Raw genomic sequence first — 63,236 nt, forward strand, 5'->3', positions numbered from 1 at the left:
AAAATATTCACAAACACTCAATGTGTTCAGAGATATTTTGAACTGTGAGAAAGTTTTATTCAGTACCGTTTTCTTCAAAACAGGTTTTAAATGCTACATTAGGTCGGGTACAGCAAAGAGGCCACACGAGTCCACCAAGCTCGGATATTATTATCCCGACTGGAGCTGCTCCAGGATACTCTGATGTCAGGAAGAAAAAAATTACCAAGGCTGTTTAACAGATTAGCTGTTTCTATCAAAATCCTTGTTTGTAATTTAAACACACGTAGTTTTGTTAATATGTCGTGATAATCTCTGTGTTGATATGCAGTTAACCTGGTTACTGTAAATCTATGTGTACATGTTAGTTAGTAATCAGGTGTCTCCCCTGACGACCGTGTTACTATAAAAGCATGGCTGTCTTATTTTAACTGTATTAATGATAGAAGAAGCTGCCGTGTGTGTGTGTGTGTGTGTGTGTGTGTGTGTGTGTGTGTGTGTGTGTGTGTGTGTGTGTGTGTGTGTGTGTGTGTGTGTGTGTGTGTGTGTGTGTGTGTGTGTGTGTGTGTGTGTGTGTGTGTGTGTGTGTGAGCACAATGAGAGAACGCAGTACTGCACCTCCTCACTACATGTGTCTTGACATTTACAAATGTTCAACAGTGATAAACAATTGTTGACGATTCCCTTTTTATCCAGATACTCTGTGACCGTCTTCCTGTGAGCTCATTGTTGCACACACACACACACACACACACACACACACACACACACACACACACACACACGTACGTACGTATATGTAAAAAGCCACATACATGGCCAAGAAATCCTTCTCCAGGAAAGCTCTAGCTGAGGAAACCAGATTTCTCTAATCCTCTGTCCTGATTACAAAAAACATTTTTCTTGTGAACATGAATTTTAAGAAATTAGTTTTCTGGGGAAAACCAGATGTACAGGGATTACTTAAACCTGCAGGGTGGACCATTTTTTTTCTCTCCCTTCTGCAGTGCCGGTTTAAATGCACGCAGATACACTAAAAGATTTGTGTGTTTCCAGGCCTGCTGTGTCTCAGCCATACAACCAAGGAGCTGTGAACCTGTCAGGGCCGCACCCCTCCTATCCCCAACACTACGGGCCTCCACACACAATGCAACAAATCACCAACCAGATGACTGGGATGCAGATCAACTCTGGGCCGCCGACTCCCGCGGGGCCAGGATACGGTAAAGTTAGACAGACTTGTGCTCGAGTGTAATGTAATTTATTTCACCAGTGATGTGAATGGAGTATGACATGTGACGTGGATGCATCTTATTAAAGATTTAAATGTTCTCATTGCAAATGCATGAAGTCTATTATTGACTTTATGACACTTAAATAATGTCACACTGTCTGCGCTCTGTTCAGCCCCACCTCACAGCTCGCAGCCTCCCGTCAGTACTGCCTACCCGGCTGCACCTCCACCCTCCTACACTCAAGCCCCTCCCCCTGTGTCCGCTGCTCAGACCCAACCACCACCTCCCAGTGGCCCCGCACCTTCTCAGCAATACTACGGAGGCCCACCGCCTCCTTCTCAACAGCCATTCAACTCTTCTGTCCCCCCTACTTCTCAACAGCAGTTCAACTCTTCTGCACCCCCACATCCTCCTTCTCATCAAACCTTACCTCCCTCCTCCTACTCAGGTCCTGTGCCTCCACCCAGTCAAGCCCCTGCTCCCCCCGTGACTCAGCCACAGCAGTCCTTCCCTCCACCCCAGCCCCCTTTTTCCTCACCACCTCCACCTGTCAGTCAGGCCGCCTACCCTTCTGGCCCGCCTCCCCCGGCCCAAGGCTCCTTCCCACCCAGAGGACCCCCTCCATCCTCTCAGCCTGGCTCTTTTCCTCCCCCTGGTCCTCCTCCCACCTCCGTCACCTCTTGCCAGTACCCGGGCCCCATGCCACCCCAACAGCAGCTCCCTCCATCCCAGCCATCCCCTTACCACTCAGGACCCCCTCCTCCCAGAGCTCAGATGCCCCCCACTTCCATGGCTCAGAGCAACCACATGCCGCCAGGACCACTGGGCCCCCCAGGCCCTCCTGGACCCCTGCAGCAGCCTCCATCTCAGCCTGGCATGCAGACGGGATACCCTCCTCAGCAGAACGGTGAGGAGACGGCCGTTATGTAGAAGCTAACAAGGTAACTGTTTGTTTTCTCTTTTGCTCAGCTGTTATTTCATGCTCTCCAGGTGCGTTTGGGCAGGTGAGAGGCCCTCAGCCGGGTTATGCAGGCCCTTATCCCGGGCAACCAAACTATGGCGCGCCTGCACCGGCACCAGCTCCTGCTCCACCTGCACAGAAAAGACTTGACCCAGATGCCATTCCCAGCCCGGTGAGCGAATGCATTTACTGTTTCACTCGAAAGTTTTAGGTTTACAATATAACACCCTCTTTTCATCCCTTTTATGATGGTCAGGATTTTTACTGTCGAGTTCATTTTGGTGGTGATGTACTGATGCATTATATGGAGAGTTCCTAATGTCAGTATAAATTCTACCCTTATAAACTTTGTAAAGATACATTTTATGTTCGACCTGTTGAACTGAAGTGCGTTACATTCTACAGGTGTACCTAATAAAGTTACCACAGAGTGTATGATTTTGCATGCACCACTTAGAGCTGGGCTGTAATATTATCCTCACAATGATCTGAATTTTCAGTGATATTATCATGTGCAGTGTCACAATATCCAGTTTCAGCCTCTGAATTTGTCACTTTTTAATCATTTGTGGGATGTGGGACAGATTTTACGGCCTGTTAATGTTGCATATTGTACGTTTTAAGAGTCATTTAATCATACTTTTAACCTGTTCAAATTTTGAAAATGATGTAATAAATATATATTTGTCTGTTCCACCTGGCACACCACATTCACCGCTGGATACCACAGTTCTATATTGATTTTGAAAACGATTGTCTTGATATTGCCCAGCTCTACAGAAGTGAAATATTTTCACTTTGTTTGTAACCTTCTGCAGCCGTCTTTTACACGTGGAGACGTTTAGCATGTTCGTAAGGCTACTGATGAATTCACATCTACTTGCACTTTACTGTCTTAAAGTAAACAATGCCACTAATCTGTAATCGATACTGCTGATTAATTTCTGTCTAAATAACAACAATGCTGCCCGCTACTCAGCACAGTCCTGCTGAGCTTTTTTCTTCTCACACTCCGTTTGATCTTTTCACTCTTTGTATTCATTCATTTTTGTCTTGTTTTACACAATTTGCTGGACAAACATTTGAATGTAAAGCAAGCGTCTGACATGCCGGCTGTGCAGAAATCAAGACATAGAATAGATCCAGACGCTATCCCCAGCCCAGTAAGTTTCCTGTGTGCCTGCCTCTGCCTCTTCCCCTGCCTCATCCTGTCCTCTCTCTGCCCGACGGCATCAACCCACTGCCTCCACCTCCTGTCCTCCCCTCCTTACCCCTCAGAGTCAGGGACGGTGTGAGAGAATGACTCCTATCAGAAAGAAGAACAACTTGCGTTAATGGGTCAACCGTCCTTTCCTAAGAGCTGCGTCCGAAAGGACTGAAATGATACACGGATGCTGTTCGTCACAGATACAGCTTTTAGATTTTGGTTACAATCCAAACAAAATGCAACACGAATCATATTTAAAGTAAAAGTTTGACATTGTGGGAAACTTTCTTATTTACCGTCTACCTGAGAGTTACATGATAAGCTTGCTACTAATCACATGTCTGTACATTTAAGTACGAAGCCACTGCTGTTATCCAGCTAGCTTAACTAAAGCATAAAGATTAGAAATGGCGGGGGGGGGGGACAACCAGCCTGGCTCAATGCAAAGGTAAAAAAATCTGCCCTGGAGCTCATTAAGCAACACACATTACAGTTTGTTTGTTGAATACAGACAAGAACTGGAAAAACAACAATTTTAAGAATTATAGATTATTTCTTGGGCCCGTTTTAAGATCCGGCTTTTCTTTTTTTTTACACGGGCAAAAAAAAGGAAGCATAATGCAGCGTGACGACCTCTGCTGCCGGCCTAATGACACAACAGCGCTCCTCTCATTGCAAGTTCACACCTTGTATAAAGAACAGTCGAAGTAATGGCGCATCATTTCCACCTTGAACAGGCTGTGTGGACGGTGCTTTAGTTGAAACCGGTATCCACCAGGAGTCTCCCAACACGTCCCGTAGTATCAGTTTTCTCATTTAACTTGCAGCAAGACAGTGTCTAAGAGTGTTTTCCACACTGTTAATCTATTTTAATCATATTTGTGCCGTAGAGATGCCCCCCCACCCCTCCACCTCCTCCCCACGTCATAACCGTCTCCCACCTCACTGTCTATGTGTTTGATCGGGCCTTTGAGGCAGCCCATCTTAGTTTTGCCAGCTTGGGAGAGCTGTAGTCAGTCATTGGGAAGTTTAAACAGCCTCATCCCCTCAATCCTTTTCCGTGCCCCGCATGCGGCCTGCAGCGTTTTGACTTACCCCCAGTTCCTTGCATTAAAGGCATGCCTTGATAAATCCTTTTCATTTGTTTTTGTTTTCAAAGTTTTGTCACTTTATCATGTATGTAAAACTACAATACAACTTCAGCATGAATCTGTAGCATCTTCAGTATGAAACCGTCATCTGCAGATATTGATGGGGTTTAGGTGTGTAGCTGCAGGTGTGTGTGTGTGTGTGGGTGGGGGGGGGGGGCTGTGTGAAAGTGCATGGGTGTTAAATATTCTTCTTTTGGACTTTTATGAGACCCGGGCAGTGACAGCGTTTCGTATTATACGTGTATAATGATGCTGTGAATGTTTACTAAAGTAAAGACATTTTTATCCTCTCCTCCTTTGTAGATCCAGGTAATAGAGGATGACCGGGCTAAGATCACTGAGCCGTTCACCACAGGGGTCAGAGGTCAGGCCCCACCGCTGGTCACAACCAACTTCCAGGTCAAAGACCAAGGTCAGTCCTACTTCATTCTAAAACATTTAGTTGTTGAAGAAGTTATAGTCACTCACTTTTTTTTCACCCGCATCTTCCAAACTTGAGTCCTTGTGAAAAATGAATGAATTATCCTGAAGATTTCTTCCTTCCCCCGACAAATAAACACAAACAAGAAAAAGGGAATAGCTCGCGTCTCCTCCTGGGGGGGGGTCATGTGGACCTCGTGGGATATTAATGGAGGATTTGCGTTTGTGTTTAGGTAATGCCAGTCCCAGGTTTATTCGCTGTACGGCCTACAATATGCCTTGCACAGCCGACATGGCCAAGCAGTCTCAGGTGCCGCTGGCTGCCGTCGTGAAGCCCCTCGCCACGCTGCCGGCAGATGAGGTGAGCGACGCCTCCCCTCCTCTTCTCACTCTCTCCTGTCTGCTTTGTGCTGCGAATGTTGCGAGCCCCGTCTCGACTGGGCCTTTTTCTGATCTGATCTGGCGCAATAACCTCCCGAGGAGATGAAACTGTTTTCGCTGGAAAGACATCGGAAGCGGTGGAATCATTTCCTCTGTTAAAGGTGCTCCGTATACAAACAGTACAGCGTTGGTGTTGTTATGGAGGCTGCTGGCTACCTCTGTAAATTTGGACTATATTGTGAAGTTAATTTGACCCGTCAACAAGCTTTTCCCCTGCATTTCACCCTCTTTACCACATGTGCACGTGCCACAGCACCACCTTCTGTTGTAACAGTCGGGACAGTTTTGGAGCCAGATTTGACAAAAGATTATTTTTCAGAGAAACGCCTGATATAGAGATATTATCATTGGATGCCTGTAATGTCAGTGGGATAATCTGTCTCAAAATGACAGAGGTGGGAGTGGCTACGTGACCTTGTTTCATGCTCTCGTCGTGTGCAACCAATATCCATTTGGACTGGCCGACTTGTGCGTTACATCATTTTGGCGTGAAAAGCAGCAGTAGGGAAAAGCAGATGTAATTTGAACTGATAAACTGGTGCGGCCCACATGGCGTCCCTGCTCAGTAATTCTGTCCACATTAGGTCACCCTTGTTTGTTTGTATTGTATGAATGAGGTCTGTCGGCCCCAACGTTAAGAGTCGTGTCTTCCCCCTTTCACTAATTCCCCTGTTAGACCCCTCCCTACCTGGTGGACCACGGCGAAGGCGGTCCAATCCGCTGCAACCGCTGTAAGGCCTACATGTGTCCATACATGCAGTTCATCGAGGGAGGCCGCCGCTTCCAGTGCGGGTTCTGCAGCTGTGTTACAGAGGGTGAGTTCGTGTGTTCGTTAACGTGCTAAAACTTGCAGTGTTGGATGAATTTCTAAATCGATCTATTTTGTCCCTTGTTGCTCTTTTTCCCCGACAGTGCCTCCACATTACTTCCAGCATCTGGACCACACCGGTAAGAGGGTGGACTGCTACGATAGGCCGGAGCTTTCACTGGGCAGCTACGAGTTCTTGGCCACTGTCGACTATTGTAAGGTACGATCTGGGATCACCAGGGTTTTTAGTTGGTTTTTTTTTTTTTATTGATACATCAAGCGGGTACTGAATCTGAGCAGAAAATGAGTTTTAAGTTACACACGGCTTAAATATTTTCCTGTCTCTTAACAGAACAACAAGCTTCCTCAGCCTCCAGCCTTCATCTTCCTCATCGACGTGTCCTACAACGCTGTTAAGAGCGGCATGGTCAACATTGTCTGCCAGGAACTTAAGACCCTGCTGGACTACCTGCCCAGGTGAGCAGATACACAGGCTGGAAGAAATGAATGATGTTGGACGAAGAAAAGAAACTGAACACACTTTTACTTCTGGCTCTCGTCAGGAATCTGATCTTGACCTTTTATCCAATTTCCTCCCTTTCTGCATTCAGGGAGAACCCGGAGATCGACTCTGTGGTGCGGGTGGGTTTTGTCACCTACAACAAGGTCTTACACTTCTACAATGTGAAGTCCAGCCTGGCCCAGCCGCAGATGTTGGTGGTGTCGGACGTGTCAGACATGTTTGTGCCCCTCCTCGACGGGTTCCTGGTCAACGTAAACGAAAGCCGGCTTGTTATCGAGAGGTGAGCAGACGCATAGCCGACGCTCGCACATCAGCAGATACAAACCAAACGGATCTGTTTAATGACACGCTGCTGCTGTTTTCTCAGTTTGCTGGACCAGATCCCAGAGATGTTTGCAGACACCAGGGAGACGGAGACGGTGTTTGGACCCGTCATCCAGGCAGGACTGGAGGCACTCAAGGTAACCATATTTTTGTTTTTTTGGGGTTTTTTCTGGAAGCTTTCTGAGGCCTGATAATGTCATTTCAAGTTTTTCAGAAGCTCTTGAAGTACACCTTTATTCTGAATTAATATCTGGCACATAAAGTTCCCAGAATAGTTTGTTGTGATATTTCTTCTTCTAAATAAGCTTGAGGTGAAATATTTTTGGTATTTTTTTTGTGTGTGTGAGCTGTACAGAAGCAAAAATATTCAAGTGAAGCTACAAAGGTCTGAAACCAAAAATACGCAGCGATAAGTCAGCTGGATCTTAATGCATCTGGACACGGAGTGTGTACGCTGCCGCTGACACCGCTGATGGTTTCATGTTATTATTTCTCAGGCTGCTGACTGTGCAGGGAAGCTGTTTGTGTTTCACACCTCGCTGCCCATCGCAGAGGCTCCTGGAAAACTAAAGAACAGAGAAGACAAGAAGCTGATTGGAACGGACAAGGAGAAGGTAAACACGAGTGCAGCAACATGCGAGTTTCGTATTCTCCTGACTCGGTTTGTTATTCTCACTCCGTCCTCTTCTGTCATCCACAGTCTCTGTTTCAGCCGCAGGTGGCTTTCTACAACACCCTGGCTAAGGAGTGTGTAGCCCAGGGCTGCTGTGTGGATCTATTCCTCTTCCCCAACCAGTACGTGGATGTCGCCACGTTAGGGGTGGTCCCTGTCTCCACTGGAGGATCAGTCTACAAATACACCTACTTCCAGGTGAGCAAAGATCTCCCCGCTCCTCCTTCAGCCTCGATCGTCTAAATCTGCGGGTTTAAATTTAGGCAGCCGACTCGAGAGATTTTTATGATGAACTGTGTTCAGCCGTAGAAGTGGATGTTTCTCTTCTTTAGTTGGTCTTCTTTGCCGTGAAAGCGTTTCGACACTTAAGTCGTGGCGTATTCTCTTTTATCCCAGGCTCAGTCGGATCAGGAGCGATTCCTGAACGACCTCCGACGAGACGTTCAGAAACTCGTTGGGTTCGATGCTGTTATGAGGGTGCGAACCAGCACAGGTGAGACTGCCAGCATTTCGAACAAAGAAAGAAAGAAAAAAAAGAAAAGAGGAGTCTGACCGAGAGATGCGGCACGTGACAACTGACCTCGCGTTTCCTTCAGGTATCCGAGCGACAGACTTCTTAGGCTCCTTTTTCATGAGCAACACCACAGATGTGGAGCTGGCAGGCCTGGACTGTGACAAGGCCATCACTGTCGAGTTCAAACACGACGACAAGCTCAGCGAGGAGACGGGCGCGCTCATGCAGGTGTGTGTTTGTGAACAAATCCTCCAAAGAGAAATCTCAACTGTTTTATTTGCTTTGTTTTCATTCCAGTGGCAGTAACGTAAGTGTCGATAACGCATAAACGTAACGGTTTGCCTCACTCACCTCATGCACGTAGCATACATCCTACTCTTGTTATGCATTACTGTCATACTGTTAAATAATCTTAATACTGCTATTATCTTTGATATGAATTTATTTCCCCCAAGAAGTAAGCCGATATTATCGTGAATGACACCATGCGTTACATCAATACCATCAAAACCGGTTCGCGTGTGAGAGGTTTCTGTCCCGGTTTGTCTCCCTGCAGTGTGCCGTGCTGTACACCAGCTGCAGCGGCCAACGGCGTCTCCGCATCCACAACATGGCCGTCAACTGCTGCTCTCAGCTGGCCGACCTCTACCGCAACTGTGAGACGGACACGATCATCAACTTCCTCTCTAAATACGGTGAGTTTTCTTTTCTTTTCTTTTCTTTTTGACCGGCACGCGCAGCATCTTCTTCACTGCTCGCTCAGTGCGAAGGCACGTGGTGGAACTGAGGGGGGGCGGGGCCAATCTGTACTCTACAAATGTACTCATCCTGCACTGTCCTCTAGCGACGTGCGAGTGGAGAGTCGAGTGAGTGACATTTTCTAAAAATAACATTAGGCAACCGTCAGCTGCTCCTGTGGCGCTGTAAACGAACCGACGGTAGAAAGCTGGAGCTGTTACCGACACCGACGTTTGCAGCTTCAATCGTTGTTCAAAGCCAGTTGCACATTCTTCTTTTTTTCTTCTTTTTTTTTTGAGACAATAGTGTGAAACGCCTTACGTCATCAAATCACACGCACGCATTATTAGCCTGTTATTTTATATTGGTTCCTGGTGGTTGATTAACTCCTCGTTGCGCTCTATATTTTGTGTGTGTGTGTGTGTGTGTGTGTGTGTGTGTGTGTGTGTGTGTGTGTGTGTGTGTGTGTGTGTGTGTGTGTGTGTGTGTGTGTGTGTGTGTGTGTGTGTGTGTTTTCATGTCTCACAGCTTTCCGTGGCGTCCTGAACAACCCGACCAAGGCGGTGAGAGACACTCTGATCAACCAGTGTGCTCAGATTCTGGCCTGCTACCGGAAGAACTGTGCAAGTCCCTCGTCTGCTGGTCAGGTACATAAAGCGTCAGCACATCTGCTCCAGTTCCCATGGAAACATTTTGCATTAAACAGGAAACGAGACCAAACTGGCCAATACGTTTTTGTAACTTTCCTGCTTTTTAGTTTTTCTTTTCCGTGGTCCAGTTTTTTTTTTCTCGACTTTTAAGTTCAAGATTTAATGTCACTTAGATTTCAGGTTTTTAGACAAACCTAAACCAGCTCCATTTGCTGATGAGAAAATATTCAAAAAGCTTGCAGGTGATTGTATATTACAATCTAGCCTCGTATATGAGCAATGAAGACTGTAAAATGCAAGCGGAGCTTAAATAGTGTTCACTAAAGAATGAGCTTGTCTCTTATTTGTACAGTATATCCTTCCTATGGCACCTGCCAGCTTATCTCATAAGTCACCGTGTCTTGGCAGGGCACGTCAGTATTTACATCCCCAGCACTACGTCTGTGTGTTTTCCAGCTGATTCTCCCAGAGTGCATGAAGCTGCTGCCGGTTTATCTGAACTGCGTGCTGAAGAGCGACTTGCTGCTGCCGGGAGCCGACGTCTCGTTGGACGACCGGGCTTACCTGAGGCAGCTGATCAGCTGCATGGACGTCACGGAGAGCCACGTCTTCTTCTACCCCCGCCTGCTGCCACTGGTGAGACCACAATGTTTTGTGCCGCTACTACGTCCACCCTGAGCACTGAATCCCGCCGCACTCGTTGGGGTGGAAAGAATGAGTCTGGATTTCGATGTGCTCCTTTGAGCAGTAAGATGGCAACAGCAACGCGTCCACCTACTTCTGGTCTTTCTCTTTTAACTTTCCAGGTGAAGTTGGACAGCGAGTCGTTGCCGGTGGCGGTCCGGGACTCGGAGGAGAGGTTGTCGAAAGGCGGCGTTTACCTCCTGGAGACGGGGCTCCACCTCTTCCTGTGGGTGGGAGCCAGCGTCCAGCAGGAGCTGCTGCTCAACATCTTCGGCACGCCGAGCTTCAGCCAGATCGAGTCGAGCATGGTGAGAGGACACATATCGTCTCCCGGGGTTTAAACTCCGGTTGTGTTTGTGGGTGAAGGCCATTGAAATCACCCAACTTGTTTCTTGTGTGTGTGTATATATATATATATATATATATATATATATATATATATATATATATATATATATATATATATATATATATATATATATATATATATATATATATATATATATATATATATATATATATATGTATATATATATATATATATTCTCTGCCTGAAGTTTTGGGCTTTCATACCTTCCTCACAGTGGTACTGTGTGGTGTGAAGTTACCGCTACTTCCTGTATCCGTTTCAAATTGCAAGCGTTTGTTCCAAATTTAAAAGCCCTGTAGCGTTTCATACGTCGTCCAACTGCATACCAGCCGTTTCTAGTCTTGTTCTCAGAGTGCAACAATTTTTGTTTGTTTGTTTATTGATGTTTAGAAAAATTTAATAAACATGAGGGCAAATTAAATAATTTTCCATTAAAGCCAAAGGGTTAAACTCTCAAATAATTTGTATTTCTTGTGTCTCTGCTACAGAGGCTGAGAAATTCAGGTTTTAGTTTTTCAGAAAACCCCCCAGGTTTTAGGAGGTTGTTTTCAGGTTGTTGTTTTTTTTTTTTTTTTTTTTTAGAGGGCGTCACAATAGATTAAAACTATTATGTTGCAGTAAACATTGATTTTTATTGTTTTACATCTGACAAATTGTCATGGTTGTGTCTCATTTCTGAATGCGGCCGCTCTGTGTTTCAGACAAGTCTGCCGGTTCTAGACAACCCGTTCTCTCAGAGACTCCGAGAGATCATCGACTCCTTCAGAGCGCAGAGATCTCGATACATGAAGGCAAGCTCTCTCTTTTTCTTTGTTACTTCACTGATGTCTTTAAATGCTTTGTATTGGGTTTTTCGTTTCCCGTCTTGTTTGGGGCTCGGTACCATCTCGCCAATAACTGGTTGGTGAACTGGTCGCTGAATGTCTTTTTCTACATATTCCTTTTTCTTTGAACAAAAAACTGCCAAAGTTCTCGAGTAATCTGTGTTAATATAAAGATGCAAAGAGCACGTTTGACTATTTATAATTGTTCAAATTTTACAAAGTCAAAGTTATATATGGGGAACGAATTGAGTTAAAATAACTTATCGAGAATCTGTATCTGACCTACTGAGGAGTTTTTACTGTTAATACCTGAAAGCAGGTCACTTAGATCAACAAAAAATTCAATTGGCAACTATTTTGATAATTCATGAATTATTTAAGTCAATAATCGAGCAAAAAAAAAAAAAGCCAAACTTTCTCTGGTTTCAACTTCCCAGATGTGAGGTTTTTCTTTTGTAATCTGATAAAAAGAAAACATTATTATTTGGGGCGTTCATACATCTTGTAGACAATAATCAAATTTTCACTGTCACTTTTTGATAACGAAAATACCTGTTCCAAGCAGTCTTTGGGTGTTTGATACTCGATAGTATGGACACGTTTTCATAAATGTGTAGAAAGTTTTTTTTTTTATATATATCGTGCCCCTCTTTCACTTCCTCTCTCCTCTGGTTTGCAGCTGATGGTGGTGAAACAGGAAGACAGAGCCGAGCTCATATTCAGGCACTTCTTGGTCGAGGACAAGAGCGCCAGCGGGGGAGCGTCATACGTGGACTTCCTGTGTCACATGCACAAGGAGATCCGCCAGCTTCTCAGCTAGGCCCCCAAATTCGCACCCGTCACCTGCATAAGCCCCCGCCGCAGAGAGCCCCTCCCCCTCCCTCCTCCCACCCTCCATGTTACCTTTCATGTGAAAGAAAGCGCTTTATCTATTTTTTTTTTTATTATTTTTTTTTTTAAACCTAATAAACTAAAGCTCTCCTTGCTGTATGTCAGCTGAGCTCCACAGACCAGCTGGCAGATCACGTCGTGTGTGTGTGTGTGTGTGTGTGTGTGTGTGTGTGTGTGTGTGTGTGTGTGTGTGTGTGTGTGTGTGTGTGTGTGTGTGTGTGTGTGTGTGTGAGAGAGGGGGAGAGAGAGAGAGAGAAACAGAGAGAAAGATTGAGGATGTTGATCAAGCTTTACTCTGCCTCAAATCTTCTGCTCCAACACAGCAGGAGCGAAATATCTGACGAGGGAGGGTAATGTATATAAACACGAGTGAACAATTATGTATGCAACAGACTGACAGAGCGACGGAGGCGGCTCACGTTGACCAGTCGGGAGTCCTGTCTGTATTACGAGCACTGAAAAGGCTGTTTTGGGTGCACTGGCGACGCTCGGATAGCGAAACACTTTTTATATGATTGAATCCCATTAGAGTGAAGGACATCTACATACCAAGACGTAAAATGGAATTGAATATAAATGCTGTTTTTTCTTTGTCTTTTTTTTTTTTTTTTTTCCCCCCCACTTAACTCTTGGCCTTAGTACCCCACTCCCCCTTCTCCCCCAACATGCTGCTCCAATCATCCATAATGTGTGTGTGTGTGTGCGCGTGCGTGTGTCTGTTTCCAGATGTGAGAGGATTATCTGCCCAATTTGGCTCTCCTGCTGGGTCTCCAGGTGCTACTATCTAAATTTAAACCCTGGATTAACAGCTCAAACTAGAGTCCGATGAGTTTATCCTTGCAGAGATCATTCAAGACGAGTCTTGAAAGTGTAAAATCTGGTTTCAGTGTCCACCAGTAAACTGAAATTAAGGGTGCACGTGACAGCGGTGAGCACTAAATCATGGCTGTCATTGGTATAATCCTGATTATTTTACATCAGTTTTCTTTATTGATGCAAAGATGTGGCTCTGCTGTTTGGGCCCCAGATGTGCATTTCAGATTACTGTCATCATGGTTCCCTCATTTAGTTCTGAGTCTATGCAGCACTGACAAACGGCACAGACAAAGTGGACTGAAGAAATAAACTGAAGGAAAAAAAAAAAAAAAGGAAATCAATGAGGCATATGAACTTTTCATTTCAGCATCACGGTGATCGAACATTCCCCCCCCCCCCCCTCCTCCCTCCTGTTCAGTTTCTGTGAATGATTGCGTCTCCTGATGACGTGTAGTGCTGCAGACTTTATATCAATCAAAAGCTGAGATTTCCAGAATTGTATAAAAAAAAAAAAAAAAGTGAATTTGCAGCAGACAGAAATGAGCACAGAATGACAGCAGCTGAACAAACATCAGTTAATGTTTGCAAACTTTTGAGTTGTCTCCGCACTGAAAAGCCGTTCGGTGTGTAAATAAAATATATAATCTGTACAGAATTAATAGATGATAATAACAATTTTAAAGACCTGCCTGAGCAGCTGCGGTTTGTTGATGGTTGGTTTCTCTGTCACGAAGAGCGCTGAATACAAAATCACGGCTTTTAGTGAAGAGAGGAAGACGGACTTTTTGATATGCGAGTGTGAGTTTGTGTGTGTGTGTGTGTGTGTGTGAGTGTGTGTGAGAATGTGGGGTTGGTCCTGGTGAATTTCTCATGAGGAACAGAGGGATCCGCCAACACACATGCAAACATACTCTCTCCCCTTGAGATTAAATTCAGTCTTCATTTATCACTTTCTGTTCCTTTTTTAATGATGTGACTTTGTGTTTGTGTGTGTGTGTGTGTGTGTGTGTGTGTGTGCAGACCTCTGTTCCCTCTTTACGTTCACTGACTTTTGATTGACCCACCGTCTCGACTATATCTTAATTTCTGTTCCTCTTTTTCTTTGATTCTTTTTCTTTTCTTTTTTTTCATTGCCTCTTGGGACTGCTAATAAAATGGTTGTTAAAAGTGAAACGCGGTGTTGTGGTCCTCACGTTCATGGTGCTCCGTGTCTTCACTGAGAAACGTTTTCATGATAAATCACAATCAGAATAAATTCTGTTCATATTGCTGTACACATCTTGGATGTAGTTTTCACCCATTTTTTTTTGGTTTACTTAAAGAAGACCTCATTGCTCTTCAGGTTTTTTTTGTTCTTTTTTGGGAGACTCCAGCAGAAAAACTACATGATTCAGTTTTGTTTTGTTTTTTTGGGACTTTCTGCACCCCCTCAGTTCATCGTCTGTCTGGCGAGCTGTTTTGGCTCCCGTCTCTTTAAGGCCACCTCCCTAAATACCGACCTTCTTCTCATTGGCCTGCAGCTCCCAGTACTTGCGGGCTCCGCCTCCTCCCGTTGTAGGTGTGGAAAAGAAAACTGTAAACCTTTTAACGAAGATAATTTGTCCTCCTTGATGGGAAATGACGATGTGTGACGGATAAAATTAGCCCAGTACGTCCTCTTTACTGTAACTGAGCTATCTGTAATTCCACCCGTGCTTCGGGACAAAATGTCCGCTGTGAAACAGGTCTGTTTAGCACTAAAGACAAAGTAGAACAGATTGCTATGACAGTTTTGCATGTGGGCTTGGAAAAAGACATTTTCGACCCAGTAAAGGTGCTATGATGTATGTACAAAATGTAGACGTCTGGACATTTTACTTAATAACAAAAATGACGGTACTGGCAGGAAAGTCAAAATCATCCAAAACTTTAAGACTCATTTATTTGGTGCAAAAATATTCGTATAAAATTTCACTCGGGCTCAACGTGGTGGACCGATCGACATTACCACACATACAGGGCCACGCTTCTAGCATAGCTTAAAACATGACTCCAACAACATATTGAATGAAGCTCATTTGTCTCAATAGCGTGTCAATAACAGTATCGGGCTCAGAAATTCAGCACCGGGGTTGCGGAGCCTGATTTCTCCAAACCAGGAAATTAACAAGCGACTATTATCTGCAAGGCTGGATGCCAAAAAAATAACACTCAGCACAAGTAGAGTGAGGAGTCGACCCAGCCCAGATTAAACCCGGGGTAGACTGGCTCGGTGAAGGTGGTGCGGAAGGTGTGGAGGAGGGTGTGATCCCCACATGAGACCCTGTAGAAGGACAGAGTCCCTGCTGACCAGTCCAGGTAGACTCCCACTTTCCTGGAGCTGGCTGTGGGTGTTAAAGCGGCGTTCACGCCGTTGTGCAACGCCTTGTAGCCGTCCTTGGTGCAGTTCAGGCCCCAGGAGGAGTCATTTCGGCCTAACCAGCTGTCGTTGCCCTCTCCCTTCCTGCGCATCCGTCTGTAGGCTGCTCCGATGAAGACTCTGCCTCTCCACTCTGTCTCCCAGTAGTGGCGTCCCATCAGTCCCTCCCCGCACAGCACCTGCGTCCAGAAATCAAACCTTTCCGGGAGATCGGTAGTTTTCTGCTTGGTCCAACGCGTTGCTTTCCTGTTTCCCTCGGACAGAGAAAGATCTGTGTGTGCTGTGTTTGGGTCCAGGGTGAGTTTCTTGGTATCTGATGGATTGAGAATCGTGAGTTGGTATCATACTGTTGGTGACTTGAGTTTTATGAGTTTGGAAGGAAGTCCAGTGTGCCGGTTACTCACATTTTATTGGACCGGGCTGAATCCTGGATTCACCACACTGCTCCACACTAAAACAAAACAAAGATAATAGTTTTCTAAAAACGTGTTTATTTAATACTATTAAAGGAGTCCTCGACCAATTTAGCATTTCATGCCAGTAACATTAGCAAAATTCAATACAACCGTTACGTAGTGTTGTTTGAACATTTTTGAACTCGGGTTCCTGTCCACCAGTAACTGAAACCTGACTGCACCACAGGCCTGTCAATCAAACAGACACGCCCCCAAAAACGCCGCTGTTTGAGGCCTAATATCTAATTATTCATTATCCAGAAAACGAATAAGAAGGAGCAACTTTAGCAAACACTATATTGAAGTTGTTGACTTTGAATTTCATGAGAGAAGTTGAATGGGAGTCACAGCCTTTTTTGAGACAACCCCTGGTGGCCACCGGTGGTATTGCAGTTTGGGTCACTTCTGCATTGGCCTCATTTTTCAGACCCGAAAGCTACGTTCACTTTTATATACAGTCTATGGTTTGAATTGACTCTGATTGGTGAACAAACTATGAAATGTTTCACAGCATGTCGTCAGCATTTCTATACTGAAATGTCTTATTATTTATCGACCGACGCACTCAGAGATATCAACTGTTCTAAAAAAAAAACAACGAAATACCAGCTGATGTATCGTTCAGGCTCTAGCTGACACCATCAATACCTGAGCTCGTTCAGGCTGCACTGTGGGTCCTCCAGCAGAGCGGACAGCAGCCTCAGGCCCGAGCTTCCCGGGTGGTTGTAGCTCAGGTCGAGCTTCTTCAGACGAGATGAGTTCAAAGCAGACACCAGGAAAGTGCAGCCTTCTTCTGTCACTCCGCACAGGGCCAAACTTCAAGAAGAGACACAGAAATATCCATAACAAAGACGGCAACAGCTGAGTTTGCATGTCTGGCTATGTACTGTACACCCTTAGTAATTATTGATCAGGTATAGAGTTGCACTGAGGGCACTCACTTGAGTATTTCCAGTTTACATTGAGGACTGCCCAATCCACCCGAGAACTTTTTCACTCCTACGTCCTGGAAGTCATTGTCAGTGAGGTCCAGGTCTTTTAGATGGCAAGAAGGGGAGCCGATTAACGATGCCAGGCCACCCGAGCTCTGCTCCGTTAGGTTGCAGCTCTTCAGTCTAAACCGAAAGTAAAGAAAATGATAAAAAATAATAATAATAATAATAAAACAATGTGCTTACACTTACTGGAAAAAAGAAATAAACATGTTGGATTTTGACCTGAGTTTCTCCAGTTTGCAGTTCTTCAGTCCACCAGAGAGCTGCTTTAGTCCAGCATCTGTCAGGTTGTTGTTGCTCAAGTCCAGCTCTCTAAGTTGGGATGAGCTGATTCCGTTCGCCAGGATTTCGCAGCAGGTCGCAGTGAGGTTACATGCATTCAGACTGCAGAGGGACAGGCAGCACGAGAAAGAGGAAAAAATGGCATGAAAAATATCCCCTCATATCAGGATTAGTTATAGTGGATGTTATCCACCCCTGCACGGAATAGGAGAAATATAGTCTCACGCAAACACAAAATTCCAGTCAGCAGCCCATTATCATGCATAATTAAAATATATTTCCACTTACAGTTTGGCTCTGAAAAGACATTGCAGGAAGATAAATCAAATTTGTGGCCTCTTTCGGGCAGCAGGACAAAGCAAGCCCCTAAAATGGCGCTTTTTGAGGCCTAATATCTAATTATTGACGGAATTGTTTTCAGGTTGACCGACAGAAAACTAATAAGGAGGGACTCTTGCAAACAAAACCCAAATGACTTGTGAAAAGAAAAAAATCAATGACTTTGTATTTCATGAGAAAAGTTGAATGGAAGTCCATGGAGCCGGAGCCTTTTTGGAGCCAGCCCCCTAGCGGGCCTCGGTGGTATTGCAGTCTAGGGCACTTCCACATTACCGTCATTTTTCAGATCTGTAAGCTACGTTTACTTTTATATGCAGTCTGTGCCTATACTACCTATTTCATGTTTTTGCTACCTATTTTGAAGAGTAACTACCCCCAGGCAAAGTCCTTGCACTGGCAACAGGTGGATGTTAGCTAGCTAGTTTCCACATGCCAAAAATCCTCCCTGAGAAGGACTTACTTTGCCGCTCGGGCTGTTTTCACAACAGGCAGCAGCCTCAGAAGAGCCTCCTCCGACTGGGTGTAGTTGCTCAGTTCGAACACACTCAGCTCCTCTTCTGAGGTCAGGAGCACAAAAACCAAAGTGGCCCACTGGGCGGGGGAAAGGTTGGTTCTGTTAAGGCTGCCTGAGCTGAGGAAGCTCTGAATCTCCTCCACGAGCGAGTGGTCGTTCAGCTCGTTCAGGCAGTGAAAGAGATTGAGGCACCTGTCTGGAGACAGATTGGCCTTGATCCTCTCCTTTATGTGTTTAAGGACCTCTGGCCGGGTGTTTTTGTTCGTTCTGTTGTTGGTCATGAGATGTTTCAACAGAGTGTGATTAGACTCCAGAGACAGACCCAAAAGAAAGCGCAGGAAGATGTCAAAATGTCCATTATCGCACCGCAAAGCCTTTTCCACCGCTTCTTTGTACAGGATGAGCTCTGACGATTGTCTGAATAGGAATCGTCGGGAAGCGGACGACTTCTTGACCAGGACGTTGACGTTGTCGTTGTGAAATGTGAGGAAGACGTACAATGCGGCGAAGAATTCCTGAACACTCAGATGCACGAAGCTGAATGTCTTCTCCTTACACAGCATCAGCTCCTCACTGAAGATCTGCGTGTAGATTCCGGAGAACATGGACGCCTCGGTGACCTTTATTCCATTCCGGTTGAGGTCTTTCTCTTCAAAGATCAGGTGGCCTTTCTCGAGCTCTTTGAAAGCCAGCTTACCCAAAGAGACGAGGTTATCTCTCACACAGTCGGCGTTTGACTCTCTTCTTCCGGGCAGCCTCTTCTTCATGCTCTCCACATACAAGTACAAGAAGTGGATGTACATCTGAGTTAGAGTCGTCGGCATGTCTTTACTGTCTTTGGTCGCCAGCTTCTTCTCAAGGACACTCGCAGCCATCCAGCAGAAGACCGGTATGTGGCACATGATGTGAAGACTCCTGCAGGATTTCACGTGTGTGATCACTCGGCTCGCCAAGCTCTCGTCGCCAATTTTCCTCCTGAAGTATTCGTCTTTTTGCGGGTTGTTGAACCCTCGAACCTCAGTCACTAGATTGATGTACTCCGGAGGGATCTGACCGGAAGCTGCCGGGCGTGACGTGATCCAAACGAGAGCCGAAGGAAGCAGCCTTCCTCTGATGATGTTGGTCAGAAGGACATCAATTGTGGTTGGCCGCGTCACATCTGACAGGATTTCACTCTTGTGGAAGTCCAGAGCGAGGCGGCTCTCGTCCAGACCGTCCAGGATGAACAGTATTTTGTTTTTAACACGAGTGAAGATTCCCGCGTCCTTTATTTCCGGGAAGAAGACACCAAGAAGCTCAACTAGACTGTAGGTTTTCTTTCTCATCAAATTCAGCTCCCGGAAAGAGAGAGGAAATACAAACTCCAGGTAAGTATTTGCTCTCTCTTCTGCCCAGTCTAGAGTGAATTTATTGGTGGATACGGTTTTCCCGATGCCGGCGACTCCCCTTGTGAGCACCGATCTTACGTAGCTGTCTCGTCCAGGTGGAGAAACAAACAGCTGACTGCAGTGGATTGATTTCTCCTGAGTGACGTGGATCTTGGACGCCGTCTCTATCTGTCTGACCTCATGCTCCTCATTGACTGCCCCTCTTCCTCCCTCGGTGATGTAGAGCTCTGTGTAGATTTTATTGAGAGGTATTCGGTTTGCTTCCGTCGCCATCCCCTCGAGCAAGTGACTGAACTTCCTCTGTAGAGTAGCTCTCAGTCTCTGCTGGCATCCTCCGATCTTATTATCTGAAGGAGACAGTGCGGTCAAAGCTCGTTTAAGTTTAGGTTTTTTTTTTTAACAATCGGGAAGTTCTGTTAAATTCCTAAATGCAGAGTAAAGGGAGAAGTACTCACTTTGATCACCACAGCTCTCTGTAATGTCCTGGTTCAGTGTTTCTTTAGATGAAACAATAGATCCTGCAAAAGAAGCGAAAGATCAGCGGAGCCCAAACCCCAGTTTCTCTCTCTCTCTCCTCCGACCTTTCATATATTTACCTCGGCTCGTCGAGATGATGCTGATGTTTACGTTGCCGATGTTGGAACCAATGAAGGAAGGAGCGACCACATTGCCGCCGCTCTGAGCCGTGTTTGTGGGATAGAAATGATGAACCGAAGCCTGGGTGGAGTGACCTGACTCGGAGAGAAAGCCACAAAAGTCAGCGTCAGCAGTTTAAAAAAAAAAAAAAAATAGAACATGTAGTGAATGATCATTGGAGAAAACCGGTTGCTAAAGGAAGATTAAAACAAATCTGGTGCTTTTAAGGTTATCAGTTTGTTTGCCGTTTCAGAGCTGAACTCGGCAGCCTTTCATTTCCTAATGACCTTTGGCCCAAAGAAGATTAATGTCCTCTGTTCTTAATTGGACGTCCTTACCTCCAGAGACCTCATTTGTTTGTTCAGCTCCAGTATTTTGCTCCATTTTTTTCCTGCAGCTCATTCATCTTCACATAGTTCCTGTCAATGGACCCTCCTCACCATTGGTCTTCATCTTCTTGTACACTTAAAATCATTTACTTCCAGACAATAAAATAGACGGTCACGCGACCTGCATAAAAGAACAAACAGCCATCTTCCAAATACAGGACTACCAATAAAATCGAATGGATGAAAAGAGAAAGGACGTGCTTACTTATCGCTGTACCAACGGTGATTGACATCGGATTCACACACTAATAGTGCCTGCTCATAAACATAGGGGTATTTCATCGAAAGTCACGTGTTTCCTTTCTGATGGCAAAGAAAACAGGAAGTGGTGTTTCTTGTCTGCAAAGTCTGACACTGTTTCAAAGCTCCTTAAGTCAACTAACAGTTTCATTTACGAGAAAATTAACTTCGGTTTAACAAAAAAAAACCAAAAAAACAACAACAAACAGCTGTAAGATGTCTGATTTTATTATCCTTATTGGAAATATCAATTTCCATTTATTCGATCTTGTAAAACAGGATGATTTAGTATCAAACAAAAAAAAACTGTTTTGCAGTATTTATTACAAATATTTCAAGCAAAATATCAGTATTTAGTACAAAGTATATCACAAGAAACACAAAGACAATAGCTTGAGAATTTGAAGTCATGTAACATCTACAAATCCAGAAATGTTTCAAACACCAAAACTTGACAGAAATTTGAAGATTAGTTGGCCTCATGTAAAAATTGTGTGAGCTGTGTGAAGTTTAGACACAGAGCTGCTGCTGAATTTAACTAAGATTTACAAATGAGCAAATTAGCACGCCAGTTCAGATAATCTTTCAACAATTTTTCCACTTGCTCAGGCGAATTCATTCCTAACTTTCAGCAAGTCAGCTGGTGTGGAGATAAACTATTACACATATTAGACATTAAACACCAGTCTAGTGTACAACTGTTCATGAGGTCAGAGTTTTATTAAAACTTCCTGTCCTGCACGCTGCAGCGCTGCTTGTTCAACACATGGTGGAAGCAAAGTACAAGTTATGCTCAGCCAGTTTTCCTGCAGGAACAAAAACTATGTTCTCTGATATTAAACTGACTTTAAGTCAGTTTAATATAATTTTATTTTCCTACCAAATTATAACATTGGTCATCGCAGGACACTTCACATAGTAAGGTCCAAGACCAAACGGTGTGATGAAGAGAAACCGAACAAGTGTCTTCACTTTCCAGTGTCTTCCGTCCCAGCTGACAGTGAATAGATAGATAGATAGATAGATAGATAGATAGATAGATAGATAGATAGATAGATAGATAGATAGATAGATAGATAGATAGATAGATAGATAGATAGATAGATAGATAGATAGATAGATAGATAGATAGATAGATAGATAGATAGATAGATAGATAGATAGATAGATAGATAGATAGATAGATACTTTATTAATCCCCAAGGGGAAATTCTTTATGAATTGAATGAACTGAACCTGAAGACAAATCCAAACAAATGAAATATGGGCTTAAGAAAACAAGAAAAGTCAGACAAGACACTAAAAAGCTCTTCCTGTATACTGGGGGGAAAAAACTATTTAGGCTATACAAAAGTTTATATTACTGTCAGTCGGGTTTGATTTTGCTAAATCAAAATAATTCTTCCTTAATATTTTTTGCTGCTCACCTTTGGGATATTCACAAATACTTTGCTGTTAGAAGCTGTTCTTCGTCCTCCTCATTCCCTTCTGCAGGCGTTCTAATAATAACACCGACTTTCAGTTGTTTCACTTTCAGAAGTGCAGCTTCTGTTCAGCTCTGCGTTCAATGGACCTCTAGTGGAGAGAGCTGTGCACTGCATCCCATTCTACCCACACACATTTGCCCTGGTCTAATAATAACAGAGCTAAAAGTAGTGGAAAAAGTACAGGAACAAAAAGATGAAGTCGAACTTTTTGGGGAAATATGAGAAAATGCACTAAGACGCAGCACCGTGACTCATGTGGGTCCTGCTTTAATATCTGAGGCCCCTCCTGAAAGACTGTTCTCTCGTAAGACCTCCATTATTTCAAACAATAAGCTGCTTTAATTGTACATTTTAGTAAACTAATGCACAGCAAAACATGATTCAAGTCATTTCTCTTCTGTCCACAAGTCCACGACAACCTTGATGTAGTCATTCATTCATATTTGCCATTAAAAGACCTGTTTGACTGCGATTGATGGAGGACAAAATTCACTGTCCTTGTTCTGTACAAAAATATATTCTGAAGTTAATGCCAGCTGTCTGAGTTCAGACAAATTAGGTGGATATTTTCCAATATTACTGTGTTATTAGTGTGAAATTCCCTCTTGACAGTGTTGCTAACAGGAGGGATTGAGCACTGAAATGAATTATTAGTTAGTCTTCCATCACACACACTGGAGGGACTTTATTATGGGATGTTTCGATGGCCAGACTGAACACCAAAAAGCGCTTCAGTGAACCGTAGAATTCGGCACCTAACGAATTGTTTTAAGCTTGAAAACTGTGCATCTCATTTTTAAATTTCCTTGGCAGATTGGAGATGCCAGACAGCTCATGGGTCTAGTTTTCAGCCGTCCACGTGGAGTAATCAGAGGCATCTCTGCGCGTGCCGTGCTCGATGAGGTGTGGATGCGGCTGAATTTCTGGCAGCGCCCCTGAAATGGAGGAGGCTACGAACTTTGAATAACTAAACTCTCCAAACATCCAGAACAGGTGCTGAGTACATGTGGCCTCTGATTTTTATTTGATTTTTTTTGTTTTTTTGTTTTTTTGCTGTAATGTCCAAAAACTTACCACGAGTTATTCATCCTGTCCGAGCTGACTGAGCACGCTGACATTTCATCAGCACCACCCTGCTTTCCGCCCAGGCTGCTCCGCTCACTGACGCCCGGGTGCTGCACAACGCAGCCACGACCGTCGACGACAGACTTGCTGAGCAGTCGGGGGTCAGTAGCTTATTGCTCCGAGGCATCACGACAGTATCTGCTGAAGGAAGAGAAAGTCTTACTCATTCACTTCCCCCCCTAGTCAGATTATTTCTCCAAAGCACAGGAGAACGGGAGTGTCATGACTCAGCTCTTGGCCCCGTCCGCCCTCTCGGTTGTGATGATGTAACAGATGGCATATTCACCCTCATTAGTCACAACAAAGGAAAAGTCGAGCCTAAATGTATCGCCGCTACTGAAGCAACTGATCGCACAATTAGTCCATTCTGGATACAAACACAGCTTCGGTTGGCGATGGGAGTCTGTTATTAACAGAAATGGGATATTTTGGCTGTGCAGATCACATCACAGGGCTGTTGGCTCCAAAAATAACTTCAACTGGCTTCATGAAACTGTCCTGCAGCTATAGATTCAGCAAAGGCTGCGAGGTGCACTTAACAGCAACAACCCAAAACGTGACATCTCCATTCGGTCACTGCTGCATTTAAACCTGGTGCGGAAACCATGTGACCATAATTATCTAGTCATGTAAGCTCCCCACCGTTTGCATTTCCTGTGAGCTTGGGACAGTGCAGAGTGCAGGAACATCATCATCCCAGTGCCGTTTAAGTGACACTGCATGTTTTGTTTTCCCCCTGCAGGGCGGCATGGGAACAGTAAGCGATGTCAGCATTAATAGCTGCCATCTTAATGTACTTTTTTTCCATTGCAGAATCAAGCCTGGTGGTCTGGCATCACGGGGAAGCGTTGTGCACGTTAACGAACGAAGACACGGTGCATAATGTTCTGTATGATGGTTGTTTAAGATGAAGATGGTAATAGGTCTGACTGTAACGATGATGATGATGATGATAATAATAATAATAACACGTGAAAAATCTCAGACTTTCTTTCTTTTCTTCACAGAAAGTGGATTTCAGCTGAAACCATCCTACTTTCTCTTTGCTCGACTCTCACTTCTCTTTCCTCCTCTGCTCCTCTGTCTCTCATGAAGCGGGCAAGGCGTAGTGTGTGGTTGGTGTGAGATAACAAAGGCTGAGGAGTTCACCATTATATAACTTCTGTGGAGGCTGAGGAGGTGGAGGAAGAGGAGGAGAGGCAGCAGGGTTAGCACGTAGGAAAAGGAGGGCAGGAGAGGGCCAGTAGCCTACGTTGCGGTGCTCATTTGTCTTGCACATAACACACAAACGTGCACACGCAAACGTGCACACGCTGGCCTCCTTTCCCTGCTCTCCATCACCGATTCGGCAGGCTGCACTTGCAGATACGGCCTCGTAATATTTGAACTTTTCAGTGTTTTTCAGCTTTGTGTTCCCACGCTGACGACCACGCGTAAAGATTTTCAAGTGAAATCACCATTTTGCTCTCTTTCCCTCCGACAGCGTCTGTGTGCCGCTCACGGTCCCACGTCTGAGCTGGAGTGCTGAGCAGGCAGGCAGCCACGCACACGCACACGCACACGCACACGCACACGCCGACCGTGGGCCTCTATAACTGTACGCTCTACGGCTCCCTCCAGCCCCACCCGCCTGTCCTCTGATGGCCTCCCACTCATGCCACATTAAACATTTAGCAAGGCACTCTGGATCTGTGTGACACCATCTTTTAGCGCCGCCGAGCTAACGGCCCTCACACACTGTGGAAAAATATAGGTGCGTGCTCGTCGGTGAGTGGAAACCCGATCCAGCTGTCACACTATTCCCCTCCTACCCATCCCCGTCTCTCTGTGCACATACAAGCACACCACACGCTCTGAAATGCAAAGGCTAAATCAGTGGCTCAGAAAGACCTCCTGTGTTGAGAGCAAGACCTGCATTAATCAATATTGATCCCCGGAGTGTGTGTCCGTATGTGCACGCACTTATGCGTTGTGTGTGTGTGTGTGTGTGTGTGTGTGTCACAGTTTGCCTCTGCTGCAGTGAGGTGTGACCCAGGGTTGGGTGTATCCCAACCAGTGCAGTAAAAATGCTGCTGGGATGATCACTGCAATATTTTTTTTTTTTTTTTTTTTTTAAGACAGGGAGCGGAGAGAGGGGGACTGAGTGCCAGAGGTTTTTTTTTTAATTAATTAATTAATTTTTTTTTAAAGCCAGTTATCTGCACCGTCGCGAGGCCGAGTACCTTTTTTTTTTTTTTTATTATTATTTTTTTTTAACAAGGATGTCATCTCACCGTGAGCTTAAAGCCCTCCAAAAGATTTAAGTCTAAAACAACTCAGCGGCATCTACCCACATTTTTTCAGTGACTTCATTTGGAACCGAAGGCCCCTGGTCTCATTGCTGCACGAGCCTATTCTCGCGAGAATTCCTCCCCTTTACTACACACACACACACACACACACACACACACCATCATCATCACCACTCCTCCTCCTCCTCCTCAGCCCCTCCCTTTCCGTCTCTGCTCGCCTCTCTCCTCTTCAGTCCTGCTCGCCTTGTCAGAAAGGTACTCCAGTGTTGGAGGCTAGGCTACCCTCCTCCCGGACCTCGTACGAGAGCCAAGCCAGCCCAGCCAAGCCAAGCCAAGCCAAGCCAAGCCAGCCGTCGTCGTACCCCCCCTTTTACCCCCTCTCTCCCCCCCCCAAAAAAAGAGGGAAAAGAAAAGAAAGGCTCGGGCTCCCGCCCTCTCACGGCTCCAACCATGGCAACCACCGCTACTTGCACCCGGTTTACCGACGAGTACCAGCTGTACGAGGAGCTCGGGAAGTAAGCGGCAGCCGTAAACGTTAACTGTGTGTCTCGTGTTTTGTCTTGTCGTTTCGTCCTCCACCTTCCTTCCTTCCCTCCACCTCCACCTCCACCCCCGCAACCTCGCCGCGCATTTATTTCTCGTTAGCCGAGCTAGCAGGCGACAAGATAGCAAAAAAAAAAAAAAAAAAAAAAAGTATAGCGGAAAAGACTTGTCACGTTGAGCGCGTCGGCCGGTTCGTCGGTTGTCCGTTAACCGGGGGAGCGTGGTCGTTTGTAGTTTTGCGTGCCGAGTCGGGCTGAATTAACCGCCGCTGTCGGCTAACTTAGCCGCGGTTACAACGGGCTCCCTGACGTTTCAGTTGGTCGCCAACGGGGCGACCACGCCGATGTTGATTAAAAAAAAACTACCCCCCTCCTCCTCCTCCTCCTCCTCCTTCCTCCTCCCTCCTGAGTTTAGCCAGCGACGCGTTGCGTCTTTTTTAGTCGCCGGTGACGGGTGAAATAAACGGGCACGTAGGCGGGGTGCAGCAACAGCTGGGTACGAGCCCTTCCGCGTTTGCTTAGCCGGTATTTTCTGGTCCGCCGGACCCGTCGGCGGGGCCCCGGGGAGGCGGCGGAGCCGGAGCCCTGTGACATTTCACCGGCCCCCGCGCCGGGTCTTGACAGCTCCGTTGCGGGCTCCGTAGGCTGGTGATCGCGAGCTAACTAGGCCGACCACTCTTTCTTTTTATTTTTTTCTTCTTCTTTTCTCCCCCCCCCCCATCCCCTCCACCTCCTCTTCCCCTCTCCCCCCCCCCCCCCACGAACAGCTGCAGATGATTTGTGTGACCGTGTTGAGTAACGCTACGTACCCCTGGATTACTTAATGAGGAAGTTATTCAGTCCAGGTTGCGCCTTGCTTTCATGTTTGCACACTGTTTTGTAATGCCCTGCACGCTCCGCACACCAGCTGGTCCCCCCCCCCCCCCTATCCCTCTCCCCCCCACACACACGCCGTCACGTTATCAATAAATGCATCGTCGCTGTGGGTCTTAAAAAAAACAAAAACGGAGCTAATCCTCAAACGCTGGCAGTTATAAACAGGTAATTTGGCATTTACTGTGTGGGAGGCAGTGACGTGTTTTCTCGGTATTTTGATGACGGCAAGAAAACCGGACCGCTACCGCCTCTGTTACAGCAGCGGCGGCAGCATCTGTTGTTCTTGGCCGCTGAAGGCTTTTTTTTTTTTTTTTTTTTCTCCCCCCCCCTCCTCTCCCTCGCCTCCTCTTCTTCCTCCCTGTTGTACCCAAAAATCAGCGACAGCAGGGCGACATCGGCCTCGTAAAGATACACTGGCCTTAATTTCCAGCTGCCGTTTCCACTCTGTCCCTAATAATTGACAGTAATCGATGACACTGATTGCACAAGCCAGTGCACTCGCTCACATGCGCACACCTACAGCGCACATCCCGCACAGCGGATCTGGCCTCCCTCTCCCCTCCCTCTCCCCTCCAAGGCTGACCACGCACTTCGGCTTACATTTCTGCAGCCGTTTGTTAATGCCTTTTGCTCCCGTCATAGGTTATTAACGTCAAGGCTCCGAGTTGTACTTGTGTCACCTGTCACCTCTCATTTAGTGGTAAATAATGCAAACTTGAGAGCAGAGCGGAGTGCAGCAGAAAGTATCAGCTCTCCATATATCACCCAGGGTAGTAAAAAGCAAGCAGCCTTCCTTTTTCAGGATGACTGTGGAACGGCTAGAAACTGCAGGCTGCTAAGCACTACAGGAATCATGTATAATTACTTCTGTAATGCTCCGAGTTGTACATTTACCACAGCCTTCATCTGGGTCAATATGAAACTCTTCGGGGTAGCAGTCGTCTTGCAGTGTACTTTGCACTTCCTTCTATGTTTTGCGCAGATTTATAACTGTGAATGATTTAAATGTTGATTATCGCTGTGTTGACATGTAGCCCGGTCTTTGTGCTGGCTGTGGCAAACTGGATTTCCTTTGGGGCCCAGGTTGCATTGTATTGTGACCATATCGAAGATTAGCAACATTCATTTCTAATCCAATACCGTGGCTGATATCAGCGTGAGTCATGCTTGACGAGCAGGTTGTACTGCTGCTGGTTCGCTTGATTGTTTCACCTTTTCCGGTTGTATACACTGATGCTGTCATAGTAATGACTGTATAAAACTCTTCTTTTTTTTTTTTTAAACACAAAAAAAAACAACCCAACCTGTGACAGAGGGACAGATTTGTTTTCATACACAAACAAAACCCCTGCCACATGTGTGGATGCAGTTTCAAATGTCACACTTTGTGTATGCGTGAGATGAAGCTAATTTTTGGTTCTTCATCTTCTTTCTTCTTAGGGGAGCTTTTTCAGTGGTGCGTAGGTGTGTAAAGAAGTCATCAGGACAGGAATATGCTGCAAAAATCATCAACACTAAGAAGCTGTCTGCAAGAGGTACGGTAACACCATTCACACTCAGACAGACACTGATATCTGCACGTTTGCTTTGTTTCTGATAAATATCGGAAAGTAGAGCAATTTTCTTTTTCCGCCTGGTATGCGCTGAAGTTTCTGTAAATTCCATTTGAGAAGTAGCGAATAGATTCAATAAGAAGTGCAAATGCCTGTTTGCGGCTAATCCAGTGAACTAAACACTTGACATGTCAAGGTACTTCATCCTATCGATGGATAAATCTTGTGAATTCCATATTCTCATAAAGCAGTTCAGCTCATTGATTTGCAGCTTTGTCTGCTATGGCCTACTAGAGATATTGAAGTTGTAACTTCACTAGTACTGTGTGGCAAAGTCTTGGCTGGTTCATGTCATCTCACTCTATGTGTCATCATATTGCGAAGCCTCAATGGAAATTGTGCACATAATTCCAATAGCCGAGGAAATATCTTATTCAGTCATCGTGTCTGTTGGGAATTCTTATCAGCAATCGCTTTGATAGTTTAATTATGCTTTTTCTAAACACTATATTGAATGACTCTCAGTCGCTGCTCTGTGGTCTAATTAGACGACCGCTGTACAATCAACTGATCTAAAATTCAGAGGAGCTCTACGTGGAAAGGTCACGCACACACACGTGACTGAAATGAAACGATAAAAAATGGCAGGACAGAAAGGTTTTTCTCTCTCTCTCTCTCTCTCTCTCTCTCTCTCTCTCTCTCTCTCTCTCTCTCTCTCTCTGTTCACAAGTTAATTGCGGATTTGACGTGTTCATGTTGCTCCACGGTCCGCACCTGAATTTCATTTGTTGCTAGGGTTGCGCGTCTCCCTGCAGAGTTCCACTCCCACATGTGCACGGCTGATGTGGCATGCCATGTCGTAATGATGACGTGAGCTCATGTCACTGTGTCAGTACCTCCCCTGGCTTCAGACCGAGATACTTAATTGCTTTCTCCTTTTTGGATCTGGCAAATTGGACCGGCAGACTCCTTTCTGGTGTACACACACACACACACGCACACACACACCTGGCTTCCTTTGTTCTCCTTTCCTGCACTCTCTCATTACATCTCTCCGTCTCTTTCTCAGCTAGCCTCTCTCACTCATTGCCTTTCTCTTCTCTTTCTGCAAAGGGGGATTGGTTTGTATTGAGGCTAATCCACTTATGCTAAATGTATCTCATCAACCACTAAGACCCCACAGATTCCATAGGTGCCTCCCTGTTTGCCCTCTTGTTGTCTGTGTCTGATGGTGTGTGTGTGTGTGTGTGTGTGTGTGTGTGTGTGTGTGTGTGTGTGTGTGTGTGTGTGTGTGTGTGTGAAAGAGAGACGGAGAGGGCAGAGAGTAATACTAATAGAGCATGTCTGTTTTGTGTGAGTGTGTTGTAATGCTATTATTGTTCTATCCCTGCCATCAAGTGTCCACATAGGGCAACTTCTAGTATTAACGTCCCACCAAGGAAAAGTAAAGCCTCAGCAGAAAACTGTTGGCTCTTTGCAGAGGCAGGGAGTACAATGTAGGCCTGTGTATGTGTGCGTGTTTGCCAGGGGAGAAGAAAGCTGGCCAGGAGAGGAAGAGGAGGAGGAGGAGGAGGTTGATTTTTAAACAGCAAAGTCTTGCAAGGAACTCGGTGACGCTCCATACCAGTAAAGCAAGGTGAAATGAGACAGAGAAGGAGGAGAACATGATAGAGTGAGCGAAGGAGAGAATAAGATGAGGAGAATTGCAGTAGGCTGCCGTGCCGACGCAACATGCACCTACACGCAAAACATAACACATCGTCCACACCAGGCGGCCAGTGCGTGAGCAGGCAGCTTGCCCGGTAGGATTTGGGTGGGTTTTTTTTAGCCCGATGGGGCGAGTGTGACCTCACGCGTGGCCTGGTGGGTAAGTCTCTCAAAGCTCTGGTAAACACTGCAGTAATCTGAGGAGGGGGAGGGAGGAGACGGGGGGGGGGAAAGGGGAGACGGGGAGAGAAAGGAAGGAAACCAAAGAAGGAAGGAAGGAAGGAGGGAGGGAGGGAAGTGAGGCAAGACGTGATGTCAGGGATGGATGTAGGCAGTTGGCTGCGGGATAGGCAGCTCAGGATGAATGCAAGTGGGCAGCAGCACTCGGCTCACTCATTACCCTAAAGACAGACGCCTGATTATCATCCAAGAGAGAAGAGGGTTCTTAAACTGTGGTAACGTCAATTAAACAACCAGGTAGGGTCTTATTCGGTTGGCAAAGATGAGAATAAGTTTAGTGAAGTAAACTAAATCCATCACTCAAACAATGTCACTAACAGCAATGTAATGAACCAACCGAGTTCAAATCTAAATCGGTAATGTGTCTATTACAAACTGTTTGTCATATACATAGTTAGCAGTCATATATCATATGGCAGTGCGCAAAGTGCTGCGTTGGTGTAATGCGAGATGGCAGAATGAATGCTCCGTTTTATTTTGTTGATGATTGAAATGAGTCTTGAAAGTGGATGGCTGCTGCATTGTTTGCTGCAAGTGTGTGCATGTCAGTCAGAGTGAGACAGACTATCCAATTTAATGACTACCTTAACACTGAGCGCTGCCAAGACCTTTAGATCGCTTCCCACGTGTCCGACTTGTTCAGCAGGATGACCAGTCATAGCGGGAACGTCATCTTTCTATGTGGCGAGCTAGCTGACTACCTACAGCAGCTATAGCCATGAAAAACAGTGGCAGAATAATGACTACCAAAATGCGGGGACATCGAATCAGCTGGATAAGTTGTTGTAAGTTGACTTAAAGAAGTAACGACTCCTCAATCAGCATATCATTGGAATCATCTCAAAATAAAAGATGAGCGTCTCCTGGGAGCTGTTACAGCAGCTCCTACGTTGACTGAAGAGTGAAGGGTGAAATTCTCTGAAAATATTAAGGATGCTGGGTTTATATCAGTTAGACTTTTATGAATGAAATGCTCGTGCAGCTAGAGGCAAAAAAAAAAAAAAAATGCTGTTCGTGATCGACATTTGCCCGGCAGCTAATTTACGTTTGAGAGGGTTGACTAGTAGCCAACAACAAGCTAACCGGGCATGAGACGCTAAAAGCACAGACCAGAGACATCCCGTGTTTGACCGATCTCCTTCCATCGACGGGCTTTTCTGTCTCCGTTGTTATAGTTACTGGCATAAAGCTCCGGGTAGGCGGACACAGCCAGAACAAACTTCTCCATTTTCTCGGTTACTGGGGTGATGAGGGGGACGAGTCTTGCCCTGCTTATTATTTAATTGGTGGCCAGAAAAGGAGCAACGTCACCAGAGTTTCAACAAGAATCACTCCGAACAGACATGGAAACAATGTCGGGGGCGCTCTGAGTAAAAGTAAAATTGAGGAATTGGAACGCATCGTTGGATATTTGCACCGAAACAATATCCTATTTTACACCACGAGTAAGAAAGTGAAAGATATTTAATGCTATGAAGAGCCGTATCCAGTAAAAATCCTCTGAAAATGGTGAACCTCATCCTGGAAATGCTGCTACATTATCAGTGTTGACATGCTGTGTTTGATTCTGTCAGTGTTTCCCAGTTCCAACAGTTTGGATGAAAACTTGCCCGAAACAGATTGAACTGAATCCTCAAGCTTTCAGTCAGATTGTCAGCTTTGTGTGGCAGCGAGAGGGGTGTTTGTGTGTCTCTGTGTGTGTTATGTGTGTTATGTGTATGTGTCTGGTCCACTCCATCCTCCTCAGCTGATGTAAGATGGCTGTAGGCCCGCCCCATGGCAAAGCAGATGGCCAATTAGAGAGCAGCAGGAAGTGGCAGTAATTACCCTCCAGCCCTCTCTTTCCTGTCTTCCTCTACCACACACTCTCGCACCAACAAATAAGGAGATTGAATGAATTAGTGAGTGCTGCAGTGACACTGCACCATGGTAGACGGCTATACACAAACACACGCACGTACCTACACACACACACACACACACACACACACACACACACACACGCACACACACAGGGGAGCTGTGATCCTCTTCGAGCAAATGGACGTTTCATGTAATCCTCCCTCCTTCTCTGTCTGCCTCTCCGTCCTGCGTCACTGGTGTAATTAGAAGGAGGTTCAGATCTCTCCCTTATTCACTCGCTTTCTCTCCGATGAGGGAAATCTACACCTGCAGGGAGACGACAGGGGGGTTAGTGGAAGGTAGACGTGCCGCCGAGCGTAGCGCCGTGTTGCAGGATGGAAGACGCAGCTTCAAAACACCTGACTGCAGCTTCCGAGCGCCTCCGAATCGGCAACAAGTTGTAGGGAATCAGGAGACGAGAGACTCGGCAGACTTGACAGTCAGAGATGATGTAGAAGCACACAGAGAGGGATGCGGAAAGTGACGCCGCTGTTTTCCCGATAGTGTGCCGTCAGTTTACGCCCGTGCACGCTGTGTCACACCTGTAGAGGAACAGTTCGGTAAGGTGATTGCTCAGCAACGGCGTGCGAATTTGATCTGCGGTTGTTGCTGCACTGGGGAAATGAATGCAAATCTGAGTGAGCCTGCTTCTGTGTGGTGTAATCGCCATGGAGCTGTGGGGTTGAGCTGGCTTCACCACCGTGATAACACGCATACACAGCCGCACACTGACTCATATTGGATCTTCTTTACAGTTACCCCGAGCGACCTCTGACCTCAGCTGCATGACTAAGGGATGGTTGTGGCTAATGCATCCCACAGTGATTAGATTGGGTCGTTTTCAAAGTGGCGTGCGGTTTACAGACTGACATCTCGTACAAACACGCACATGTTCACATATGCCGCTACAGGATTTTGGAAAATCCTCAAACGCGGATGTTGGTTTGGACACGACGAGGGTGTGTTTCACGCTCGCATCCCCTCCCGGCTTAAAGTGCAAACACCGCAGTGTTCATTAACTGGTTTTCACACCTGACGCTTTGCACACAGACAAACACGTACGCTCACGGTTGTGCAAACTCCTGCTCCTGTTGCTGCGAACAAACGGATTATTTAGCATGTTTGAACTAAAGTCTTAAAGCTGGCGGCGTTGCGTTCTGGCTGCGACGCGGCGACCAAACCTGATCACGACCATTCGGCACAATACTTGCAGTGCCGCAAGTTTCAGGTGCCGACACCCAATCACATCACTGCATCGAGGTTCATCACCCGATCATTCAAGTAGAAGAAATTCGTTCTCCTGCGGGCAGGCATGGTATGAAATATAGATCCATGTTTTTAAACGCAGCCAACTGTTTTAACTTTGTGTGTCGGCTACTGCGCAACAGAGTAGAAAACAACAACAGCAACAATAAATGCAACGTAAAAAGACAAATAAAGAAAGCATTTAATTACGTAGCCTTCTTACCCCTGCTAGAAACACAAAAAACTTTGGAGAAGTGGATTATTGGTCACAGGCGGCACTTCTTTTCTGACTGAAAGACATTTGTGGTTATTCTGTTGACAAATACGACCAATATGATGTTTTCTAAATTGGTGAGTACGAGGTTCCCAGTGGTCGAGTGCTTGAGACCGGGGCTGTGGTGCTATTTGTTGAAGTACCAGAACGCTGTTTCTGAGGTTGTGTAACCACCGTTACACAACCTTGCCGTCTCCTGGCAAGTTTACATGGAATGGTCAATAATGTATATTTAATTGATTTGATAAAGTCAACAATACAGTCGTGTTGACATTTAAGGTATATTGATTGATTCACAATGTCAACTCAAAGCTTTTTGATCTGCTACCGTTTGCCCTGAAAAGTTTCCTTCTTGAATTTCTTAACAAGGTTTTTAAATTGTGAAACATTTGCAGGAACCTGTTGCGACAGAAATTAGACAGTCACACTTTGAGTAATACAGTACAACCATTGAAAATAGCCGGATTATATTGTATACGATGACCGTTCTGGTTTTTATTGACTCCCTTGCATGACGTACACTTTAGAGATGATTGGAGCTTTAAGCACTTAATAAATGAACATTTTCAGCCATATAAACACAATATCCTCATTCCATGCATGTCACAACGCTCTCGCTCCCTCTTCTACCTTTCCAGTCTGTGGCTCGACTATCACCCATCAAATAAAGTAAACATGTCTAACAGGTGACTAAGAATTAATTAGTGATCAACCTTTTATTGACACATGCGCCACAGGAACATAGAATTATGTGTTTTGTTATTTTATCCAACCCTTTCAGCAACGATAGACAACTGTACAGTTGTTCTGTACAAGCACCATAAATGCTGACTTCACCGAAATGAATTTGCTAACTGACCGCTGTACTATCATGTGATCTGTTAATGTGCTGCTTAAATCATTTAGACACTTTTCCGCTCTGTGATTGAACTCGTCTAAACTGTCATTTTTGTCCCCTCAGACCATCAGAAGCTTGAGAGAGAGGCTCGTATCTGCCGTCTCCTGAAGCACCCCAACATTGGTGAGTTTCTGCGCACGTGACCAAATGTGTGATGTGTAGTTCTGCGTAGTTCTGTGTAGTTGCTTTGCTTTAGCCAAACGCAATCCTAATATTTGGTGTTTGCGCCAGAGAATTTCCCAAATATTGCCCATCAGAATCGATACGTAGAGCATGACCGTTCATCTTTGACCTTGGAAATCCTTCGGTGCGTTACATAAGCACATGTGCTCTGGTAATGTGCTCCCATTAATGCACATGTAAGCATAAAACTAAAAACAAAACAAAAATCAGCATTCAAATTCAGAATAACTCAATGACCCAGTTGATACAGAAATTACAGGGAAATTAGACATGTGGTCAGAAGCGTTAATTATAAAGTCATGTAAATAGAAATATAAACCATGTCTTTCCTGTACCACAGTAACCTGGTTTAATATCATCCAGCGTACATGCTGACCCAAAAAAAGGCCCAATGTTGGCCATACAGTCGACTCTCTTTGCACCTGTCGGCTATCTATAGAAATAAGGGTTTGATTGACAGGCTTTGTTTGGTTCCACTGAAGTAAACCTGTTATCGTTGCAACAGTTACCATATTAAACCCGAGTTTAGCCTGAAGATAGCGGGTTTCATGTGAACATTATAATCAGAATATGATCAAAAATAGAATTCATGATGAGTATACGAGTCACACGTAAACCTACTAAAATTATTTTTGTAGTTCAGAGAAGGCAAAGAAATACTGTGGAATCTGCTCGTGATGATTCACATCAGCAGGTTTTAGCCTTTATTGTATTTTAATATCGCTGTTTAGAATTAATATCAAGATGCTTATGTTGAATTTTCTTTTTACTTTATAGTACGCTGTATTTAAGAAAGTCTCCACTTTATCGTGCCTTCAAAAAAACCCACAAAAAAACAACAACATTCGTCTTCCTGGCAGGTGTGCTACTCTCAGCCAACAGTCCCACAATGCAATGGGTCAAATTTTATAGATGTGAAATTTACCTAAAAGTAACTCTGCATCTGGCAGTGACGACACAAAATGATGGTTGTTATAAAGAGAATAGTGAGGGTGTGTTGTGACAAGAGAAGCTAACGGATCAGCCAGAGTAACAGGGCACTGAAGGTTAACTTGAAGCACGCTCTTGCTGAGTCATCGTCTATGTCAGATGAGTTTGTGAAAAATGTCCTCTGGATTTTGTTTTTGTTTTTTTATAAACCTTTCTGATAAAAATTCATGTCACAATGTTGACAAAATTAAATGCATAATGCAACTGTAATAAAGATGCCCAGAGCAGACGGGTGTTAAAAGGGCACAAAGGGGGGGAAAAAATTACAAATCAATGACACCTTTCCTACTGCACTCCTTATTTCTCTTTTTCCTCGTGTCCTAGTTTTCTGTCAGCCCCCCCCCGGCACTCATTTGCCCCTCGCCTAGTTTTCCTGTCCCCCAACTTCCCCCTCCCTCCGTGTAGATTTTTCTCTCGCTCTTGTCCTTTCGCCTCTTTTTTGACATATTTTGGCATTGTCTACGTTCAAACTTTAGACAAAAGAGGGCGCAAAAAAAAAAAGAGACAGATGGAGAGAGGAAAGCGGGAGGAGTAAGAGACAGATGGAGGGAGAGCGAGAAGACGGGAGGAGGAGGAAAGAGCAGTCGCTCTTGTTTCTTGCTGCAGGGGCATCCTACTTCATCTTATTATACAACTGATATTCACTTTACGTAACGATAACGGTTTCCCTCCTGACGCTAAACCTAAGCTGTATATCAAGCCCCATCCTCTAATGCCTGGATCCTGCTGCCTCGATCCTGCTTTGTCATTCTGCTGCTGTTTAGTTAAGTTGACAGTAGGGCTCGGGTGGTTACCGCATAACCGCAGTATCGTGGCAGCCAGAGCTCATTACTCTATTCGCCACTTCTACTTCTGTTCTTGACCAAGTTTGTCTCCATCAGGCAACAGTTAGGATTTTTGTCACAAAAAAATATATGTATATATTTCCCAGACCTCCTATTTTTTTTTAAATTAATATTATTATTATTATTATTATTATTATTTGCAAAGGTCTTGTGTTGTTTATTAAAAAAAAAAAAAGGGGGACATGTTCCTGTAACGGAGCCATAAAAGTGACAGGAGAAAAAAAAAAACTGCCACAAAACACAACAATACAAGTTGCTCTAAGTGGATGTCCAAATTAATCTGCATATTCTTGGATCGACATGAAGTTAACTTCTGCAGAACTGTCGCCACAGCTTCTGTGTCTACTTAATAACATGTCAACAGGGCAGATGCATCAGTAACTACTATTTGTTTTTGGCAAAAATACCCCCATAGCGAAGCGTCCTAGTTGCCTGGTGGTTGAGGCACATATCACACACATGCCCCGAAAGGAGCGTTTGCTGCTGGCCTGTTGTATTGTACTTAATTCTTTCCCTGTCAGTGGGTTGAATTTTGTGGCTGATAGGTTGAAATATTAGAAGGAAGACTGTTAAAGGAGAAAGAGCCTTAATAAGTTGGTTGTGATGGGAGATGTGCCTGCGACAGGCTCTTAAAACAGCTCGGAGAAATGATGACCTCGAACGTGCCACTTTGGTTTAAAACCTGCCGTGTCATCACAAACTACCATTGCAGTTCCTCTTGGCAGGCACATCTCGTGCATATGAGGAGTGTTCATTAACATACATGTTAAACTATCTTTGATTTGTCCCCCAAACAAAACGCATTCCAGACATCATCACTCAGTTTCAATAATGGTAGGGAGTGTGGGGTTGAATTAAATGCTGGTTAATTGCCTTACCGCTGGATGCTCTCAGATCTCTGGTAATAAAAATTAAAAAAAAAATCAATACATTACAATCTTGGTTGACATTTATTTCTCCAGCTCTGCCTTAGTCTCGTCTTCACATATTTTTATTTTTTTAAATTTTATTTTCCGCCTCATTTTATGGGCAAATTTAACAGTCAAATTTCGTCCCCTTTTTATTTATTTTACCTTACTGCTGTCTTTATGTCTCACTTCCCGTCCTCTCTCTTGCAGTGAGGCTGCATGACAGCATTTCAGAGGAAGGCTTTCATTACCTAGTCTTTGACCTGTGAGTATATTCTGCGCACACACACACACACACACACTGACATTTTATCTATGTGTGTGACTGCGGTTTGTTTGTGTATGCTAACAACTTCTCTCTGCTGCCTCCCTGGTCTCTCTCTCTCTCTCTCTCTCTCTCTCTGCCTCTTTCTTCCCTTCCTTCCTTCCTTCCTTCCTTCCTTCTTTCCTTCCTTCCTTCCCTCACCCCCTCCCAGGGTGACAGGAGGAGAGCTTTTTGAAGACATCGTAGCCAGGGAGTACTACAGCGAGGCCGATGCCAGGTGAGCGCCCCGTATGAAGCTGCTCTGTACATGTACATGGGCGCGCACACAACGCTGCAAACATACAGCGTAATCCTGTTGAATATATGAATACACTCTCTCATTTCATACGAGGGAAAACACAGGCACACGGTGGCGCATGTAATTGGTTTACTTGTATACTTGTCAGGAAATGTCTTCCTTGTATATTTAAGGAGCGCAGAAACAAATAGTCAATCAACAGTGAATGTTATCAACAACGGTTATTGGTTTTTGTTGAGTTTATGTCCTTTTATAAGGCAGAAATGCAAACATGAGAACATTTTATTACTTGGTGTGAAATTACTTTGGTCAGTTTGACGTCACTGTGGCTTCTGTGAAATCGTATCGGCCGTTTTACAAAATTTTCTGACATTTTGCGACATATCTAAGCCGCCTCTTCTTCTTTTCTCCTGTGGTTGTGCAGCTTGTGAGTTCTGTCTCCAATTGTATTAGGGGTCTTTGTCATTTTGTCCATAAGAGGTGTGGGGGGGGGGGGGGGGGCTTTGGAAATGCACATGCAAGCACACAAACCAAAGCCATGCGGATTACGACTGACACACTTTTCCCTCGCTGGGCCCGACCTCTGACCCATTAACCTTTCCAGAGACATGAACATGAACATGAGCCTCAAATAGTGGAACCGTGAAGGCCGACGCTTCGGTCTGTGGGACAGTAATCAGATGGTTTGTAGGAAAGATTTTACAAGACGCATGGTGAGCCAACACACTCTGGCAGGCCAGCGTGAAACATGCTCATCAGCCAGAATAGAGAAATAATGGCAATGGTTTTAGTGGCAGCTGAATTGACGCCCCCATTATTAAAATTGCTACTGGGATAGAGATTTATTGACTGTGTGTTGTAAGGCCTCCCACACGCAGTTACTTAGTATTGATTATCTAAACCACAGTACCTGAATAATGTCTCTGAAAAATAATAGTGATTATATAGAAATGTTTGTGATACAACTGACCGTTAATTCTCCATCCACCGACATCGACTACAACGGAGGTGTTTTTTCCGTTTTGTATTCTTTTAGGGATCCTAACAGCTGTTTTCTTTATCGATTAATCCAATTCTGTTTTCTCTTTTCTTGGTGCACTGTTGTCAATGAAATTACAGAAAATTGTGAGAATGTCCATCATAGATTCCTGAAGGCCACAGTGAAAATTTTCATCCAACAAGAAGCAGTGACAATGTACTATTTGGCATTTTGGCTTGGAAAATGGCATAAACGATCAGATAATTGTCAGAATTGCTGTGTCGATTGACATTATCTACATCCCACATTTTTAAATATTTATTTTGCCCACACACAATTTGTCTAAACTTCATATTTCAGTCATTAAAAATGTACAACGGCTCCAGTTTCATGTTGTCAGATTTACAGTGCATCGGTTTTGTAGCCGCATCATAATCCAGCCGGCTTCAGCCAAACACATGACACGCAAATTGTGTTGACTAGTAATATGTGATGTTTTTGTGATGAAGGGCAGCGACTGACACGTCTTCCTCTCCGCTTGTCCCCTCCTCTCTCTCCGTAGTCATTGCATTAGTCAGATCTTGGAGAGTGTCAATCATATCCACCAACATGATATTGTGCACAGAGACCTCAAGGTGAGTGGCTGCCCGTTGCCGTGACAACCACACACTCACACACACCTGCTCGTGGCCATGGCAACACACAGATGGCTCTCGGTTGCTCTGTCTCTCTCTTTCTCCCTTCCTCTTCCTCTCGGCAGTTTTGCTCCCATCCCTTTTATTTCTCCCCTGCGTCCCTCCCCCGTCTACCCGTTTTTTGTCTCCCCCCCCCACTCCGTTCCTCTATCTGTCATCAGATCTGTCAGCCTGTCTGTCCTTGACCAGAACTCTGTAAGGGTGTGTATGTGCACATGCATGCATGTTCATGTGCAGCACAGAGATGGTGAGTCATGATCACGTGGACGGGTTCGTCTCTCACCTATGGCAAGGAAAAGACAAGGACTCAAACAACACATACGAGCGTGAAGCACACTTTGTACCACTGCGAAGGGGGTGGGGGGTCCATTATGAAGGAGGAGGTGAAGACAGATGAACCACGGGAGTTGCCAGGACAACCCATGTGACATCACACCACCCGTGGAGCAACGGGGGGAGGGTCTTGAGTTGTCCCAAATTGCTGATTGGCTCAAAGGTGAAGAGTAGAGGAAGAGAGCTTCTCTGCTACCTCCAGTTTTGTACTTAACCCAGTTTAAGATGATGATCATAATTGTGGTCGGTAGGGCGATAATAATACATATTAAATTGTACCTTTTCAAGCAGAGGCTGTAACGTGTGGAGAAAAACCTCTCAAGGGATGTCTGAGACGTGTGTGGGCGGCTTTTGTATGCGTGTGGGCGCTCTGTTGCGAAGAATAACGCTATTACCTCGAGCGCTGCCTGTCTGATTTGTTGGCCTTTTATCCTGAGTGGGCTTTTTACTGCGGCCCTTTATGTCCCGCTGCCCAAACAACGGCCATTTAGAACGCCGCCACACACGCTGCCTCTCGCTAAGTACACTTTCCATTTAGCATGCAGTCTGCGGCGCTGCCTAAATGACTCCCGAGTGGTTTCTATGGCTACGAACCCATGCCCATATAAGGTGCCGTGGAGATTTCTCATCTACTCATCCTCTCCCTTCCTCCTCTGTCTCTCCATCCGGCCTCTCACACCTTTACCCCGCCGCCACACGAGCCGTGACAAAATACATCAAATATAAATATTTCTGAGAAAGCGCTTCACTGAAGAGTGCCCGTAAGTATCAGTCTCTCACTGTCGCAATCTCTCGTTCTACATTCTGTTTCACTGTGTGTGTGTGTGTGTGTGTGTGTGTGTGTGTGTGTGTGTGTGTGTGTGTGTGTGTGTGTGTGTGTGTGTGTGTCAGCCGGAGAACCTGTTGTTGGCCAGCAAGATGAAGGGAGCTGCAGTGAAGCTGGCAGACTTTGGCCTTGCTATTGAAGTGCAGGGAGACCAGCAGGCTTGGTTTGGTAAGAAAACACAAACAGTGACACACTCATATCAAATGTGCTGGACCATAACCTGATCCGTCATTCCACCTGGGTGTTTAGCATCAGATAGCGTCTTCAATGAGCGTGAATCACTGCTGATTAGGCCGTCTTTAATACAGCAAGTCTGCATAGAGACACATCTGCCGCCACTTGGAAGCCAAAGAGTATTTGTAGGAGCGTTGCTTAAGAGGCTCACTGCCACTTTCCAGTTCATGCTTAGGTCATTGTGTCTTGGCTTATAGCCGAGCTGCCAGCGCTTGGCTGACTCTCCGGCGAGGACGAGATGATTAATGGGCATTTGCTTGTGACTCTACACTATCATAATCTGGTCTTGCATAATAGTCCAACTCTCATTTAAACCATTCATATAACTGCACAAAAGTAGCCCTTATCAGTATTTTAATAACAGCCGCCGATTAATTTTGTCCTCTTGATATATCTGTCGGGCAGGGTTTGCAGGCACTCCTGGCTATCTCTCCCCTGAGGTCCTGAGGAAGGACCCCTACGGCAAGCCTGTGGACATATGGGCTTGTGGTGAGTTCTGGTCTCCACATTTTGGAAGTTAACCTGTTGCAGTCCGTGCGTTTAATTTCAACCGGTCAGAAACAAACACCAATATTTGTCTCAATTTAAAATAATAAATTTAGCAGCCTTAAAGTTTGTTTTTAAAAATGGAAATGGGATCATAATGCTGAAGCAGGAGGATTTTGAATCACAATTTTAGAGGTGACTTCAACTTCACATCAACAGTTTCCCGCTCAGAAAGAGTTGGAATAACCAAACTCCTCTAGATGGACATTATAATGTATTTTTATTTTTTTATTTTATCGTTGCTTTTTCTTGTATTTACCTAATTTTATTCTTTGGTACGGATCACTTGTAGCTGTATGCTCTTTATTGAAAAGCACACCAACTGATATTCTAACAGGATCTTTCACTTTGTTTTCTGTCAGGGGTTATTCTCTATATCTTGTTAGTGGGTTATCCTCCATTCTGGGATGAAGATCAACACAAACTCTATCAGCAGATCAAAGCTGGGGCGTACGATGTAAGTGTGTGTGTGTGTGTGTGTGTGTGTGTGTGTGTGTGTGTGTGTGTGTGTGTGTGTGTGTGTGTGTGTGTGTGTGTGTGTGTGTGTGTGTGTGTGTGTGTGAGAGTGAGTGAGAGATGGGTGCAGTGCAGGGGTTTGCTAAGCAGTTTTTGAATGTTTAATAGTGTCCAATTGAAATCTGGTCCAAAGCTATTGATCCTATCAGGGCCTCCCTGACGCATTGCAGAGGGGCGTGTGTGTGTGTGTGTGTGTGTGTGTGTGTGTGTGTGTGTGTGTGTGTGTGTGTGTGTGTGTGTGTGTGTGTGTGTGTGTGTGTGTGTGTGTGTGTGTGTGTGTGTGTGTGCCTGTGTGTGTAAGAGCAAGAGAGAATCAGAGAAGTGGAATCCTCCTTTCTCAGTTGCTGGATAATCAAATCACATTGCAGCCTGTTTTACTCTTAATAAAATGGTTTAAAGACCTGGAACAAGAGCATGTGTTCTGTAAATCAAAAGACAAATGTATCTGTTTTGTTTTCTTATTTGTCTAATTGTGATAAATTTACTCAAGACCTGGTTACCAGATGGTGTGAAGAAACTGGCAGGTGCAGACGCCTAAGTCCCTCACTAAACATGTATTATTTCCAATCCTCTGTCCTTTCCAACTGTCACACCCACTCGTCTCACCCCTTCTCCTCAGTTCCCATCCCCAGAGTGGGACACAGTGACTCCAGAGGCGAAGAACCTGATCAACCAGATGTTGACCATCAACCCAGCCAAGAGAATCACTGCCGAACAGGCCCTCAAACACCCATGGGTCTGCGTAAGTATTCACTCGCCCAAATCGCCCAAGAGAATTGCTTTTAAGATAAACATAAAATGTACGCTACACTACCTCGAGAACAACCTTCAAATAACTTTAATTCTGTGCATAAATCGGTGCATAAGCTTCATAATTTGTGAAGCGTTGATGTCATTTAACGTGTTCTTGTTGTGTCCTCCTCCTACAGCACCGCTCCACAGTGGCATCCATGATGCACAGACAGGAAACTGTCGAGTGTCTCCGCAAGTTCAACGCTCGCCGAAAACTCAAGGTAGTGGTCCAAAATTTGTATTTGCCGCCTCTGTGGTTTTTAACCTCCGCCTCTGTTGTTTGTGTGCTGCCTCACCTGCAGTGGCCCTTCATTTCTTCATATAGAAATTGTGTCCCTACAGATCGTCTGCCCACCATACATCTGTTTTATGATGGTGTTTAACAAAAGCATGCAGAGACTCTGAATTATATGCACCAGGGACTGCACAGTGTCATTTGCAGTGGATCTAATCATCAGTTAATTTAATGTGAGTTTTGTACTTTGGCACCATTAGCGGTGCAACCGCCCTAATCTGTTAGATCATTTAAAAAATTATATTGTCCTGTGATCATTAAAATATCAAGTCTAGTAATTCATGTTGGTGCTGGGCATCTCAAAGAGAACACCGTTTGGTACTGTAGCATTGAATATGGAAAACTGTCAAGTGCCAAAATCTGGCATTAAGTGTCTGGTCCAGTCTTCAGTCTGTTGCTTCTTGATTTATATTTAAAAAAAAAGAAAAAAAAAAAAATGTAATCTTCGACTAATTTAGAGAGTTTTTAAATTGCTGCGAGTCTCGAGACATTTGACCTTTTGAGAACTTCTTCCTGTGTCGAAACATTTCAAGTTACACCCAGCTCTAGTTTCTGTAGTTTGCATTCACAGCCATGCAAACTAATGGACCAGGTAGCATATCTGCTGGTTTTTTCCACTTCATTGAAACTCATTTGCATAGAAGAATACGTTATAAGACCTGCCGACGTGAATACATGGAGTTAATGGGGAATCTCCACATTAATACGACAACATGCATATTTCAAAATTCTGTTTGACAGAGAACAAACGGTCAGCCTCGATTGCAGTTAGGTGAAGGCTCTGCTGCTAAAATAGCAGAAAGATGAGATGTCGTATTATTGTCCCATTAGACATGAACACAACACAGTTGAGAAGAAAAGGCTGAGATCCTGTTAAATAAACCAAAACTTGATGCCCTCATTATACCTCCCTCACTTCTCTCTCCTCCTTCGTCTCCTCCTCCAGGGAGCCATTCTCACCACCATGCTGGTGTCCAGAAACTTCTCAGGTGGGTGTGCCCTTCGCCCTCAGCCTCCCACGCTGCACATGCAGAGGGAGAGGAGGAAGGAGAGTGGATAGAGTCCTCTGCACCTCTTTTAACCCCCTCACCACACACGCACACTCACCCACTCATCCTCAAAATAACAATATGTTTTTTTTTTTGTGTGTGTGTGCACAGGAGTTTGCTTGCTTACAACGTTAAACTGAATTGAAACATGAAGTTCCTTCGTGTTATGGTAGAAATAATGTATTGATATTGATGGATTATTATCAGTGCTTTACATCCACATGTTAACAGGCTACGATGTGATATTCTGCCATATACCTGATTATATGTGTTTGTCAGTTATGTCCTTGTCCATGCTAATGTCTCTCTCCCTGTGTGTGTGTGTGTGTGTGTGTGTGTGTGTGCGTGTGTGTGCGCGCGCGGACGGGCGGATGTGTCCCTCTTTTCTGCTGCCCGTGGAGCGTTTGCATGTCTGAGAGAAGGACTCATAGATTTTAATGAGATATTTATGCTTGGGGGGGGGGGGGCAATTGTGGTGTTATAAAAACAGGTGACTCTGTTTTATCTCAGCCTGCTGAGAGCGACTTGTTTCCGCTGAAGCTTTGTTCTCAGCCTCTAAGTAATTGGTCAGTCGATGGCTAATGATTTCATCCCTGGGCCTAGGAATCCACAGGGGGGCACGCATTCGCTTCAGCCCATTTCTATCAAAGTGTTCGATGTATCTGGGCTGTAGCCAGCATCCCCTGTAGCTTTCTAGGCCCATGACTGAAAGGAGTGAGATAGACCTGCCTAATTTGCATAGCCCCTCCCAACTGTAGCATTTCTGTCCAATAGTGGGCCGGCAGCATACCAACTCTGCTGCTGCCGCCTCCTCCACGGCCTCACTGGCTCAGGAAGGTACGTCCCAGAGACACGCCCATCCACTTCCTCTCTACACACACAGCCACTTCTCTAGTTCATAGTGGGTGGGCCCTCATTTACCATCGCCACACTCCTGCATGCAGCCTCAGCAAGCATCCTCATCAACATTCATGCACATGTGCATGCGTACTCACAGATTTTGTTGTTTTAGGGTATTATATAAATGTGTGTTTGCAGTACACCCATGTACATCAGCATTACGTAACAGTAATTGATTTAGTTCACTCCAAAGAGCTTTTTTACATTCACACCTCACCGCCAGTCAGCTGCACCCCTGTAACCCCCATCTCATCTTCCAAATTAGTTATGTCGTCACTACTAGCACGCTCCATCCTGACCTCCAGCTGACCCCTGACACCGCTGTGCTCGTCCCAGGCCAGGGCTGTAAGGATGGGCACAGGGTGGACTTGGGGCAGGGGATGAGGAGGGGCATGTATCCTGGGGGCGGGAACTGACATGCAGGGGGCCGGCAAGAGCTGGGTTGGCGTGCTGCCATCGTCGTACCTGGGTCTGGTGGGGGAGAGGGTGAAGGAGGATGTTGAGGAGCTGGGGGAGAGGTTCAGGCTGAGACGGAGGATGGGAGTGCTGCCTTCTGTGCTGCTACCAAAGCCAACTGTTGGAACCATCACCGCTGCGCAGCCTTCCTGATGAATCCCTTGAGGTTAAATGCATCCTTCGTCTCATCTCCCCCTTCGGAGGTCTGTTTTTAGTACTTTTAAAAGAGTTCCCCCCTCGAGGCAGGAGTGTAACATTTGTCAAATACCCAGTGACATCTTGCACCTCCTGTTTCACATCGAATCGAGGGATGAATTCCTTTGTTTTGAAAGTACTAAACTCGGGCTCTGCTCTCATCCTGCTGGGTGGGGGCGGGTGGTGAAGGTCGGCGATTCCAATGGTGGCTCCATGGATTGAGTACCTTAGAACCAGTGTAGAGCAGACCGGATTCTCCCGTCACCTTTTCAGACGAGGGGATCGTCTCTGCTCTACAATGTCTATAAGTTATCCATAGGATCTACATAGGCAGGATAAAAGTAAAATGTTAACAGGTAGATCACCTCGGTGGAGAAACCTTTAGTGAGGCGGATGTGTGACTGGTGCGCTGAGTTTTGGGGTGTTTGTGGTGGTTTGATTGTCAGCTAAAGCCCTCCGAATGTGGGCTTCTTCACTGAGACTGGACCAAGTTGCCTGTTTGTAAGTTTCTGTGAATATTGTGTGTGACATCATCCCTTCAGATCGGACTCCTCATCTCTCCTCCTGTTTAATCTTTTTTTTTTTTGTATTTATTTATTTGTTCTTAGTCCTCTGATGATGTCAGTCATCACTGCAAAAGTCCCAGCCCTTTGTTGTTGCTGTTGTTTTTATACTATGGCTGCTTCCTTGCACTTCTCTGTAAGAGTTTGGCTGAGGCAAGGCTTGGCAGTTTGCTCATGATGTACTCTTTTAAAGACATTATAGCAAAACCTGACAGAAGTGTGCGTGTCTGTACTTTTCCGGAAAGGTGTTTGCCTTGCTGCCTTTCGCATGTGGGTGTCCTGTGTGGTTAAATCCTACAAAATATTCCCGGGAGATGCACCTTCAGATGCTTTCTGATACACTCTTCCCCTGCTCATCACCGAGCTGGTTTATTGCTCGAGTGGTGCAGCCCTCCTGCCGTGGGTCATCTTGACTTTCACGTCATGTGAAGCCGGGGATCTTGATTGGAGGAGGGAAGGCCGTATTTGGAGAGCGCATGAACGTGGCGGTCCCGTGCTGTCACAATTAGCACCCCGATGGCTGTTTGGTAGAAGACGTAGCCAAATGAGGAGCAGATGTTTGCGCTCTGAACAATCAGCTCTCTTTTCCCTGGTTGTGGAATGAAAACTTTTTTGTTGTTGTTGTTGTTGTTGTTTTTTCTAAATATATTCTTCTCTTTGGATGCTGCATGGCCAGGCCAAGACAGAAGCTGCATATCGACAGCCAAGATTAAGGAAGCATGAGTTGTCACTTGATATTGTTTGCTGCTGTAAATGCTGTGCCCCTGATCTCTACTCTCCTGTATTGAAATACTGAGCCCTCTTTTACACCCCCCCCTCCCCTCTTTCCCTCTCCCATTTCTTATTGGAAGGTAAGAAACACAAGATCAGATTTTTGGGAACCTGTGTGTGTCCATTGAAAACGAGAAAAAAGGAAGCAAGAGCAACTTGAGAGCTTTAGACTTGAGAGGGAAAAGTGACGGGAGCCCTTTACAGGAAATCAATGATTTACATTAACCTATCTCATCAGTTAGTCCTGGCGGCAGTTGCAGTCTGACCATCACTCTTCCTAAATCTGCTGGGGTCTTTCAGACAGGAAATGGATTGAGGAAGTTTACTTTGGTTTCATGTTTCTCTTTCATCCCCAGATGGCAATGAATGGATTATGATGTGAATGGGTTTTGCAGAGTAGCAACCTGTAGAGAGAGAGGGGGGGGGGGGGGGAGCCCAAGAAATCCATTAAATGCATGTTATTTTCTGGAAACACTTAGGTTTACTTTGTCACAAACAGTGAGGTATCAGTGTTTCATAGTTGTTTCAGACTATAGATCCGGGTTTCAATAAGAGCTGAGAAAGAACTGGGTATATTTGCTTGATAGCCTTCGTCATCAGTAAAACTCCTTTTCTACCTGTTTCTCTCCCTTTCTATCCTGTTTCTTTTTTTTTTTTTTTTTCTTTTTCTTTTTTCTTTTTTTTTTTTTTTTTTTACAGCATGCAAAAGTTTACTCAACAAGAAGTCAGATTCTGCTAAGGTAAGGTTGTCTCGTTACCTTTCCGCCCTCTTTTGTTCTATTACAGAGTGTCCTGTCTCTCCTCTGTTAGCTGACCCCCTTTTTCTACTCTGTTCTTTTTCGGTGCCTCTCTCCGTCTCGGCGTAGCTCCCTTTTTCCTGCTATTATTTCAACAAACGTGTCTTCTTAATACAGTCATTATTTTTTTTCAGGGGGTTTCCAGAGTTTTGTGCTTTTACCTCAGGGGTTCTGTACTTTCTGTGGCCTGTTTTTAGATTCCCAAATTCCTCTCGTCCCATCCACAAGTCCGAGAAACTCAGTTGTTGTCCCACCACACCCCTCCCCCCCACCCCACGTTCCCATCATATTCCTACGTATAATTATCAATTAGTTCTTCCTGTGTTCTTTCACCTTTCGTCAGATGTCTGCTGGTCTCTTTCCGAGCAGTCTCCATCAGTCTCTGCTGCTATTAAGCATCTCTCTCCTCCTCCTCCTCCTCCTCCTCCCCCCGCTTCCCTCTCTTTCTTCTCTGCCCCAGGGGTCTCTCTGTGTAGTTAAGTGGCAGAGGCATAGAGAGTTAGTGAGGCAGTAAAAAGGATGATCTAGAGGCCATTCTGTGGCACTCACCCTCTCATTTACCCCGTTAGCTCTCCACAGTCCGTGAGCTCCGACCAACATTAGCCCCCCATTCCCTAAAATGCGTGTAATTCTAATTCTAATTCTGTGTGTGTGCGCGCGTGCGTGTGTAACGTGTGTGTTCACTTTGAGTGTTTGCGTTCTCGTCCCAGCCTTCTACCAACAACAGTAAGAACAGTATAGTGAGCGCCATCAATGCCCTGAAAGACACCAACATGGCAACCAACGCACAGATGGTACAGTAGGCCGCCGCAGCATCAGTTCCCGCCTCCTAACAACCCCCACCCGCCTCACCCCCAACCGCCAGTAGTTGCATAGTCGCCCGTTGTGCCTCATCCTCCGTCATCATAGTTGCTTGTCATCCTTCATCTACCGTCCAGGAGGCGTTGCACTGTAACATTGCCCGTCCCGGCAGTCCCGTCCCCTGGCCATTTTAACCCCCCCCTCTCCCCTCTTCCCCCCCAAAAGGTGCACATGTGTTCCCGAGTTGGGTGAACATCAAGAACATCCCATTTTTCTTTTGGAAATAAAAAATCAAATAAAAAAAAAAAATGCTCATCGTGAGTTTGAGTCTGAGGCGGCACATGTGCACCTTTTTTTTTACATTTCTGAGGAGCATGAACATGTTTGGATTACATGCCTGTAAAGTGGCAGCACAGAGAGCTCGTAGAGGCCTCGTTGTCCAAGGAGAAGCCAGTCTTATCATGCTTATCATGTCATGGCTCCTGTGTTTACCTCTGAATATCAGCCTTAGTATCCCCCTCCTAACCAGCTACCCTTTTACCATCTTGCAACCATCCATCCTAACATCTTCATCAGCGAGGTTATTTATTTTTTATTTTTTAGTACATCCAACCATTTCTCTCACTCTAACCTGTTTATCGTGCCATCATTAACATCCCCATTGACATCCTTATCATACTGCCAAACCTCAGCATTATGCCCTCATCCAGTACTAGCATGTTGTGGTTTTAAGACGCTTCACTAGCATGCGTTAGATATTACTTTCTTATAGTGTTGTGGTTTGATAACCGTCTGCTTTGGCTTCGTTGTGCTTCTCAACTGGTGGTGCAGGACCCCAAACTCGGCTTCGTTCAAGACCGAGATGTTTTTATGTTATGGAAAATCACATGTACAAAATTTTATGATCTATTAAGAGAACATTGTCCAACCAACAGTTTTGTTTTTTTGTCCTCTGTGACGGCAGACAAGAAGATTGCAAATGAGCTCGGGCTATAAATGCTGCGGGGCCTTGGTTTATGATACATACTCTTCACTAAACAAATAAAAATTAAACATTTATTTGAATATCTTTGGGTTTGCGGCTGTTGGGTTGATGTATTTTAATATGTAACCTGAGCTTTGAGAAATTAGCATTTAAAAAAAAAAATTTGTTGCTATTTTCTGATGTTTTATAGTAAACGTATAATTCAGAAAATAACTAGCAAATTGTAAGATAATGAGAATGATTTGTTGCAGCCATCAATTAAAAACATGCATTAATCTCCCGGCCTTATCCGCGGCCGCTCGTGAGAGTTCAGGGGACACACCAGCTGCAGGGAAGATGTGACCTGAGGTTGTAGCTGCGTTAAAATTAGGGGCCCAGTTTCAATCCAGTTGAGAGGCACTGTTTCAGGACTGCGATGTGTCGAACTAACTGTGCTGTTCTGAATCGCAGGAGTCTCAGAGCACGGTGGTGCACAACCCTCCCGATGGCGTCAAGGTGAGATTAAAGGTCTCTTTTTGAAAGCATGACACAGATCCTGGATCCCGTCTGTGTTAATCTCGGCATGTTTCTGTCCCTCCCGCTGCACCCCAGGGATCAACGGAGAGCAACGCCACCAACGACGAGGAGGAAATGAAAGGTAGGGGAGGGTGTTCGAGTGTTTTCTCCCCTTTTTCCTGTTCTTATTCGCTCTCTCTTTCTGTCTCCCATCTAGTGAAGTGTGTGTATTTGACTGTAGTGACTGGCAGGTGTGCTGAGATACAACACGTGTCTCTCACACTCGAGACTGTGCGCCTGTCGTGTGTGTGTGTGTGTGTGTGCGCGCGTTTGTACGTCTGTATTTACCGTGTGTCTGGCTGCGTTTTGTGTGTGTGTTCTAGCGGACAGTTCGGCGCTGAGTCAGAGCAGCGCCACCGAGGAGATGCCCCCACTTCTGCCCTCACCTCAAAGCTCACCTGCCAGTAAGTTTATCCATAGCAACCAGAGGCGATACGGTCGCCCCCCTGGCAAGGACCTAACACCCCCACCCACCCACCCTCTCCCCCCACTCCCACCTTGGCTTTTTGTAGTCACTGGCAATGACGTCTTACATCTCTGAGCTCCCCACCCCTCCCACTCTGATCCACCAAGCTCTTTTTTGAGGGTTCCCACTGGTTTCAGATTTGTCGATTTATTGTTTTTTTTATTTTCTTAAAAAAAAATTCTGTACACCAGGAAACTCGAGGAACATCACAGAATTCGATTGGATTGGTTTTGATTTATTTAAAGGACACTTCCAGTTTATTACAATTTGGTTTTACTTATTTTTGTAGTTTTAAACATCACTCCTGAGCTCAACAACGTAATTGCTTAAAGGATTTCCCAGTTCTTCCAAGCAGGCTTAAAATTTTGCGCTTAGCATTATGTCATTAAACTCTTATTTACACGTAACTGGTAACAGATACACTCACTCGTGAACCTGTTTTCAGATACAAATTCCTCCTTTTCTTTGACATTTAATGATCGTAAGTCTCTTAGTCTGTCATCTGACTGTTAAGACAGTTGGAAAGAAAACATGATATCCATTATCACACGAGGAGAGTTTATCATTTTGTAGACTGACTCGTTCATGAATTGATCAAACTGAAGGCAAAAAAATCTGATAAAAAGGAACTAAAAATCAGGTTGAAATCAAGTTAAGACATTAGTCTATAATATACACAACCTTTAAGTAAAAAGATGAGAGATAAGAACCCTTCCTTCGTAGGTTTTATAGTCTGTATCATTGTAGAGGCGACTTCAAAGCAGTGCTTTAATCCCTTCACTAGAGTGACTATAGTCAATGACTGTCCAACTGACTTTTCTCCTGCCACGACTTAAAGGCAGGGTTACAAACAGATTTTCCGTTCCTTGTGGCCGTGACGATACTAAACCAATAATCTGCTCAGGAAGGTCGGTATCGCCACCAATACCGATCACATTACTAAATTCCTCTCGCATCATTTGTTCACGTTTAAAAACAAGAAGACGCCGTAACGACGATCAGACTTTCAAAAGCAACGGGATATATACTTCTTTTTTTTTTTTTTTTTTTTTTTTCAGGTCATAGAGAGACTCTGACCTAATTATGGAAAGTCATGAAGAAAGAAAAAAAAAAGTCATAGAATTTTTCATCAGGGCCACTGTGGGAACCCTGAAATCTGTGTGTGTGTGTGTGCGCGCGTGTGTGTGTGTGTGTGTGTGTGTGTGTGTTTCTTGGTGATCACTGCATCTTTCCCCTCGTCCTCCTAATGTGACAGCTCCAGCTGGAGGAAGCCTTGCTTACCTTGCAGCTCAGCTGAGTGTCCTAAACGGGTCGCCCAGTCTGACGGGCCCGGCTGCCTGTCCGACTCTCCTGGATTCATGCACACCATAGAGCATCATGTCTCTCTTTGTCCTCACATCTCTTCGCTCTAATACTTTATTCTCTAATCTTCTCTCTAATTATTTCTCTCTAACGTCTTCGCTCCTCTCCTCTCTCGTCCTTATCTGTCCTCACGCAAATCACCCCCCCCACACACACACACACACACCCCTCGACGCTCTCTAATCTTTCCTCTCGTCTCTTGACCTCCTGTCCTCTTCCTCCCGCTCTTGCCAGACACACCTGCACTAAAGGACAAGTCTAATCTCTTTCCCTCTTCACTCCTCTCCTGTGTGCTCTGACCACTCCCGCCTTCCTTCCTGAACACGCCAAGTTTCCCCAACAGGCCCGCCATGTGCTAATAACAAACAACGGCTTCGACCGTCTCTTCGCTTAGTGCTGCAGTTCATCTGACGCTGCCTTGTTAATGTATACGAGCATTACGAGCCGAGGAGATGTGAGCAGGCGGTTAAATGAGTTCCACATCACTCAGCATCAGAGCTGCACTCATCTGGCTTCCAGCTACCATCCTGTCCTCGTGTCACCCATCTCTGAGTGTCGTTTACTAATCCCACTGGACACTAACCCACATCGGCTTCCTAACTTTTTATTTTGGTTCTTGTTTCATTGCACAAACTGTGCGTGCATGCTGTGTGTGTGTGCGTGCGTGCGTGTGTGCGGTCACACGATCATCTCGTCTGTTGTCCCGTCCACGTGTTTGTGTTTGTTCACCACCTGTTGTGTGTTTCAGTTCTGCCGCATGACGTAAAGCGCATGGCATGGAACAGCACAGGCAACAGCTCCTGCCCCGACTCTGAGCTCTCACAGTCCTCCATGCCCGCCGCTCCGCTAGGGAGCAACACTGTCGCTGCTAAAAGCAACACGAAGCAGAGTAAGGACACGTCTGCACTAACTGACTAACTCGGTTTCCCCCACACCCCCACACCCCACCCTGCCGTGTACTCGCTGTAGCTCTGTGGAAACCTTTCATGTCTGAAGTGGAGATCTGGCTCTAAATGAGGAGGATGATGATGATGATGATGATGATGATGATGATGATGATGATGACTTGTATCACTTTATCCTGGTTCACAACTTTAAAGCATCTTGAAGTGGATCGGATGTTTAATGCTGTCATACATGTTCAGGTCTTTATCTGTCTGCAGACATTTTACATTAGGTGTAAGTTTTTTTGTTTTTTGTTGTTGTTGTTGTTTTAAAGTCACCCAGTGAAATAACTGGTGGAGGGATAACAATGGTTTTACACAAATGTTCACATTGTTAACAAATCCCATTTAAATAAAAAAAAAAAATGCCAGAACCAACCACATGTTCTCTTGGTACATTTCTACCTTCCTACCCTGCTGGATTCACTCTGAACCAACCTCATTTGTTTCTTGAAAACCAGATCACAAATATAACGTTTTTTTAAAAAGCGGGATGCTTTTACTTCAACCATTACTGAAACAGGAGTTCATTTGTCGGGTTATTTTCATCTGTAGATTTTCTACCGTTAATACAGCTACATGCACCGTTAACACGCAGCACATTGGAGCTCTACGATCTATCACTAAAACTGATGACTCGATTGGATAAAATAACAACGTAGCGTCACACATTACGATGTAGAGCAGCAGTAAGGGAAGTAAACTTTTAGTAAGAGCAAGCGGGAAAGAAACCCGGATCCTATCGCAGCTTTTCTTCTTCAGTGGGTTGAGGTGCCTCGTTTGAACACGCTCGTCAAAAGTATAGCTAATTTTTTTTGATTTCCTTTTGTTCAATTTTTTTTTTTTCTTTCCCCCCAAACTGTGTGTGTGGTGTTTACAAGCAGCTTTGTTGTCTCTGTTTTGGTGTCAGTGTGTGCTCACAGCAGAGGCTAGCGCTCAGTCAGTCCGTGTGTCGTACGGCGGGCGAGAAGCCGGGCGACAGACAGCGACGAGGTCGAGCCGCTCCGGACCGAGTGTTGAGGTTAAAGAGAAGTGTTGAGCTGTAGCCACAGAGGGAGAGAGAGAGAGAGAGTGTGTGTGTGTGTGTGTGTGTGTGTGTGTGTGTGTGTGTGTGTGTGTGTGTGTGTGTGTGAGAGAGAGTGTGTGAAGGCAGGCAGGCAGGCAGGAGCCGATGTGATGAGAGAAAATTTCATCAAGCAAAACCACCACAGAGCTAATTGTTGTGTCACCTTCCAACTGGCTTCTCACCGCCTACCATCTGTTTTCTCTTCCCCCTCTGTTGTTCTCTCTGTAGCTCGTAAACAGGAGATCATAAAGATAACGGAGCAGCTGATTGAAGCGATCAACAACGGCGACTTCGATGCCTACACGTGAGTGCAACCACGCGTGCGTGCGAGGGAGAAGCGAGAGAGGCGAGAAGTGGAAATGTTTTCCGACAGAAGTCATTGGAGTTGACTTTGCTTCTATTTCGACGCTCTCTCTCTCTCAGGAGGATTTGTGATCCCGGACTCACCTCTTTTGAACCCGAGGCGCTGGGAAACCTGGTGGAGGGCATGGACTTCCACAAGTTCTACTTTGAAAACCGTGAGTCCCCCCCCCCCTCCTGTGGTTACACGGCGCACGTCTTTATTTTAATTGAATTTTCTAGTTCACTTCGAGCTGCAGATCGTTATTTTCATCATCGATCAATCGGCCGAATATTTTATCATAACTTTTTTTTTTTTTTTTAAATGAATAAAATGAAATCATTTGGGTTTAATTTAGTTTTAAAACCAAAGATATTTAGTTTTTACATTTGAAAGGCTATTAGTAACTATTTTTGACTAATTTCCAGGCTTTATTTATTTAATATTTTTGGATCAATTAATGGGCTGTCTTAGTTCAAAGGACCATTGTGTAGGATTTAGTGACGTCTAGTGGTGAGGTTAAACATCACAACCAATTGCACATCTCTCGCGTCGCTCTCCTATTCAAAGGACGTAAGTGAATCTACGGTTTCTGCAAAACCTGCGAGAGTGTTTGGTTAGCGGGTTTTTGGTTTGTCCGTCCCGGGCTACTGTAGAAACATGGAGGTGCAACATGTTGCGCTCTGTCCGGGGAGACTCGCTCCCTTCATAGATATTAAAGTCTCATTCCAAGGAGTTCAAAACACAATCATTTTTAATTTCAGGTGTTTAAAGACTAATGAAAACCAAGCGGTAACCTCTGGGGCTAAAAAAAATAAAGCAAAGCTGGAAGTGCTAAAAACTGCAGTTCCTCGAATGACCACTTGGGGCTCCTAAAGTGAGTCAATCCCCTCAGACCCCGATGTTAACATTCCCAACTTCACAGCAAAAATAAACATGTTTACAGCCCTGGTCTCTATAGCGACAATCTCCATGTTCATGACAACTGTATGGGGATGAATTTTTCATCGAAGTCGCCCGTTCAGATTGTATTATGGCTTAAAGCTTATGATACAACATGTTGGATTAGTACACCGTATTTTTCGGACTATAAGGCGCACTTAAAATCCTTCTGTCTGTCCAGTGCTGAGCAAGAACAGCAAGCCCGTACACACCACCCTGCTCAACCCCCACGTGCACCTGATCGGCGAGGACGCCGCCTGCATCGCCTACATCCGGCTCACACAGTTTGTGGACTCCACGGGCCGCCCGCGCTCCAGCCAATCAGAGGAGACCAGGGTGTGGCATCGCCGCGATAGCAAGTGGCTCAACGTCCACTTCCACTGCTCCGGCGCGCCCGCTGCACCACTACAGTGATCAGGTACTCGCCACCACGCGAATACAGAACGCTCAGTCGGTCAGTTTAGTTTGTGACCACATATTCTTGAGATGTAGTCAAATTTAAATGAGAAAAAACATTCGATTTATTTGTGACTTTGAGGTTGTTGTTTTTTTTTTTAAATGTCATATTTGTGCCTGTTTTACTGCTGTCATTTTAAATATAGTAGTGGTAAAACAGAATCAGGAAGCATTGATAACTTTAACTCAGTTATTAGTAGAGTCCGTCTTTTTAAAAGTTTCCAAACGGGTGTTTTGATTGTTTTTGCGGCGAGGTGATTCCCCTCCGTTTACACCTGCCGCCGCACAACCGGCGTCTTCGGGTCTGCTCGAGCCTCATTTTCATCGCTTTCGCTTCTGAGAGTTGAAATAACTTCGCGGCCGTCACGTTCGTTGCTTAAATCTGGGAACGGCGATACGAGAACGTCCCGCCCGGGGGGAGAAATCTGAGCGTTCAGACGGGTGACGACAACTCCCGGGGGGGGTGAAAAAAAAAAAAAAAAAAAGTGTTCGCGCGTCACTCCGGTGAGTACGATGCGCTAAAGGAGGTCTGTGAACCCTGACAAATATGTACACCAGACATTTAGAGAAGAAATTAAAAGACGGAACAGTGAACTTATTATATATACCCAAGCTAAATTCGCCGAACTTGAAAAGGGCCTGTTGGTTTCCGAGTTTAAGAAGCTAATCCAGTCATTACCGTCATCCTCCATTCGTCTGTCCCCTCGTTTCCTGTCCGCTTTTTATACCGTATTTTACTTTTAAAGACAAAAAAAAAAAAATGCCTCCAAAAAAATGCTTTGGAAAAAAAAAAAATTGAATTTCCGCCTCTGGTGACCCGGCGAACACTAACATGTGGCTCCCCCTCCTCCCCCCCCCACCCCCTCCCCGCCCCCCAGTGGTCCTGAGCCTCCAGTCTACTGGAGTGTGTGTTTTGGGGGGCAGTTTTTTTCAGCGAGCGTGTTTAAGAGGTCCGTCCTCTGCGTGGATTGGCTAGAGCCAGGAGCCCGGCCGGGCGAGATCGCATCCCTCTCCACGATACCAACCAATCCTGTCCCTCCTTTGACCTGCTGGGGGGCCGGCGGAACACAAGACACCGCCCCTCCCCCCCCCCTCCCACCGCCCCCCCAACCCCATGGGATGATGCATGCATCTGGCGCCTGATCGGAGGGCGCGTCTTTGCCCTCTATCCCTCCCCTGGCAGCCATCTTTTTTCCGCCCCGCGCGAGATGAGACGTCCCGGGGGAGGAGAGGATTTACAGTTGAACTTGTGACAGTTTATGAGTATGAGTTATGAATATACTGTGTAAATTATGACTAGATGTACCAGAAACCACCAAAACCCAACCAAGCATTTATACTCACTATCTAATAAGGGAGGAAACTTGAGAGGAGGGTGAAGTTCAGCAGCTGAGATTTTGGACACATTTAGGGATTACCGAGGTAGAAAGTGTTGTGTTCACTACCCGGACGTTAAGATGGAGGGAGATTTTCCCCCGAACTGAATTAAAGAGGGTGAGGGGGATGGGGGGGGAGAGAGAGAGGAAAAAAAAACGTTCAAGTTGACTCAGTCAGAGAACTTGATGACGAGAGAAACTTGATATCAAAAACATGAAGCACCAAAGTGTAGAACTTTAGGCTTTTTACGTGTTTATGTGTTTTTCGTTTGTGTGCTCGTTTTCCGACTGAACGGAGATTGTGTTGTTGTGGGATTTTGGGGAGGGGGGAGGGGGGCGTCTGATTTAAGGTTATATGTGTTTTTGTTGTGTTTTTAGTGTCCTGATCCCTTTGCGTTCCTGTGAATAACCCCGGAGCCTTTTGTGTTTGTCGTCGTCGTCGTCGTTGTTGTTTTTTTTTATTTCGTTTTGTTTTTATTGTCCGACTGATGCTATATTCGAGGCTCTATTATTTTTTTTTTCTTTTTTTTTTTTTAAAAGAGGGATTTTATCGTGCAAATTTAAAGCTAACCTGTGCGTGTTGACGCGTTTTGTTGTGTCTATATGCAGTAGAGGGAGAGAGCGGGGCCGGGGGGAAAAGGCGTTTTGCATGTCCGCCCGCTGCCTCTCCCTCGTTAATCCCCTCCCGCCCTCTCTCCCATTTTTTTTTTTTTTCTTCTTCCTCTCTCTTTAACCGATTTTCTCTTTTAACCTTCCCTCCCACTCCGTTTCTCTGCTTTCCGCAAGGACCTGGTTTGTTTATATCCACTGTGTAAATACAGTGTATGTATAGATATATGTAGAAAAGTGTAATATATGTACATGTATCTAAGAGACACTCATCCTGTGCACCCCGGGGGCGTGGGAACCGACCCGTGACCTCTGTGGACCCCACCCGTCCTATTCTAGTTTAGAAGCGACATTTTGTTCCCCGCAGTTTCGATTCTCCACCTTTTTAAAACAACAACAACAAAAAAAAAACCAAAAAAACCAACAACAACCCGGTAGCTGTAGATCACTCGTGACGAACATGAATGCACATGCACATGTATGCTACCAGCTCTAGTCCAATGGCCGTACGACTGTTTTTTTTTTTGGAGACGGGGAGTAAATAAACAACAAACAACAACAACAACAACAAAAAGTTGCAAATAGTTTGACCCCTTCCCCCAGCCCAACAAACAACATGTTTTTAAATATGAAGACCTTCATTATAGTGTCCTTAGCTCCTGATCCCACAACGCTGTGAGCCGTCTTTTCATATCATATGCACCCACACACGCCTGGTGGTGTGTTCAGGCTTTGTAACATATCCGCACCGCCGCTGTGCGACCTCGGCGCCTCCCTCGCTGTGCTGCTTAATTGTCTCCATCCATCTGCGAACAGTCGTATCTGAAACCCTCCCTGTGTGTGTGTGTGTGTGTGTGTCCGTCCCTCTCCTCCGTCCCCGTCCCCTCCTCCCCCTCGTGTTCAGACGTGTCCCCCGCTCTTGAGATGTTTATTTGTACCTCTCTCTGTCGTTTCTCTGTTCTCCGTGTTACTGGGTTTTGTTTTTTTTGTTGTTTTTTTTGTTGAGTTTTTCCGTTGTCGTTGCTGTCGACTTGTCTTTTTTGGTAAAAACAAAAAACAACAACAACAAAAAAAAAAAACACTTTTGCCGATCTGCCAAGCTGGAGTTCTGCACTCTCCCTCGGAACACACACACACACACACACACACACACACACACAAACAAAAACAAAAACAAAAAAGGGAAAAGAGGGAGGAAGTAAAGACAACACAGAATTAAAAAAAATATTGATCAGGACTAAATTATTTATTCATGTAATCTACCCTTGGTGGTTTTAAATCGTGCCTGCTCAGTTGAGAGGAGTTTTTGGAAAGCCAGAGAGAGAGAGAGAGAGAGTTGGTGTGGGTGTGCAGGTTTGTGCGACCTGCACTGTAGTGAAGCAGAGCGGGAGACCTAGTTATATGCATGTTTCAGTTACGCATTTCTACCATGTACCTACCTGAATAAGGATGGAGCTAGTGTTAATATATGATATTTGCATCTTTTGAAATATGAATTTTCCTCCATCCAGAATGTTGAATAGGTGACATGAAAAATATTAAAAACTGCAAAATTGAAAAAGGAGAAGAAAAAAAAAAAACAACAACAAAAGGAAAAAAAAAAAAAACAAAAAAAAAAAAAACAAGGATTCAGGAGCCGTAGCTTGGTATGAGGCCCTCGATGTTCGCGTTTTCCCTGCGTTGTAATGATATACTATTGGGCTGCGCTTTCTCCCCCCGGCCTTCACACGAATGCTGGAGTTTTTTTGCATGATCATGATGTACAATGAAATACAACCATGAATTGACGACTATCAAGTGTTTGTCTGAGTGTTAGTTGGTCTTCATCATAGCTTTGTTATTCTTCGAACTTGGATCTTGAAAGTATTTAATAAAAATACTATTTCAGCACTGGTTTGTCTCCCTCGAGTCGTTCATTCCTCAAAGCTGCGGCGCCACCGCCACCACCGCCTACACCACCTACACCGCCTCGTCGTTGTCGCGGCGTCCTACGGAAACATTTCTGTCCTCTCTCCAATAAATGGATTTTTGGAGAAGCATCTATCGCCTTGAAATGCTCTCCATCCATCCGCAGACCCAAAAAAAAACAAACCTGCCAAAACGTTTGGCTGTGGGTGTTTTTCCTCCCACCGTGGTTTCTGGACTGATTCTTCCAAAATGGCAAAAACGAAACGGGCTTTTCACTATTTACTCTTTTCAGCCTGGATTTCGAGGTTTCATCAGCAGAATCTCATCCCCCTCCCCCCCCCTCCCCCCCAAACTCTCCAAATTCAGAGCTAATAGAGATACGCAGCACGTTTTACAGATTATGTAACGACGCAACGTTGATAAATCCGGCTGAATATTCTGCGCTCACGTTCGTCTCCGGTGACATTCAGCCGGGAAGACGCCGGCGGGGAGGTGGGGGGGAGGTGGGGGAGGTGGGGGGAGGATGTAGGATTTGATTTGAGCAGCGTTAAATAAACCGGCTCTCGTCTCTGCGGTCGGCTGGATGCTCTGGACATCAACAGCTGGCACAACATGTGCCCTCCATACTTGTCTGTCATCACGTAACAAAGTCAGATTAAGCCCCGAATAACACCGCGCAGCCTCCGGCCCCCATTAACATACATGCGGGATAAAACGATCACCGCTGTCCATCCAGCAGCTCCGTGCGTCCCGGGCCTCTTATTTTAGCCGCTACGAGCGCTTGTGAAGTGTTGAGTAATGTTTCAGCCTTATTTTTAAAAAAAAGGTTTTGTGCTGTTATTTATGACGGTCCCAGTTATTTTAAGGGTGTGTGTGTGTGTGTGTGTGTGTGTGTGTGTGTGTGTGTGTGTGTGTGTGTGTGTGTTTCTGGGATGTAGGACAGCTCCCCCCGGTTCCTCTGCTTTCTGTGTGATTAACGAGGAGAGCTCAGCAGTTGGTTAACTTGGACACTCGCGCTTACTTTATCAAAGGCGCGGAGAGGAAGAAACTCTTGAGGGGACGTGTCTCGTTAGCGCTCTCTGACCTCCCGACTTTTTTTTTTTTTTGGGTGTCAATAAAATTAGGCGGAAAAGCCGACCCGGGAACGAGCACCCCTGAATCTAAATTACTTTTGACTTTGCTCAGGTCTTGGGAGGACATTTCCGTGTCTTCAGACAAATGTTCCCAATCATGGCAGGAGTCACCTCGCAGACAATTTATGTTTTCCAGTATGACCCTAAAAATCTAATTAACTGTTCTTTTCTTTTTTTTAAATAAAACTCAATTCAGACAGTTTTCACAACTGGATCTTTTATATCTTTATTTATTTTTTATTTTTTTTGAAGACATGGTGCGAGAGTTTGAACAATTCGTGAAAGCAGAGCTGCGAAGGGTTTCGCAGAGTAACATCACAGCAAAGTTACAGTACCGATGTGCAGAATTCAAGAGTTTTATTACAGCGTTGAAATATATTTTTAGTTTTCACATTAAAAAAAAAAATGTCCAGAGATGGACGCGTCGCTGCCGTTTCTCCTGGATCTCAGTCTGACCTCCGTCTTGTCCGAACCGAATCTTCAGTGCCGCCGATTGCTTGCGAGTCGCGCGGTCTTTCTCCGTCCTGCGAAACGTGTCCACGGTGAAAATGTGTCCTCGCGGGAGGGGACGCCGGCAGCGCTCGCCGTTTGTCCCAGCACACCCCCCTCCCCTCCCCCCTCCCCCCCCCCCCCCTCCCCCCGCGACACAGGCCCGGGCGGAAGTCATGCGACGGACGCGGGGCTCGGTGAAGACCTCCGGGCAGATCGAGCACCGAAACTGCTCTTCACGCGAAGAGACCGCTGCAGGAAGCCGTGCCTTTTGCAGCATTACGTAAAAACCACAACATTACTTCCTGGAAAATGTATCGGCTTTTGTTTTTCATCGGTCGGACCGACACGTGACCTTGTGTTTTCTTTCCCCTTTTTACCCAAAACACACCGATTAATCTTAATTTTTTTTTATTTTATTTTATTTTTTTTATTTTTTTGTCACCGGACTCCAGACTCTCAGTTTAAGATGTCCACATTTATTTTAATTTTTTTTAATTTTTATTATTTTCATACTGAGGAGCCACGTCGAGTATTGATTGGTCCACAAAGGTGTGACTACAGCCTCGTACACGTGCTCTGCAAGCTTGATTTACAAAATGACGCAGCATTTATCCGCGTTGCACGTCATTGTGTTTCTTTTTAGTCCGTCATCTTCCCTCTGAGCGTCTTGCTCAGTCCTGCCACCCCTTAACGCTGCTATGCAGTACATCTAGTTTTCGGCAGATGTGATTTAACCCTTTCAAAGACCGACTCGTGCAATTATAACGTGAATACTCTTGTAAACCTGCTTCACTTGCTTTTGGGATTTCTTATTTGGGATTTTTCTCCTCACCGACAGAGGACAAAAAAAAAAAAAAAAAAAAAGACCAAAGTGTAATAATGCATATGAAAAATAGGTTTTAATAATAATAAAATAAAACTATTCTCTGATGTATTTCTACATTGCCGTGCATACAATTGTATTTATATATTTGTACATATATTTGTGTATTTCAATTTTTTTTGTTTCGGGTTAGGGACTGTCCAAAATGTGAAAAACAGTCCCAAACCCAAGCCCCTAACCCTATGACGTATGACGTTTGTTTTCGGCCCAAAAAATTAAAACTACTTAAGACTACAGTATGTCGTCTAAAATATGAAGAGAAAGTCATACCATAGCATGTCGTTCAAAACGTTATGACTTTTTTTTTTATTACAAAAAAAAAAATCATACGACGATAGTTGTACTACATACACGTTTTTTTTTAGTGTAGTCTTAAGCCTTTTAAAAAACAATTTGCCGAAAAAAAACGTCGTACCATAGTGTGACTTTTTTGTGATTTTTTTTTGGACGATGGAAATGTCATACTATAGCATGGCTATATTTTAGACGACATGCTA

The 63,236-nt window shown here is 45.1% G+C and overlaps 3 protein-coding genes across 11 annotated transcripts in view; 2 read left to right on the top strand and 1 right to left on the bottom strand.

The window, feature by feature from the left end:
* Positions 1 to 14,382, top strand: part of sec24c (SEC24 homolog C, COPII coat complex component) — an 18,484-nt gene extending 4,102 nt beyond the window's left edge. For 2 of the 4 annotated variants that reach the window (XM_069713074.1, XM_069713077.1), the window contains 21 exons: positions 1,036 to 1,202; positions 1,387 to 2,121; positions 2,205 to 2,347; positions 3,270 to 3,338; positions 4,837 to 4,945; positions 5,187 to 5,314; positions 6,071 to 6,209; positions 6,307 to 6,422; positions 6,555 to 6,679; positions 6,814 to 7,005; positions 7,093 to 7,186; positions 7,547 to 7,663; positions 7,750 to 7,920; positions 8,119 to 8,215; positions 8,319 to 8,464; positions 8,793 to 8,931; positions 9,503 to 9,621; positions 10,081 to 10,260; positions 10,431 to 10,616; positions 11,380 to 11,469; positions 12,182 to 14,382. In XM_069713074.1, coding sequence (XP_069569175.1) covers positions 1,036 to 1,202; positions 1,387 to 2,121; positions 2,205 to 2,347; positions 3,270 to 3,338; positions 4,837 to 4,945; positions 5,187 to 5,314; positions 6,071 to 6,209; positions 6,307 to 6,422; positions 6,555 to 6,679; positions 6,814 to 7,005; positions 7,093 to 7,186; positions 7,547 to 7,663; positions 7,750 to 7,920; positions 8,119 to 8,215; positions 8,319 to 8,464; positions 8,793 to 8,931; positions 9,503 to 9,621; positions 10,081 to 10,260; positions 10,431 to 10,616; positions 11,380 to 11,469; positions 12,182 to 12,322 — 3,403 coding nt within the window. In that variant the 3' untranslated portion in view covers positions 12,323 to 14,382. The remainder of the gene's footprint in view (positions 1 to 1,035; positions 1,203 to 1,386; positions 2,122 to 2,204; positions 2,348 to 3,269; positions 3,339 to 4,836; positions 4,946 to 5,186; positions 5,315 to 6,070; positions 6,210 to 6,306; positions 6,423 to 6,554; positions 6,680 to 6,813; positions 7,006 to 7,092; positions 7,187 to 7,546; positions 7,664 to 7,749; positions 7,921 to 8,118; positions 8,216 to 8,318; positions 8,465 to 8,792; positions 8,932 to 9,502; positions 9,622 to 10,080; positions 10,261 to 10,430; positions 10,617 to 11,379; positions 11,470 to 12,181) is intronic. The other 2 variants (XM_069713076.1, XM_069713078.1) reach the window with 1 other exon arrangement.
* Positions 14,383 to 15,127: 745 nt separating this feature from the next.
* On the bottom strand, positions 15,128 to 22,323 carry LOC138629412 (NACHT, LRR and PYD domains-containing protein 3-like). Its single transcript, XM_069713083.1, has 11 exons — positions 22,273 to 22,323; positions 20,811 to 20,908; positions 20,555 to 20,726; positions 20,177 to 20,311; positions 20,036 to 20,098; positions 18,139 to 19,927; positions 17,280 to 17,441; positions 17,004 to 17,177; positions 16,711 to 16,878; positions 16,012 to 16,058; positions 15,128 to 15,920 (listed from the first exon to the last, which is right to left on the bottom strand). Exons 3-11 carry the CDS (start codon positions 20,616 to 20,618, stop codon positions 15,400 to 15,402), a joined length of 3,123 nt encoding a protein of 1,040 aa, XP_069569184.1. The 5' UTR covers positions 20,619 to 20,726; positions 20,811 to 20,908; positions 22,273 to 22,323; the 3' UTR covers positions 15,128 to 15,399.
* Positions 22,324 to 26,125: 3,802 nt separating this feature from the next.
* On the top strand, positions 26,126 to 60,216 carry LOC138629402 (calcium/calmodulin-dependent protein kinase type II subunit gamma-like). Of its 6 annotated transcripts, XM_069713060.1 has the most exons (23): positions 26,126 to 26,263; positions 28,607 to 28,701; positions 35,049 to 35,108; positions 38,122 to 38,176; positions 38,388 to 38,453; positions 40,016 to 40,088; positions 41,373 to 41,475; positions 41,947 to 42,030; positions 42,450 to 42,544; positions 43,223 to 43,345; positions 43,533 to 43,616; positions 44,637 to 44,679; positions 45,514 to 45,576; positions 48,324 to 48,364; positions 49,132 to 49,215; positions 50,658 to 50,702; positions 50,799 to 50,844; positions 51,086 to 51,166; positions 53,339 to 53,479; positions 54,829 to 54,904; positions 55,024 to 55,118; positions 56,064 to 56,300; positions 57,217 to 60,216. In XM_069713060.1, exons 1-22 carry the CDS (start codon positions 26,199 to 26,201, stop codon positions 56,294 to 56,296), a joined length of 1,851 nt encoding a protein of 616 aa, XP_069569161.1. In that variant the 5' UTR covers positions 26,126 to 26,198; the 3' UTR covers positions 56,297 to 56,300; positions 57,217 to 60,216. The 6 variants fall into 6 exon arrangements, with proteins under 6 accessions (XP_069569161.1, XP_069569163.1, XP_069569162.1 ...); XM_069713062.1 differs by lacking the exon at positions 53,339 to 53,479; XM_069713061.1 differs by lacking the exon at positions 45,514 to 45,576.
* Positions 60,217 to 63,236: the final 3,020 nt, after the last annotated feature.

Source organism: Brachyistius frenatus, unplaced genomic scaffold (assembly GCF_029030835.1).
Source record: "Brachyistius frenatus isolate BFR_SWC_R1_liver_20210118 unplaced genomic scaffold, ASM2903083v1 Contig_115, whole genome shotgun sequence".
NCBI lineage: Eukaryota > Metazoa > Chordata > Actinopteri > Embiotocidae > Brachyistius > Brachyistius frenatus.

What these genes read in the sequence shown, in the direction of transcription:
- LOC138629402 (XM_069713060.1), top strand. Translation starts at nt 26,199, where the DNA reads ATGGCAACCACCGCTACTTGCACCCGGTTTACCGACGAGTACCAGCTG. An exon ending in ACCCTCCCGATGGCGTCAAG is followed by an intron (nt 50,703 to 50,798) that starts GTGAGATTAAAG and finishes GCTGCACCCCAG; the next exon opens with GGATCAACGGAGAGCAACGC. An exon ending in TAAAAGCAACACGAAGCAGA is followed by an intron (nt 53,480 to 54,828) that starts GTAAGGACACGT and finishes TTCTCTCTGTAG; the next exon opens with CTCGTAAACAGGAGATCATA.
- LOC138629412 (XM_069713083.1), bottom strand. Translation starts at nt 20,618, where the DNA reads ATGAGCTGCAGGAAAAAAATGGAGCAAAATACTGGAGCTGAACAAACA. An exon ending in AAAACAGCCCGAGCGGCAAA is followed by an intron (nt 17,442 to 18,138) that starts GTAAGTCCTTCT and finishes GTCCCTCTGCAG; the next exon opens with TCTGAATGCATGTAACCTCA. An exon ending in TGCAGCCTGAACGAGCTCAG is followed by an intron (nt 16,059 to 16,710) that starts GTATTGATGGTG and finishes GTTTTGTTTTAG; the next exon opens with TGTGGAGCAGTGTGGTGAAT.